The 72,089-nt window shown below is 37.3% G+C and overlaps 2 protein-coding genes across 2 annotated transcripts; both read right to left on the reverse strand.

Moving 5' to 3' along the window:
* Positions 1-5,845: 5,845 nt before the first annotated feature.
* Positions 5,846-10,944, reverse strand: LOC143597154 (aspartic proteinase 36-like; the record flags this gene model as incomplete). The annotated part of the gene is made up of 9 exons (XM_077075741.1): positions 10,724-10,944; positions 10,070-10,199; positions 9,446-9,693; positions 8,541-8,765; positions 7,838-7,979; positions 6,928-7,001; positions 6,755-6,845; positions 6,601-6,676; positions 5,846-5,917 (listed from the first exon to the last, which is right to left on the reverse strand). Coding segments are annotated over exons 1-9 (1,279 nt in total), but the record flags the coding sequence as incomplete, so codon positions are not given.
* A 976-nt stretch (positions 10,945-11,920) lies between these two features.
* On the reverse strand, positions 11,921-13,245 carry LOC143597155 (zinc finger CCCH domain-containing protein 3-like). The gene is made up of 4 exons (XM_077075742.1): positions 13,040-13,245; positions 12,589-12,670; positions 12,443-12,505; positions 11,921-12,117 (listed from the first exon to the last, which is right to left on the reverse strand). Exons 1-4 carry the CDS (start codon positions 13,220-13,222, stop codon positions 12,032-12,034), a joined length of 414 nt encoding a protein of 137 aa, XP_076931857.1. The 5' UTR covers positions 13,223-13,245; the 3' UTR covers positions 11,921-12,031.
* Between the last annotated feature and the right edge of the window lie 58,844 nt (positions 13,246-72,089).

The raw sequence follows: 72,089 nt of genomic DNA on the forward strand, positions 1-72,089 counted from the left end.
ATACTGGTGTGCGTTAAAACTTATTAGAAACCCATAGGTGTCTATTGAGAAGGCTCAGGGGGTCCTGTTATGGTTTTCTCTTAGGTGTCTATTTTACGATCCCAGTCCATAACTTAATATTTTTCCAGTTAATTCATAACTGAAATTTAGGAGATTCTAGCCTAAGTAGTTATCTCATCATCTTATTTACCCAAAGTTGTGTTTTCGTTTATTTTACTTGTTTTCCTTAATTAGTTTTAATTTAGTATTTTAAATAAAACCCCCTTTTTAATAAACAAATAGTCGTGTTAGTATTAGTTCGAGTCTAATTAGCTAGTTTTACGTAATTTAAAGAGTCTCGTGGGTTCGATATCCGGACTTACTTAGCTGTACTAGCGTCGACCGGTTCACTTGTCGGTTAGTAGTTTTAGTTAAGTTAAGAGTCTAGAATTATTACTTAGTGTCTAAATTAGTGTTTATTTAGTTAATAAATTAATAACTACTTTTAGCACATCAGACCTGTTCCAATCGAGCACGAAAACAATACTGCTGATGCCAAAAGGGTTCTTGACAAGCATATGGATGACTCGGCTGAAGTCGCCTGTATCATGCTAGCTACCATATCTTACGAGCTTGCTAAAGGCTTGGAAGATTTTTGTGCCTATGAGATGCTTGAGCAACTCAAGGGCTTGTTCCAGAAACAAGCCCGTTAGGAACACTATGACACCATGAAACAGCTCATCAGCTGCAGAATGGAACAGGGATCACCTGTTGGTGCGCATGTCATCAAGATGAAAGGGTACATCGAACAACTAAGGAAACTTGATTATCCCCTGTCAGATGAAATGCAGCGGATTTCATCCTGAACTCTCTTCCCAGCTCTTACGACCAGTTCGTAATGAATTTCAATATGAATGGCTGGGTGAAGACAGTGCCGGAGCTTCATGGAATGCTCAAGACGGCTGAGATGAATATTCTCGCTAAAAACAATCAGTTCTTATGGTTCGATCTGCTGGTGTCATCAAACCTAAACCCAAGAACCGGGGTCATAACGGTAAAGGCAAGAAGAAGGTTACTATTGCTGCAAGGTCTGCTACCAACACTAACAAATGTGTTGCAAAAGTACCATCGCCGCCTCCTGAGGATCGCTAGTGCAACAAAATGGGACATTGGAAACGTAACTGTCCCGACTACCTTGCTGAGCTGAAAAGGCAGAGAACCAATGGTGAAACCTCCTCTATAGGTATTTCTATTTACGTTATTGAACTTTTCACTGTCTCTAGCAACGCATGGGTATTTGATACCTGATGTGGTTACCACATTGTTAATGTCTTGCAGGAGCCTGAAAACTGGAAGAAGCTGAAACAAGGCAGCATAGAACTCATCGTTGGTGATGGGAAGAGAGTCCCAGTTCTTGCAACTGGCACCTACCATTTTGCTTGTCCATCTGACGTTTTAGTTACTTTGGATAACTGTTTGTTTGCACCTGGTTTGACCAGAAACATTATTTTAGTTTCTTTACTATTTGAACAAGGATTTAAGTACGTTTTTAATAGTATTACTATTCTGCCTACTTGAATGATATCTTTTATTTTGAGGGTAAACCTCGAAATGGTATATATGAGGTTGATGTTCAAATAAACAATAATGTATATAATCTATCTAAACGTATCAGATCTGGCATAAATGATACATTCCTATGGCATTGCCGACTTGGCCACATAAGCAAGGCACAAGTTAAGAGACTCCAATCCGAAGGGATTTTTGAATCCACAGGACCGGACTCTTTTGATGACCGCGAATCTTGTTTAGCTGGCAAACTCGCCAAAGGCTCCTTCACTCATAAGAATGAACGAACAAAGGATCTGTTAGGAATCATACATACTGATGTATGCGGTCCTTTCAGAACCATGTCTAGGAATCATGAAAGATACTTCGTTTCGTTTATTAACGATTACAGTCGATATGCTTATATATATCTTATGAAACACAAGCATGAAACTTTTGAAAAGTATGAAGAGTTTCAAAACGAAGTGGAAAACCAACTCGGGGAAAACTATTAAAATGCTTCGATCAGATCGAGGCGGAGAGTATCTCAGCTCAGAATTCATACATCATCTGAAAGAGCGCGGAATTGTTTCACAACTCACTCCACCCGGCACACCCCAACACAATGGCGTGAGTGAGAGGAGAAATCAAACCCTGCTAAACATGGTCCGATCAATGATGTGTAGAACTAACTTGCCTCACTCCTTTTGAAGCTTTGCCCTTTTGACCGCCGCCCGCATTGTCCTAAAAAGGTAAGCAAAACCCCATATGAGATATGGCATGGGCGTAAACCCAATTTGTCTTTCCTTAGAGTATGGGGATGTGATGCTTATGTCACTAGTGATTCTGATGATAAGCTCGATCCTCGCGGCGTAAAGGTTGTTTTCGTCGGATACTATAACCAAAGCGGATATTATTTCTTCCATCCTGATACAAATGTGATTTCTATCAAAAGGAAGGGCCACTTTCTCGAGAAGGAAATTCTCGATCGAGGCACTGGAGATAATATTGTCGATCTTGAAGAAATTCAAGAACCACAAACTACCGCTGAGGAAGTTGGAACGTCTGATCAACAACTTGTTGTTGCTGATACATCGGACATGAACATAAGCGTTCGTAGAAGTAATAAGACTCACGTACCAAACTCTAAATACCTATGGCATGTAGATAGTCCCGAGGTCCTCTTAGTAGCCGAGTCAAGTGAAGAACCTACTAATTACAAATATGCTATCTTAGATCTGAAATCTGATAAATGACAAGATGCTATGAACGCCAAGATGCAATCTATGCGTGACAATCAAGTCTGGAACTTGGTTGAGCTACCCCCCGAGAGTCTGGCAGTAGGGAGCAAGTGGATTTTTAAGAAGAAAACCGACATGCATGAAATGTACAGACTTATAAAGCATGGCTAGTCGCGAAAGGTTTTACTCAAACTCAAGGTATTGACTATGATGAAACCTTCTCGCCCGTTGCTATGACTAAGTCGATAAGGATATTACTTGCCATAGCCGCGCGTATTATGACTACGAGATATGGCAAATGAATGTCAAAACTGCTTTTCTTAATGGACACCTTTCTAAAGATGTTTATATGGTTCAGCCTGAAGGTTATGTCAATCCTAAATATCCTAACAGGGTGTGCAAACTGAACAAGTCCATTTATGGGCTTAACAGGCATCTCGTAGCTGGAATCTTCATTTTGATGCGAAAATCAAAGAATTTGGTTTTATCAAAAATGAAGATGAGCCTTGTGTTCACAGAAAGGCTAGCGGGAGCACTATCTCATCCTGTATGTGGATGATATACTGATCATTGGAAACAACAATCCTATGCTTAAAGAAGTTAAGAATTGGTTAGGATCTTGTTTCGCAATGAAAGATCTTGGTGAATCTTCTTATATTCTAGAAATCAAGATCTACCGAGATAGGTCTAAACAGATTCTAGGGCTGAGTCAAAGTACATACATAGATGAAGTAATGGCACACTTCTCTTTGGATAACTCCAAGAAAGGAGCTCTCCCCATGGCTAAAGAAACCGTGTTGAACAAATCGCAATCTCCGGCAACGGACATTGAAACTAAGCACATGCAAGCAATTCCATATGATTCAGCGATTGGTTCTATCATGTATGCTATGTTATGTACTAGACCTGACGTCTCATATGCGCTGAGCATGACTAGTCGTTTTCAGTAGAACCCTGGCATTGCCCACTGGGCTGTTGTGAAGAACATTCTAAGATACTTGAAAAGGACAAAGGACATGTTCTTAGTGTTTGGAGGAGTGGAAGAAGATCTCACTGTAAGGTGTTACACTGATGCTAGCTTCCAGATGACCGAGATGATTCTCGCTCACAATCTGCTTGGATGAAGAAGTTCATAGCCCACCTCGATCTGGTTCCAAGTTTTCGGATACCGATCGACGTAATTTGTGATAACACAGGAGCCATTGCTCAAGCCAAAGAATTCAGATCTCATCATAGGGCCAAGCACATTCTAAGTAAGTTCCACTATATACGGGATATACTGGAACGAGGAGACATCATAATAAGCAAAGTAAACACAGATAAAAACCTAGCTAACCTGTTCACTAAACCGATGACTCAGGACAAGCATGATCATCACAGAGATGCTATCGGTCTTAGATTAGCTAGTAGTTTGTTTTGATTTATTATTTGGATGTATGAACATTTCAAACAGTTATACTTTAAATTCTTTTTGATTTAATGAATGCAAATGTTGAATAATACTGTGTTCGGTTTTAATACGTTTAATCCACGAATATTGTATTCTAAATTATCCGTAGTCGGTCAGAATCGTGGGAACGACTCTGAATTAAGACTATTCTGACTATGGACTCAAGGGGTTGACTTCTAAACTCACAGACCTCATTAAGAATGACGTTGGATGTAACTCGCATCAAATCATCTTCATGGATCTTAGTCATAAGATGTTTTGATACTGGTATACTCATTTAGTATCCTTAGACCTGAGATACATATTAGAAATTTCGTTTACTAAAGGCTTTTCTTTGATCAGTGTCAACCGCAATCGCGTAACTGCCAGCTATAAAGGCATTAGTCGGGAATAATCTGAAATTCAGTGGGAGTTAAATGTATTCAAGATGGGATTATGTGCTCTTACATGATATGTAACAGTTAGACATCTTGGCGCCCTTGTTGACTCAAACTGGTGAAGTGTGAGGCCTCACCAAACTGACTGTGTGTTTGATTGGACCACTTTGATTCTAGATCAAGAACTATAATGATTGAACGCCATATGAAATTGAACCTGATCCATATCTCATTGTTTAATTGATGTCTTATACAGAAAGGATAGATGACAATGATTACCATAAATTCGTTATCTTGTAATAGTGTATTCCAAGATGGTTTTGATTAATGAATTTAAAATGTTATAACTTGTTGGGGACAGCTATGTGTAGCTAGAGCACCGCTGGCTGTCAGTATTGAGTAACTTAACCGGGAACGCGCCCAAATGGGAGACTGTTGGAATTATGGACCGGTTCAGGTAAGTCAATACGGCTAACCGGGTTATGACCCGTGAGAGTTACACCGTGATGTAACGAACAATAAACCCGCTTAAGTTAGTTAACCGTGTTAGACACTTTAACGAGATTAAATTACATGGAACGGGCTTTGGAGCAAGATATGGACTTATTGGCCCATTGGGTTTATAACTAATGAGATTAGTTAAACCTAATTAATAGGTTATATAAATACGTGATATTTTATAACCTAAACTTTAATCCTAACATGTCCATCTTTTTCCTCCTATACCCTAACCGCCGGTCTACCGCCACCGCCGGACATCCGCTGCTGTCCACCGCCACACCGCTGCTGCCCGCTCACTACCACCGCTGCCGTTGCCGTCATGCACCGCCACTGTTGGTCGTTGATCTCGTTATGTCACCTAGCTCGGTTCGTTAGCCTTCGGTGTCTCAACCGGTTATTTATTAACCGAGGTAATCTTAAGTATATTGTTAGTTTATAATTATATATTTAGTGTTTGACTCATACTCGTATTGTCTGTAACCGGATCCTGTCGGGTTAGTTTCGGTGCTGATTAATTGTATAATTTCCGCTGCGTATAATTGTTAATTAATGAGATTAATTATTATTAACCATGTTTATTGAACCGTTTTAATAAACAAAATTTTAATTGATCACCACTGAAACCCAACAGTATATCGACTTCAAATCACAATAATCAATTTAACCGCATATCCAAACAGCTAGTGTTAAGATATTATCTGATTGTTAGTTTTAAAAGAATTACTGGCCAAATTAACCATTGTACTTACAGTTGTAATCCGTCCATCCTATGGCTTGTTTTTCCATATCGTATGTAACCAGCTTGTCGGACAGAACAAGATCTGCATGTATGAAATGAAACGATGAAATACAATTTAAACCCAATAATAATCCACTTAATTGCATAATGCGGCTCAAATATGTATATAGGCGTTCACGTTTGACTTTCGGGAGTCAAAGGTGTCTATTCTTGACTACAAAATTGATATGATTGTGTTTGTTTGTAGAGCAAAGTGCTAGTTTTGAGATTTGATTTAGGAAAATGTTTGTATAGAATATGATTAACGCTTTTTAGGAAATAAAATTTTCATGCTCGAATTTGTGCTTGAACAACCGTTGGTTTGACAATCAAAAGTTAACTGGTTTGTGGTAATTCAGAAGCCATTTGGCAGAAATTATGTAAGAGTGATTTGAGGGAATGAAAAATATTACAACCAAATCATAATATATCGAAGTGTAATAATGCAAAGTATGTTGGACATTTTTTCAAATTTAGAAGATAGGGCTAAAAACAAGAAAAAATATTAACAGTTTATCATATTTAAGTAAATATCTACAAACTTTTAAATATAAACGAGCCAACTAGACTAGCAACGAGCTGGCTCGACTTCGAGCTTTTAATGAGCTGAATTCGAATTCAATATTTCAGCTCGTTAATATAAACTTGCAGATCCAGCTCGACTCGTTTACAGCCCTATTTCCACCTATAATAGCTACTTCAAGGATGAAAAGAAATAGAACCTACCTCCCAACAAAATTAGTGCTCCTCCGTTCTTCGATTGAAAATTACTATTCTGAAAACCGATGCAATATGCATCTTTCTGAAGAGAAGATATAATTCAAGTTGTTATTAAAAAATTCAAGTGACAGATCATATATTTTTGTATAAAAATATGTACCTCAACTTGGAAGAAATATTGATGAGGCATAACTTTCAATGAAAGTGAATTCTCAAAGTTAAAGTTAACAACTGGAAAACCATCATCGACACTGCCAAATATTTTCGGTGAATGCATACCCATTCAAAAGTTAAACTGGGCTTGTAAACAAACAAGTAAGAGAACACACTTACTTCCCAGTGAACATATAGCATTTGAACACCTTCTCAACAGTCTGCGGTGGGTTGTCAGGTTGTGCAGCAATGATCTAGTTTAAAAGGACAACATCAAAAGTGTTAAAATATGAAAGATTCATATATATTTATATATACAACTAAAATCGCGAACCTAGTAAAAGCTCATTAATAGCAAAAGTTACTAGTAAGTCTGGGGAGGGTGGGATGAGGGCAAACCTTTCATCTATATCTATAGTTGTTGGGTTAGTTTGGCTCGATTTAGGGCTCAAACCAAACCAAAAGCTAGGTTTTTGGGTTACTAAAAATTATTCGGTTTTCAATATTTCACAAGGCCGGCCTTGAGGGAGGGGGGCCGGCGACTGTCCCCGGTCCCTGGCCCGATCACCCCATATATTTGAAAAAAAAATATGTATTCTTAATGTTTAAACTCAATTACTCAATTCATTTAAGTCCATCCTTATATAAGAAAAAATTGTGCTACCCAAATCATAGCCAATAAGCCCATTTAAAATTTAATTGTCAAGCCAAAAAAAAAACTCTATTTACTAAAGGCCCAAAACTTTTTAACGATTCTCAAGGATAGCCCTGGCATTTCAAGATGGTTCAATACGGTTTTGGTCTCGCCATTTGAGCTTGTAATTTTTTAACCGATAAAAAGCCCCAAATAATGAAAGTTTGGGCATAAAATTTTTGTTAACTAACTATTAATTGATCATAAGTTCAACAACAAGAGTACGTTTTTATCTGTCTAACAGTTCCGTTCGATTTTTTTGGTACATGCATAACCGGGAATGAATTAGAGATTGTGCCATCAATTTTGGGCACGGTCCGGTTATGTTTGTTATTTCGGTAACGGATTAAGTTTTTTACGTGAAGCCTAAATATTTGAGCATAACTTTTCCATAACTGGGGTGTAAAGTTCTTCCGGCAAATAAGTCAAGGTCGTACCACTATCAACTATAGCGGGTTGCTTCTCCGAAAACTCACTCGCGAGTTTTATAACATCACCGTTCACATCAATTGACTCCAATGCGACAATAAAATGCGTACTGCAATATGTACATAAATTAGAATCCAAACTTGTTAACTTTAAGCAAACAAACGGCCCATGAACAATTAAACAAGCAGCGTTTTCTTGTTTGTGTTCGCTCGTTAAGAAACAGAACATCTTCCTGTTTGGTTGCTAATGAAGTAAACAAACAGTTCCCCAACGTAAATAAGCTGAACATAGATGAAGGAATATAACTGAACTAACACCAATTGAAAATAAATGTGAGCAAGAATGTCTTGGGACTAAAAAGTTAATAAAGCTAGACTAAAGTGTAATGGGTAATATTTTAATTTCTAAAACTAGACTAAAAACTTTAAATGAATATATATTAAATAACGTAAACAAACAAACTTAAACAGGTGTAAACTAAAAAAACAAAACTGAACATAAACGAATGAATATAAACAAAAGCAAGCAAACAAAAACTTCCACGAATATAAATGAGCAAACGAGACTTGTTCATGTTCTTTCATTTAACTAAATGAACAAAAACTTTTGTTTATGTTTAAACAATTCACAAATATAAACATAATCGAGTGGTAAACAATGATCAGCTTACTGATCTTCCAAAATTGATGTTGTTTTAACTGGTGGGTCGACGACTTCACCAATAGCGAAAATGCCACCTCCTTTGTTACCATCCAAACAATGTGAGCACACTTTTTTTACCGATTTAGCAGAAGCGAGTTGCGAAAGAAGTGAAGTGTTTGACTGCCCGAATCCAATAATACCGTCTAGTGCTTGTTCTGAATTAACGAGACCTCCGGATTCTTTAGCTGCACACCTGACTTGGAACAGTGAAATTACATTTATGCCCTTCATGAGTTGGTTTTTTCATTAAAACATGAAAACAGAAGTCTTGTTTATTTTTTTTAGAGTTAGTTACACAAATAGTCTATCTGGTTTGCAAAACTAACACCCTTTTTTTAAACTCAATAGGTTTCGGTTTAACAATAACTTTTATTGAGTTTGTGTAAAATGACTATGTTACCCTTTTGATAAACAACATGGACTATTTATACAATTTACTCAAAGAAGGGAGGGTGTATTTGTTGAATAGTTACTTTACACGCACTTTAGTTAAATTTGTGTAAAATGACTATTTTACCGTTTAAACAAACCACAAGAACTACTTAATTTACTCAAAGGGGGGACACTGGGGGGCGTTAAATAATTGTTTTTTATTATTATTTGAGTAATTTGCATAAATAGTCCATGTGATTTGTCAAAAATAATAAAACAATCATTTTACACGCATAACGAATTCTCCAACAGAAATAAGTGTTATAATCCAAACATGTTACAAACTGAAAACCACATATCTAAAATACGCTTAAAGGTATTCGTTTTGTCAAACCACATAGACTACTATGTAGTTAACTTATTTCTTCCAAAATATTTCTCTTTCGGTACGTTTTTTAAACATGAAAACAGAAGGAAAAAAAAGACAGCATCAAGACTCACCCAAAAATAGCATTCCCACTCATAGATGTGGTCTGACGGTCCCCGGTTACTTGTGCAAGTGTTACATTATCATTTACAAAAAATCCAGCTGTTGCACTCCCGTCACCATATTTCATAGAATACGCACACAACATTCCCGGCTTGCACTCGTCACTCGGTCCATCAAACGTTGTTTTGCAAAACTCATCATCACAACCAACCACTTTGGCACTTGATGACGCCTTTGGGTCAAAGAAACTCAAGGGTACCTGTAGAAAGTCACATGTTTTCAAAACGATCAAGAATCATAAAACGCATAGGGTTGTGCATGAAACCAAAACAAAAACCAACAGTTTGGTTTTATTTTTTCGCAAAAACTACAAATATTACCGCCCCGTCCTCACTTGAGTAAATTACTTACATGGACCATGTGGATTCTAAAAAGGATAAAATAGTCATTACACAAATTAATTAGAATTTTGTGTTAGAACTGAATAGCACGATACCAAAAGGTTTTTAAAAAACTGAGAAAACCAAAATTGTCAGTTTTTGGTTTGGTTTGAGCCCAAAACCAACGCATGCGTTTTCAATCAAACAACGAGAATAAGCTAATCCGAATATTAAAAAGTAGTAACTGATACATACTCCAAGGCCACTTTTGGTAGGGCAATTTTCGCATTCAACCGAGTTGACCCATAAAATGTCACTCCCTGTATCAACTTGTACATAGAAATCTTTTGGAGGTGACCCGAGTTGAATTTTAGTGTAATACAGACTGCACAAACACAACATATTAAAGGTAAGAAACCAATGATATCAAATTAATTATCTTATAACCAATGAAATGTTGAGCTCGAGCTCAGCTGGTAAATGGCTCGAGCCAGCTCATTATTTCTAAAAGAAATTAATATTGTATTTTTTACACATAATTGATATACCACACGAAAACATGCAAAAGTAAGAGGAAAAAGGGTGGCGTCATTTTCGTAAATAGCGTAATTGTACGCTACAACACAAAAACCAATTTGTATAGCTTTATTACGCTACATTTTTACAACTAGTGTAATAATATTACACTAAGCTTAATAGAATTACGCTGGTTGCAAATACAAAATCTTAATTTTTTATGCTAGTTGTATCGTATTTTGTGTTGTAGCATAATTACGTCATTCAGATAATTACGAAGTTATTGAAAATTACGAAAATACCACCACGCTTTTTCACCTTCACTTTGCACGTGTTGCATGCACGTTAATTTAATTTGTATTTAATTATGTATGCATTGAAACAGAAACTAACGCTACGGTGGTGGGGCTGCCATCGCCACCGAGGGGAAGTTCAACGGCGGATAGAAATCTCCGGTGGCAGTTGGTGTCGTGAGTTTTGAATGCATTCAGAGACGTTTTGTTGTTGGCATATTTATGCTGGACCTGGAAAACCACATTGGCAGATGCCATAACACACAATTGAACGACGACAAACACGATCACGGGAACACCACTTGTTGCATTGAGATCCATGTCTCAAATTTAAAGCCAAATTATACGTAATTTTATTTTTTATTAATTGGATTTGTATATTTTGTATTATTGAAATTTGTTACAATTATTAGAAGGAAGGAAGGAAGGAAGAAAAGAATGAGAGAAAGGAAACTTGCCTTGGATTAAAGGATTGCAGAAATGGAGAGAGAAAGAAGGCGCGAATTTAACGGAAGCAAACGATTATTGTTTGTTTGGTTTACTTGTTTTTCTTAAAACGTTTATTTAAGGTTTTGCTTTTGCTGGTAGTTGGGGAGATGACTAATTGTCTCATAAGACCCCTATACTTTGCGTTATGTTGTTTCTCTGCATTATGGTCTTAACATGGAGGAGAAAATTAAACTACGGTGACTGACTAACATGCCAAATGGACTAAAAGCTTTCACCTTTAAAAAATAAGCATCATTTCTCAAAATTGTTCTCAAGACGTTTTGAATTATAATTAAAACGTGGGATAATTCACAATACTGTAAAACAAAAACGAATATACGTGTTTTGGATATTTTAGTTTTTCTTATATGTTAATTTAACAAATTTATTTTTTTTGCTTAATTCTGGTATTGCGGCGAACGCAACCGATTCCAACCAAATTCGCGTCGAATCGCCACCAAAAAAGAGGGACTTCGCCGCAACGCGAAGGGGAAATCACTAGTTAACAAATTGAACTTTGACTCCTCAATGCTCGACCACAACACTCAAGTTCGTATTCAGCAAATGTTCTCATTGTATAAAGAAGATTATATTATCTATAATCCTAAAATTATGGTTATTGGACATTTAAGAAACAAACAAACGTATCCCGCAAATCGTATCAAAAGCCACTAGAAATCTGAACAGTAATAGACTTAATAAACGAGCCGAGTCAAGCATCAACTAGTAAAATTATTCAATCTCAAACTCTAGACATAGGACTCGAAGCGAGATAAGCTCACGCACTCCTGAGTTAAACGAGTGCCGTTCTACACCCTAATCACAATCAGACTCAACTGAACTTGATATCTATTCGAATAGTGTGAATCATTTTAGACTCTTAAAGCAATTAAAATCTCTATTGTTATATGAGATTAATCTATCCCCAATCCACAAATGGTAGAGGTGGATATCCGCCTTCGGGTGGAGGCCTCAACGACGGTGGTAGATTTCCCAAGATACCCCCTGCAAACCCAATATCATATCAAGCAATCTTATAGATCATTTACAATGTTAAAGATACATAGTCAGCCTTAATTAATATAATAGATATCTGTTAAAAAACTTGAGTATACCCAAATTGACCCGTTGTTTGATTAAGTAAACCCAAATGAACCCATATGCAAAAATTTTAACCCAAAAGGCCAAAATCGTATCAAACAATCTTATAGACCGTGTACATGGTTAAAAAGATAGTGAGACTCATGCACCGTTATTATAATTATGAAAATAAGGTAGATCTTGCAATGTAGTTTGTAAATAATCCAAACTAAGAATCAGAAAAACTTGCCTGGCATCGCGGATCTCTCATTGGGCTGGAAACTCGGTAGTTGAGCTTCCATGTTGCTTGCAACTAAACAAAACATCAGATTTATAATTACTTTAAAGACATAAGTTGTTGACTTAAAAAGACATGTTAAAGAGCATGAACTATACCTGTAAAACCCTGCATATTCCTGTTTTGCGGGTTTTGATTGGGATGAAAATACTTACAGGAATCACCGTATGGGCATGAACCCTGCAAAACAGCAAGTTAAAACTGTTTGGTTCACAGAATTCATTAAAACAGTCGAAAGGATTCATCTTTAAAGACTCAAAAGAAAGGTAATCAAATGCCCTAAGTGACTCGGGTTCAAATAATCTTGGATAACACTTGTTCAAGATTAAAGGGATGCTCGCCCTCGAACCGACCTTATGCAAGTTTTGAAATCAAAATCAATAACAGATAATCATTAATACTAAGGACAGTTATCTCCGAATCTGATTATATTATTAGATTCAAATTGTATAGCTTACAGTAATAACGTCGAACAGCTGGTGGGCAGGGCACATGTTAGCTTAAATCAATTCACAAAGGAAAATAACTGGTAATGATGAAAAGGGTTACCGTCCGGATGAATCGATTGCAGACACCGGTGGAGGGCTGTAGGGAAATCTGATTGGGTATGGAGGCGTACCAGAGGGCTTTTGATTTCTGGTGATGAAGGCCCTGAAGATGACGTTTCCGGTGAAATGGGGTGTCCTGAAACTGCTTATCGCAGTAGTCACAGTAGTATTTTCCCAAAGGCATTCCAAGCCTTTCTACTCACCAAAAAAAAAGTTACATTTATATCACCCGCAATCAATGATAACCTCCATGAAAACCCCTTATTAGTTGGGTTTTAAAATTTGAGATCTCGAGGAACCTAAAGCTTAACCGTCACTCCTATATCATTGAACAATAAGACCAATTGCTTTTATTTCTTTATATGTAATACCGTCAAGCATGTTGAAGGGGTGTCGGTTGTTTTATGGATTAAAGTTTTTATGTATGCGGTAGCAACTCGAGGCAAACTTGGAATACTAACATAATACTCAAAATTTATTTCTAAATACGCACGCATAAGTTATACATACATTTATACGAGCATACATCAAACATCATACTTTTTCAAAGTTTTGTCACCAAGTTTATCATCATCATCATTGTCATTTTAACGGTCATAGTTGAAGGTGTCTTCATCATTGTCATTGTGTTCATCACCACTATCTAGTTCCACTATCGTGGAGCAGACCCTTGTTGAAAACTTCACTTAGCTGACCCTCATGGGCATGATGAATAGCTGGTTGACCAACCCTTGTTCCGATTTCGAGTCCCACGACAGACCGCTGCGCATCTCACGACGGACCGCTATCCTTACACCAACATGATTTGATTTATTATGGAAGGGCTGATGTCTATCGCTTGCATCGTCATAGCAAACCGCTTGGGATTTCCTGTGGCGCCCCGTATTTTCAAGTTAACCCTGTTAATACATACTTCGTTATCTTACACATTCATGCATAGCATTTACATGAGTCGGTAACGAGTGATACATACGAGCCTGTCAGTACGCATTGGTGATTATTGTCGAATCGGACATGTAAAATAATTCGGATATAATTGCTATGTGCTATGTGATTATATGTGTTGCATGCCTTGATACATTATGCTTGCTTAGCATGTTATTAGTTATATATATATATATATATATATATATATATAGGGTTAGGTTAAAATAAAAACTAACTTGAGTTGTGAAAACTCTAGAAACTCATTCTCAACCACATGTTTTTAATTAAAGTTTGAATCATGTGGTCCACAATTAAAGTTAATAAAAAATATAAACATAAATATAACATTTTCTCTCTCCTGAAAACATATAAAAAAATTAATAAAAAATATTAAAAAATAGCAAAACAAATTTTTTTAATGTTTCGATGTTTTATAATAAATGTTACAACATATATTACGTGTGTAACAGAAAAATTAAAAAAAACGATGTTACATAGGGTTTTCGCAGGTTTTCACAACTCAAGTGGGTTTTCATTTTATACTTCCCCTATATATATATATATATATATATATTATAAGAACTCAATATATATATATATATATATATATATATATATATATTATAAGAACTCAATATATATATATATATATATATATATATATATATATTATAAGAACTCAATATATATATATATATATATATATATATATATATATATATATATTATAAGAACTCAATATGAACCATACAATCATTTAAATGGGTATAAAATATGTGACTGAGATTAAATCTGATTAAAACATAAATTAGGGGAAGAATATTTTGAGAACTTGATGAGTTATAAAACCTTTAAAAATTCAATATAGACCACACAATCATTTAACTAGATACAAAATATGTGGCTGATATTAAATCTGATTTAAAAATAAATTATGAGTGACAATAAAGATGTGTGATGATTACACTAGTATAAACATTAGTTACACCTGTGTAACAAGTTGATCCTGTGTGTAAAAAACTACTATATTTTTTTACGTACATGTAACCTACATATTACATATATGTAAAACAAATTCAAATTTTTTTTTGTTTTGTTGAGTTTTTTCGAGTTCTTAAAACTCAAAGTGGTTTCAAAAGAAATAAATTATATATATATATATAAAGACTTGTCGCACATCACGACGGGGAGTGTGGTGGCGGTTCAACGATACGCGATCAACACAGTTTGGGAAAATTTGTTTAAAACGATTTTATAACCCTGGTCACCCCAAAAACGTTTTCAGCCGTTTTGGAAGAAACCCTTGGGTTCTTTCGGTGATTTGGTGTTCTTGAGGTGCTTAGGAGTGCCTTAGATTGTTACTTGCTTCTAGGATTCACACTACGTAAGTATTAACATTCAATCTTTGTTTCTAGTTTGTTTCTTGAAGTTATTGATGAAAAACTTTTATGATATGAACATGTTTTTGTTATATGAGTTTCATATTATCAATGCGACGTTGTATAATCGTTTGATGATGGATTAGAATACTAGGGTCACCATAAACATGAATCAGGCATGAGTTTTGTATAGTTCATAAGTGTAATTGATTCATACTCGCTTATTGATTTGAATGTACTTTATGATAAACGATTTTTTTTAACGATTCTTGATTCTAGGTTATAGTTCTTCGAGTCTAGTTTTCATAAAGCTATGGTTTGTAATTTTTGGACAAGTGCTTGATAGTTTTTCTGATTTTACAAAATTGCATGTCAAAACTGATTCGGGAAATTGTTTACTAGTCTGATTTCCCAACATCATAACTTGTTAATGACAAGTCCAAATGGGTTGGTTCGACTTTTGGAAGTTCATACTTTGAGTTAGGAGTCTAACCCAGTTGGCCTTGCTTGATTTGATTAAGTATTGTGGATTAACCAAGTCAAAACTTATGTTGTGCATTGTGATTAGTTGCATGTACCTTTCTGTAATAATTGAATTTTTGTAAATTTTGTGTGCATGGGAGAAATGTAACAAAAATTGTTTGAGAACCCTAACATATGTATGCTATTGTTTGAACATTTACATAATTTAATTCTACGGTATGCTTAGTCAATAATATCCATTTGTGCATGCTAAAATCTGCCCAGTAAATGCTTAATCTAAACTTGAGATATATAATGAAATACTTGGTTGTTTGATCATTGCATGAGGTGTGATTTATGTTAGAACACGTTATCAAAATTGACATTAATGCTATCACCAACGTGTGGTCAAGCCAAAATCGTGTACATGTGTGAGTCTTTACGTGAACTTTAGGATCATGTGTTGTCGAACACTTATGTTGTCTAGTTGCATGAACGCACTCTCATACTTTAACACTTGTATTAGGTAACAGTTAGTCTGGCACATTCTTTCTTGTTAAGATATTCGTGGAAAGTCTTACACGCATCTTAAGGTGAGTTCATTACTTTTCATATACTTTTTTCGTGGAGAAAACAACTCTTTTCATATACTTGTTTTCGGGGAGAAAACAAAAACATTTTCTATACTTATTTTCGGAAAGAAAACACAAATGCCTTGTTTTAGGTTGTAGTAGTTCTTATATATCACATGTTTACTAGATGCTTTTTATCAGAAGTCCTCACATTCTTTGAATTGTTAAAAATAGGATTGCGAGGAGATTTTAGTAGTACTACTAGGTTCGACAAACCCCAGCCGTGTTAGTTGCTCGATCATTGTAGAGGGAGTCACCGAGTGTGAATTGTCCTAATACATTGTCATTGATTTTGTAAGACATGGCAGAGACATACAATCAGCTTCGGTTCTACCGTCTAGTAGCTTGTAGCCAGGCTAGCTACCTAGAAATGTCCATGCGATGCGATTGGCTTGGCAATGCGATGTGATCCATTTATGTCCATGCGATGCGATTAGCATCCATGCAATGTGATGTTCGGTTTATTTGTATAGATTTATGTATGTTAACTAAGTCGTTTTAATCATTAGTTTAGGAACTTTGGTACTTCATACATGTTTATTATATTTCAGGTCACAGGTACTTAACGCGCTTAATTTGGACCTGTACGAGCATGGAATGAAGACCCGGGATGTCCAGCACAAGAATCGAGACATCAATATGGAATTGCTGAGAAAAGAGACCCATCGCGTAGCGCGATGGGTGTTGAAGGTGGGGCATCGCGTAAATGACTGCGTTGACTTTGGTCCATCGCGTAGCGCGATGGACCAGGAGAGGAGACCATCGCGCTACGCTATGGTCCTCAGAATCGTGAAAGTTAGGGTTTTTTCATATATTACATCTTGACGACCCTAGACGCGATCTTACACCTTCCAGACGATTTTCAGAGCAGCAAAGGGGAGAACCATCACTTCCAATCATCTCAAGACCTCATATATGTTCCATAAGATCATAACCGAAGCCCGAGAGATGCCGATGCGCGGCTAGTTCTTTCGAGTCATGCCCGGGATGTAGAGTATTGTATCTTTCAGTTTTTCTCATGTATTAAGAACGAATTTATTGTAACCATCTTTGATTAATCTATGAGTATTGATGTCTAGTATTATTGTGCACTCAGTCAGTTTAGGTTTATTTCTATCAGAACGATTATTGTGCCAGTTGCTATGATAATTGCTTATAGGATTGCTTTGATTACTTGAATATGATGAAGCATACGCTTTCCCTTAGTTGAGTCACACTGGCAGGGACCGTTTGATAACCACTGTCGTGTGTTAGTAAGCGTGGATGCCTAAGGTTTATCTAGTTAGTCAGTCTGTATTGATCATTGATTGTTAATCTGTTAAGTTGCATGAGATAGTTGTTTGCTTACTTGCTTGAATCCCCGGGTGTGACTTGTCTTTGTTAATTGCTTGAAAGTTAAGTACTTGTTTAATCAATATTAAAATCAACTTGTTTGTTAGTGTGATCAGCACTTCGTTAAATGAATTACTTCATAATGTTAGGAATTAGTTTCACTGCACACTGACCACATACTCCTGGTGGATACGATACCTGACTTACTCTAGCTACTTAGGTTAATTAGGTTTTTGCATGACTCAAACGACGGTCATCAAAATGGCGTCGTTGCCGGGGAGTTAGTGCGCTTAGTGTTTTAGTGTTAATTGATTTCTTTTTTTAACTTAGTTTTTAATTTAGTTTTTATTTTTATTTTTAGTGTAGTATTATTTTCCCATTTTACGCGGGGTGTGTTATTTGTGCAGGTAACAGGTTTATGCACACCCGCTATTCAGGAAGAAAGTCTCCATTGATTTATGAGCCAGAGATTGAACGTTTAGCTCGGCAGAACCGAGCTCAGATCAAACAGTCAGATTTGGAAGGCAGAACCAGAACCAAAACCAAGACCCACCACCTGAAATTAATGTTTTCCAACCCGAACCAACCCCCATCGAATAATCAAAATCCACCAAATAATGACCTACCACCACCAATACACACCAATCAACAACCCCAAAATTCAGCCCGACACTCCAGAAATCGAAACCGAAATCATGACAGACCCGGGCCATCTGCCCCGAACAATACCCCTCGTCACCGATAGTCGATTATTCAAGATTTTGATCATGTCAGTATTCACACTGAAGATGAAGAAGAGGGAGATGAGGAGGAATTTGGGCCGAGAAATGAAAATGCGGGTTTGCGTGTTGAAGAGGTTGAGGAACCGGTTAGGGTGAGAGGTAACAGGTGGAGGAACAGGAATCTTGATCGGGTTGGTATAGGAAGATATCGGGAGGAACAAAGACAACCGATTCAGGTTAATCGGGGAGGTTTTGAGGAACCGAGGGCCAGACAAAGGAATTACAGGCCTCCGGTTCAGGGTGTTAACAGTCGGTTCAGACCGGCTATTTCAGATGGTGCATCACCGATTGTCCGTCAGGTGCGTGTTCAGGGACAACCGACATTTAAATCCCGTCTGTCCTACATCAACATAGTTCTCCTTTTTCACGGACTAAATCTGAAGACCCGTATTCACACTTATCAGATTTTTCAGCTATTTGCGGATCTATTGGTGATGGTACTTATGATCAGGATGAGGTTCGGTTGCGGTTGTTCCAGTTTTCATTAAAAGACAAAGTAAAACACTGGTTCAACTCGCTACCGATACACAGTATTGAGAGCTGGGCCGAGATGCAGCAGGTTCTCCTTAACGAGTATTAGTCGCAGTCGAAGACTAACGAAGCCCGGATGGAGATTCGACATTTTGCACAGTCACCGGGTGAGTTATTTCATGAGGCATTTATTCGTTATAAGGAGATGATCAGGAAATGCCCGCACCACCAGATTGAGTTGTGGGAGTTAGTGAAGTGTTTTGTTGATAGGTTGACTTACGAGGACAGAATGTATTTGAAATCGTCGTGTAATGGTATGTTATTGAATCAACCTGAAGAGGACGGTTGGGATTTTCTTGAGTTTATGTGTGAGGATTCCAAGTCAGAGGCAGCTGCTGAACGAAGACAAAAAGTCAGGGTCACCCGAACAGTTAAATCAGCCTCGAGCGAGTCAGACAGAATTGCTGAGTTAGAACGGGAACTCGCGGGTTATCGGAAATGGAAAAAGAAGGAGGTTGGTAAAGTCGGGGTGAAATTCCCGGTTTGTTCAGATTGTGGTGAGTTGGGGCATAAGGTTGAAGATTGCCCCGGGGTTGATGATGACGACTATACCGATGAGGAGGAAGTCAGTTACGCGTACAGGGAGTCCAAGGGCCAAGGATTCAATTCGAACACTTATCACCCGGGCCTAAGGAATCACCCGAACTTCAAATACGGGAACGCGTCGAACCAATTGAACCCGAACTTTCAGGGGTCCAGTAAGAACTGACAGCAGAACAGCTACCGACAGGGTGGTTCGAACAGTCAGTATAACAGTCAGGGATATAACAGAGATGGTTACTGGGGTAACAGTTCGTCAGGTAATCAGAATCAGGATCAGCGGAAGGGTAGTTCGGGAAATTCAGAAGAGTCAATTCATTCAAAGTTAGATGCGTTGTTGAATTTAAGGCCCCGTTCCCGGTAACCCTACTTTGGTGTTAGATTTACTCATAAACACAGTTCTAAAATCAGAGTAAATTAAAAACTTCGCGGAATGATTAAAAACTTCAAACATCACATTACAAAACATTCATTCTTGTCTTAACATACAAATTGTCTTTTCATAAATAATTAATTAAAACAGTCATAACACTTCATCATGGATGCCAGTCTCTTCAGTCCATGCCCTGTGTCCCTCCTTAAGCCAGGTGCCTCAACCTATTTGTCTGCGTGCATACTAAAAGTCAGCTACGCTGAGTGAGTTCTAGTTAATCAATTAACATACAATACATTCATACCCTTACTCGTACGCGTCCGAAGATACGTATTCATACCTTGGTTTTCTATTACTCCTTTCATATATACCTTATATACATGCATACGTACTTACATACTTTCTTTCATAAAACCCTATGGTATACCATAAGCTATTCAACATTAAACATCACAGATATTGTAAGGGTCTGGTCCCTATCATCACAGATATTATAAGGGTTTGGTCCTATCATCACAGATATTATAAGGGTTTGGTCCCTAACATCACAGATATTATAAGGGTCTGTTCCCTAACATCATAGATATTATAAGGGTCTGGTCCCTAAAATCATAGATATTATAAGGGTCTGGTCCCTACTGCCTCGAATAACCATACATTTATCATACGTGCATATTTTACCTGTCTCATGTATATAATATATATATACACATGCTCATTCATACTATCATTATATAGTAATAACATCCAATGCATAGTCATACACTTATCAATTAAGTAAATGTATTAACTATCACATATGAGTATGCACACAGCCCCGAAAACATTTCAAAGAGAAATGGGGCTAGAACTCACCTGGAGTCGATTTCTCTCGCCGTTAATGGTAATTCCCTTCTTTAGTTGTGCACGGCTAACTTTACAATACATTATGCGTGTCAATTATCCATTATTACTACTTCCTACATCTAAGTTAATGAAACTATCATCTAACGGGGGTCCAGGGGCAGCGCCCCTGGTAGTGGGGTCTAAGGGCGGCAGCCCCTAGCAGGGTCCAAGGGGCAGCGCCCCTGGCTGGAAAATGAATTTTATAAAATTTCGCATGGAAGAATTTCACTTCGCATGCATGGAATTTCGCTTCGCATGACTTTTTCGCTTCGCATGGAACTGTTTCGCTTCGCATGGAAACTGTTTCGCTTCGCATGACTGTGCGATGCGAAATTACCTTTTTCGCTTCGCATGGCTTATGCGATGCGAAATTCTTCTTTTTCTTCGTTTTTACCATTTAATGGCCATTTTACTTCGTGACTCTTCCTTAGGACCCGATTTTACCCTTTTTAAGAGTTTTGGGTTGTACCAACTTTGTATACTTGCGTTTTATAAGGCCCGAACATCACATTTTTACCATATAACATTCTCGTGGGGTTATAACTTATCAAGTTCATGTTTTTCTTCCATTATATACCCCGATCTATCCTTCTATCGGTTTGCATGTCGAATCCGACCTAAAACTTAACCTTTAAAACCAAAACTCACCTTTTATTGGTCTCGGGTTCGGATCTGGACAGATTCGTGGAGCTTGGTGGTGTTTCTTGTTGTTTTATGGTGTTTACACCCAAGATTCTTCCTTCCTTTTGCTTGGATCCGAATCCGAATTGCTAGAGAGAAAGTGTGTGTTTTCTAGTGTGTGTGTTGTGTAAAGAAATGGTGAAAGGATGGGGAATGGCCTTATATGGGGAGCCATGGGCCCCACCATCCACCTCCATTCCAATCTTATCCAGCAACAAACACGCACACAACCAAACTAACGACACACCGATAATAATAAAACTTTCCGTTATTTATTAATTCTCAAAATACGGATGTTACATTGAAGGTCGTGACTGATAATCAGAAGGAGACACAAAGACAGTTCGAGTTGAGAGACAAGTCAGCAGAAGCAATGTCAAAACATATTGGTCTGCTCGCAGCAGACATGGCAAAGTTGCAGAAAAACGCAGGTCAGTTACCGAGTGATACCACAGTGAACCCGCAGCACTTCAGTTCGAGTTCGAGTTCAAAGAAGCACTTCAATCAGGTAAGTATTTTAAGAAATGGGAAAAAGTAAGATAATAAGGTTGGAGGTCCACCACCTCGGGTCGATGGGGTGGTGGAAGATATTGATGAAACAGTCGTCAGTGACGAAGAACCAGAACCGGTTTTAATTGAAAATAATAAAAGTGAAATTAAAATAAACGAACCGATTCTGAAGGATGGTAACAACAATGCTAAGGACACGGGGAAGGCTAAAACCGTCCCCTATCCCGATGCCTTGTTGTCACCATCAAAGGCGAAGATGGCATCTAAACGGGGCCCACAGCAGGAGGAAATGTGGGAAACGTTTAAACAGGTTAAAATTAACGTTCCTCTTTTAGATGCCATAAAACAAGTTCCCGCCTATACAAAGTACTTGAAAGATTTGTGCACACAAAAACGGAACCGAAAGATCCCTAAACAGATTGATTTAACAGATAATGTGAGTGCAATTCTTTCGGGTGCTCTTCCACCAAAGCTACAAGATCCGGGAACGCCCATTATATCCATTCAGGTGGGTGATTATAAAATGACACGGACACTCCTAGATCTTGGAGCTAGCATTAGCATCCTCCCAGGAAGTTTGTACGATCAGTATGACTTCGGTCCGCTTCGGGCAGCCGCGACTACGGTTGTTCTCGTGGACCAAACACCGAAACTTCCACGGGGAATGTTACATGACGTGATCGTTAAAGTGGAAGATTTTTACTATCCAGTTGACTTTTTGGTTCTCGGTTATGTTTCGGGTGAGAGAACCAAACAGCCCACGGTTATCCTCGGTAAGCCATTTTTGGCCACCGCAAATGCCAAAATCGATTGTCGAACCGGTACTGTAGACGTGGCATTTGGTAACCATAAGCTTAGACTTAATGTTTTCACACATGTAAATAATTCTCCGGTCGATGATGAATGCTTTATGGCGGACATTATTGACGAGTGCATTCCGTTATATGACTCGGTTGTGGACACGGATGGCACAACGGAGACGTGCTTTATGTTTGACAGGTTACAGGTGGAGACTGATAAGCAGATGGAAGAGGAGGAGAAGAAGCTGGAGGTTGCAGCTTTACGGGGAGATCGACCCCCGTGTTCGGTTTAGGTGGAACCACTTCCCGAGAAGATTGATACCGGGTTGAAACCATCTTTACAGGAAGCGCTGAAAGTCGAGCTGAAGGAGCTACCGAGGCATTTGAAATACGCGTTTTTGGGTAAGAATGACACATTGCCTGTTATTATAGCTTCTAACTTGTCTTTGGAACAGGAATCTCCTTTGCTGAAGGTGCTGGTGGCGAATAAGGAGGCGATCGGGTGGACCATCACGGATCTGAAAGGGATTAGTCCCTCGCTAGTGATACACAAAATTTTGACAGATCTGGATGTTAAACCCGCGCATGATGCACAGACACGGTTGAACCCGAACATGCGGGAAGTTGTGAAGAAGGAGGTGCTGAAGTGGCTCGATGCTGAAATTAATTTTGCCATTTCAGACAGCACATGGGTAAGCCCAACTCAGACAGTCCCAAAGAAGGCGGGTATCCAAGTCGTCAAGGACGACTCAGGTAACGAGGTTGCCACCCGGTCGGTAACTGGGTGGCGTATTTGTATTGATTATCGAAAACTGAACGCGGCAACATCGAAAGATCACTTTCCGCTTCCGTTTATCGATCAGATTGTGGAAAAGCTATCGGGTCAAAAATTCTATTGTTTTTTAGATGGTTATTCAGGTTATAACCAGATTGCTATTCATCCTGAAGATCAGGAGAAGACTACGTTCACATGCCCGTATGGCACCTTCGCATTCAGTCGAATGCCATTCGGACTATGTAACGCCCCCGCCACCTTTCAAAGGTGCATGATGAGTATTTTTTCCGATATGGTGGGGGAGTCTAGAGAAATTTTCATGGATGATTTCTCAATCTTTGGCACATCTTTCAAATCTTATTTACATCAGCTTGAAAGAGTTCTAGAAAGATGTGTCGAAACAAATTTGGTTCTTAGCTGGGAAAAGAGCCATTTTATGGTCCAGGAAGGGATTGTATTGGGCCATGTTATGTCGAGTCGTGGGATCGAGGTGGACCGAGCTAAGGTTCAAGTTATTTCCACCCTACCTCATCCCAAAAATGTCAAAGGCATTAGATCTTTCCTCGGGCACGCTGGGTTTTATAGAAGGTTTATTAAGGGTTTTAGTGACATCACCAAACCCTTATGTAACCTATTGTTAAAGGATGCCCCATTTGATTTTAATGAGGAATGTGTTAAGGCCTTCGACATTCTGAAACAGAAGTTAGTGGAAGCCCCGATTTTGCAATCACCCGACTGGAAATTGCCTTTTGAAATTATGTGTGACGCGAGTGATTATGCATTTGGGGTTGTTTTGCGTCAACGGCTTGAGAAGAAACCCGTTGCCATATACTATGCAAGCAAAACCCTCTCGGACGCTCAGTTGAATTATACTACAACCGAGAAGGAGTTGCTTGCGGTAGTGTATGCTTTGGATAAATTCCGTTCTTATATATGGGGTAGCAAGGTAATTGTTTATTCGGATCATTCTACAGTTAGGTACCTCATGGACAAGAAAGACGCGAAACCCCGGTTAATCAGATGGGTTTTGTTGTTGCAGGAATTTGATTTGGAAATCCGGGACAAAAAGGGAACAGAGAATGTCGTTGCAGATCATTTGTCCCGGATTGTGATGGAAGATGGAGACCGAGACGGACCCATAAACGAGTCTTTCCCTGACGAACAGATTTTGGCGGTTTCCCAAAACCCTTGGTTTGCTCATATTGTGAATTTTAAAGTTGCAGGTGATTTGCCCGAACACTGACAAAGGAGGAAGAAGAAACATTTGGTGTCACAGGCGAAGCAGTATATTTGGGACGACCCCGATCTGTTCATGATTGGAGCTGATCAGATGATTAGGAGATGCATACCTGAGGAGGATGTTTGTAAGGCCCCGAACCCGGTAGCCCTACTTTAGCGTCGGATTTACTCATAAACACAGTTCTAAATATCAGAGTTAATTAAAAACTTTACGCGGAATATAAAACTTTCATAAAACATTACATATCAATTCATAACCATGTCATAAAACATCCCTCTTGTCTTTCAAAATCAAAACATAACTTATAAAACATATCAGATCTTCAGATGCCAGGCTTTAGTCTTCTGCCATGTGTCCTCCACTCAAGCCAGCTGTCTCATCCTACTCACCTGCGTGCATACTAAAAGTCAGCTACGCTGAGTGAGTTCTAGTTAATAGAACGCCATACAATACATACACATACATACATGTCCGTAGATACATATCCATACTTCACTAGTTACCCTTCTGTTCTACTTACATACTTGCTACCATACATACATACATATCTACAATCACTAACCTCAGTCTACCGAGAGTACGTTCATAGTTCACCGTCTATACCTGTACTCAAGGTCGTGAACACGTACAAAGGTCCGCAGTCCTTACCTATGTTCACCCTTTGTGGTACGTGCAAGGTCCGCAGTCCTTCCCTATACCATCCTACATCCACAACACGTACAAGGTCCACAGTCCTTCCCTATGTTGCAACCTAAACCATAGCACGTACGAGGTCCGCAGTCCTCCCCTATGCTACCACAATACAACTACAGCACGTATAAGGTCCACAGTCCTTACCTATGCTGATGCCTATCTATAATACGTATAAGGTCCGCAGTCCTTAACTACGTTGTCGTCTATTATCTGTAACACGTATAAGGCCCACCGTCCCTATCTACGTTTACATCTATCATCTACTTTACGTATAAGGCCCGCAGTCCTTAACTACGTTTACATCTATCATCTACTTTACGTATAAGGCCCGCAGTCCTTAACTACGCCATCACCAGCCGAGTCTATGTCCGACAAAAGCTAGAGGGATTTGCCATCCTAACTTACTATGTCGAACGTAGAACTCACATACCATTCGTGTACCTGTATACACCTACTTCACATATACAATAATTACATCATAGCATAAGAACACCCTAGGCGTTCTTTACATCATTCATTTAACAACCATACCTCTTGTCGATACGTGCAATATCCGAAGATCGTTCACGCCCCGACAAGTATTCATTTGTAATGTTCATACATCTTCGATGTATAATATTCGTACCTTTATTTTTGACCTGACAGTACGCGCAATATCCGAAGATCGTTCGCGTACCGACAAGCAACCATTCATATCCATCACATATATCACATATGGCATACACTTATCACTTAGGATAAATGTATTAACAACACATCGAGTATGCACACAGCCCCGAAAACATAACACATAAATGGGGCTAGAAACTCACCTGAATACTGTTACGCTCTCCGTTAATAGTTATTCCCCTCTTGAGCTGTGCACGGCTAACTGTATAATATTTACACGTATCAATTAGCTACTACTACTTATGTTGCGTTTCTATCTTTATATGACCCACAACGAACGGGGGTCCGGGGGCAGCGCCCCTGGTAGCGGGGTTCTAGGGGCGGCAGCCCCTAGCGGGGTCCAAGGGGCAGAGCCCCTGGCTGGGGTTAAGCTGCCAGGTCAGCTTGGAAAAATTTTATTTTCGATAACTGCCTTAACACATTTTCCATTAGGTTTTTAATTTATTTTCTAAACGAACCTCACTTCAGGCGAAGTTAAACCTTAGGCGAACTTGGCTTCAGGCGAAGTTAAACCTCGGGCGAACTTGGCTTCAGGCGAAGTTAAACCTTAGGCGAACTTGGCTTCAGGCGAAGTTAAACCTTAGGCGAACTTGGCTTCAGGCGAAGTTAAACCTTAGGCGAACTTGGCTTCAGGCGAAGTTAAACCTTAGGCGAACTTGGCTTCAGGCGAAGTTAAACCTTAGGCGAACTTGGCTTCAGGCGAAGTTAAACCTTAGGCGAACTTGGCTTCAGGCGAAGTTATCCTTAGGCGAACTTGGCTTCAGGCGAAGTTATCCTTAGGCGAACTTGGCCGTAGGCGAAGTTATCCTTAGGCGAACTTACGCTTGAAGGCGAACTTACGCTTGAAGGCGAAGTTCATCAGGCGAACTTAATCTTGCAGGCGAAGTTGTCGCGCTGCAGATCTGTTTGCCCATAACTCCTTCGTTTCTTAGCCAAATAACTCGATTTTGGTACCCACGGAACCGTATGATCGGCGCCTACAAACCCCAACCATCAAATCGGCCTAAAATCGACGTTTTAGGGGTCCGATTTGGGCAGTTGGGTTTCGGGTCCGGTTAACCCATCCAATCCTAACCATTTTCAGTAATAATAGCTTTGTTAGATTAGTTCTTACCTTACCAACTCAGATCTATCAACAAATCTCGGGTCTCGGCTTCGAATCTAGATCGGTTAGAATGTGTGTGTTTTGAGGGTGTAAGGAGTGTGTGTTAGGGAGTTTGGTGAGAAATGAGATATTTTGGGATTTTGGGGGTATTTATATCCCTGAAATCCCATTCTCATTTAACCTATCTCAATTAACCCAAGTCCATAACCCACTTCCATTACCCGACACTAGCCCGACCCATACCAACTCCTATTCTTTTATTTATTTCCTGATAACCCGAGTAAACTTCCCATCTATTAATAAGTAATATAATTAATATTACCTTTGAAATTTCGGGATGTTACAATGTTAGATTAGTGTTGGAGCACGCACATTCATCCGCGTGTGGTGGTCATTTTAGCGGACCGAAAACCGCTAGAAAAGTGTTGACTGGTGGCTTTTATTGGCCAACATTGTTTCGGGATGCTCACGAGTTCGCGACACATTGTTTGAAGTGTCAACAACTCGGGAGTATTTCCAAGAGAGATGAGATGCCCTTGAAACCGATCCTAGTTATTGATATTTTTGATGTTTGGGGGATCGATTTCATGGGCCCGTTCCCGAACTCGTATGGAAATTTGTACATCCTAGTAGTCGTTGACTATGTGTCGAAATGGGTTGAGGCGATAGCCACTAGGACAAATGATCACTCTTTAGTTCGTAATTTTGTGCGAAGCAACATATTTTCAAGGTTTGGAATCCCCCAAACTATTATTAGTGACGGGGGTTCTCATTTTAAAAATTTTAAGTTTGGAAAGTTGCTTAAAAGATATGGGTGGAACATAGAATTGCAACGCCTTACCATCCACAAACGAGTGGACAAGTTGAGGTGTCAAATCGGCAGATTAAACAGATTTTACGGAAAACTGTTCGGACGGACCGGAAGGATTGGTCAACTAAGTTGACCGACGCCTTATGGGCCTACCGAACTGCTTTTAAAACGCTGATTGGAACCACACCATATAGGCTTGCGTATGGTAAGGATTTCCATTTACCGGTGGAACTTGCACAACGTGCTTATTGGGCTACTAAGGAAGTTAATGCCAGTTACGATGATGCAGGTAAAGCAAGGAAGTTGGCACTGTGCGAGATTGAAGAATTGCGGGACGAAGTGTATGAGTGTGCGACGGACTACAAGCGAAAACGAAAAAGGTCCATGATGAAAAGATTCGGTTGAAAAGCTTTGAGATTGGTCAAAAGGTGTGGTTATACAACACAAGAATGAAGCTTTTCCCGGGAAAACTGAAAAGTAAATGGACAGGCCCGTTCTTGATTGTTGGAGTTGGTAATCATGGGCAATTTGAGATCGAGGACTTCGACGACCACATTCGGCAAGGGGTAAATGGCTATAGGTTGAAGCCATACTTAGAGATGGATGATATTCACAAGATGGACAAAGAATCGGAGAGCTTCATTGTCACCTCACCGGTTAATGAGGATAATTGAAGCATGTGAGGCATTGTCGAGATGTAGACACGCAATTCAGCGTTGACCGGGAGGCAACCCGGGGTTTGTAAGTGTGTTCCATTTTATTTTATGTTTGTCGAGTCGTTGTTTTACTTATGTCTCGAGTTATGTGCAGCAAATCCCAAGTGTGGGGTGGCTTTTGGTGAAGTGTGCATCATGGAGGTTCGGTAAGCATTTGGTCAATTTCACGTCAATCCAGGTATGCATTGCAAATTTCGACTTCGGAAACGTGTTCAGGGTGTTGTCGGGATGTCAAAAAGTGATCGGGTCTGAAAATGCCCGATGCAAAAATGGCAAAAACTTTCTGTTATCTGGGGACCATCGCGCTACGCGATGGCCCTGGAGGGTTAACAATCGCGCTACGCGATGGTTGACCTGGCATCTCAGACGTCTGACGTCATCGCGTAGCGCGATGACGCCAGACCAGCCACGATCGAGCTACGTGATGGTGGTCAAACCCTAATCTGACCAGGTTTGGGTCGCGTAGCGCGACCCTTATCTCCATGACCCATCGCGCTACGCGATGGGCCATGGATAATCCGAAAATATATATATATATATATATAACACCACCGCCACTCCGTCCTCCCACCTTCTTCTCTCTTCACTCTCTCTCTCTCTCACCGTCCCTCAATCGCCGGCCACTGTCTCACCACAACCATCGCCTCGCCGCCACTATTCACATCACCTTCACCACCGTCATCTGTCCATTATCTTCCACCACAGTCATCATCATCGCAAACCACCACCTACTGCCTTCATAATCATCCATCCGCCGTTACACCACCACCATCTGCCATCTCGCTACCCCCAAGCATCACCGGCGACCACCGCCGTTTCCTTTCCACCGTCAGTGTTCAGCCACAGTCACACACCACTGCCACCACTGATCACCGCCGTTAACTGTCGCGTGTTTATTTCATTGTTTCCGACATCGAGGTTAGTTGGATTTTCAAAATTGATTGTTTAGGTTGTCAGGTTTTAGTTGGTGTCGGGTTAGTTAAGTCGGGGTGAGTCGATTCTTGAACCGGGTTTATGTTTAACTTATTAGCAATTATGGTTGAGTTTGATTTTGTTTGTTGTTAGGGGGGTTTGATCGAGACATTGGTTGTGATGTCTTGGATTGTTGGTTGTCGGTTTTGGCAGGTTGGTTTTTGGCAGGATTGGAGTTTGGCTCGAGTTATGTTTAAATGTTCGGGTACCGGGTCGGGTATCGTAATTCGAAATTAAAAATAATAATAATAATAATAAAAGTAAAATAAATAAAGAGAAATAAAAATTTCAAAAATTTAATATTATGTTAATATACTTTAATATTATAATATTATTTTAATTTAAAAATTGTTAAAAATTAATTTTAATATTTTAATATATATAATATCACATAAGAATATTTTAATATTTTAAATAATAATAAAAATATTTTAATTAAAATCATAAAAATTAAATTCTAATATTTTAATATATAATATTAACACTAATAATAATATTAATAATATTTTCTAATATAGTAATATAATTTAATATTATAATGAAACATAATCTAATATAACAAAATTTTAATAAATTGTAATTACTAATAATAATATTATTAAAAATATCTTTTCTAAAAAAAATAATAATTTAAAATATATACATAATATTAATTAATCTACAAAGTTAATAATATTTTAATATAACATAAAAAGATAAGTTAATAATATTATAATAATTTAATTGGATCTCGATACCCGATCCGCCCGATTTTGTGAATCCCGAGTGTATTAGTTGTGTTGCACGTTGTTCGAGTGTCTGTGTTTGTCGTTCGAGTCAGTTTTGTTCGAGTCGAGTCGTGTATTGTGTCGTGTTCGGATTTTGAGCGTTGACTGTATTTGGGTTATCCGCCCGTACTCGATCAACATTCGGGCGGAGATGCCTGGTTTATTTTATTTGTATATAGGATATCCCGAATTTTTCTCGTTTTTCGTATCTTTTGTTTATTGTCTATCTTTATCGTGCAGTATGTCGGACGTTCCTGGATCTTCATCGGGCGCCGCAGGTCGCAAGAGGCCGAGGGAGCGGCCAGCAGAAACGGGACGACGTGGTCCCGTCACACGACCGAGAGGTGCTCTTGAGCCCCCGCAACCCGTGGTGCGTCCACAACGGGTCATCAGGTACGATGGGGACGAGATCCCGATCACTCCCGATACAGATCGGGAGGCGATCGTGGGGGGACGGCCTCCTGATCCCTCACATCATTCTACGATTCGCTCCTTTTTCGGAGGAGCAGACTTCGTATCGCCGCTTTATGGCGATGCAGCTGCTCCGACATCGGACGATCGATTGGGGACTACTTCGTTCAGTAGACCAGGAGGCGGCCGTCCGGGCTATGTTGAGTGATCGATGGGTCCAGGTCCTCACTTGTGACTTGGCACAGTACGTCGAGCTCACACGTGAGTTCTTTTCCACTTTCTGCCACATACCCACCGATTTCTCTGAGCCCTTTGCGGTGTCTTTTGCCCTCGGCCGGCAGACATTCGAGATGTCTGTACCACAGTTCGCCGTGGCCACCAGGTATTACACCGCGGAGGAGGTGCTGACCCCGGCGTTCCTTACGAGCGTCCGATTTTATACTCTACGATCGCAGACCGATCGGGAGTTTTGGCTGACCGAGGCCCAGTTGTGCCAGTTCTGGGCCACGATAGCGGACGGGGCCCACTCGAGCATAGTTGTCGAGTCGTCCATTCGGGAACCCGTCCACTGATACCTTCACCGCATTGTTGCTTGCTCTATCGTGGGCCGTCATTCGGGCCATGATAAGTGCAGCAACATTCCGGAGCCGTAGTTGGTTGGGCCGGTCAGCCTAGTTGGCTTTGGGGCCGTATATTAAACGTATTGCAAAGCGCCTCGGGGTATTTGACTGTTACCCTATTGATTATTTTACCTGAGGGCCTGCTACGACCCCATATGATTTGGAGGACGCCCGGAGGGCCGGGTATTGTGAGCTTCATGATCCACCCACGCTCGTCCCGGTCCTACAGGGTCCTCAGGCACCACCACCTCCGGGGACAGACGCGGCTGTCGCGCTTTAGGTGGGTATCCCAACACATCGACAGCCCGTCTATGTCCCCCATATTATGAGACCCCAGCAGCAGCACCCTCTAGGCCAGCCACATCAGCCACCGCAGCCGCCAGTTACACTCGAGAGTTTACATCAGCAGCAGGTGGAGATGCGGGCCCACATGGCCCGCCAGGACGAGTATTTTCGCATATTATTTACTCATCTGCAGGTACCGGTCCCAGCATCCATACATATACATCAGCAGGCTGGAGATCAGGCAGAGGCGTCAGGGTTGGGTCAGGCAGCTGATCAGCCTGACCCAGCAGGAGGTGCTTAGATCGTTGTTCAGGAGACGCCGGTTACCGTTTTTGGGTTGTTTTTCCTTTTATTTTGTTTTTATTCATATGGTCTGTATAATATTATATTTTATTTGGGAAAACATGTATGGGTAACCGGTTGGGTAAGATTTGTATATATCATGTGATGCTTTTCTGCTGTATTTGATATGTATATTTGTATATATTTGTATATTAGTTTGTGTTGCTTTGGAACTTTGTGGGTGTGTTCACTATAAACACTCACGAGACCTCACTCATCCACCCGGGCTACCGGGGGATTTAAAGGGCTTGTTGCATACGCTAAATGCAAACGTGATTCCTACAAAAGTGAGTTAGGCCTTTTATTATTTTTAATTAATTAACAAAAATTTTTATGAAATTGACTAACTCGGCTCGGTAATGGTTTTTATAATATAATAATAATATTAACTTTTGAAAGACCTAAGTCTTATACTTGTGAGTGGTTGCTTATACATGTCTCGAGATTTGTGCAGATTTGGTTTGAAAGAATTGGTCAGTGGTGGAGACGTGTGTCACGAGTGTGTTGAGAGTTGTGGGCCGAGTTTAGCATTGCATTGTCTTTATTATCAGGTGATTTCAATTTCATAAACTATTTTGTTATTTTTATTTTTATTTTAGTTGTTAGAAATGTAATTGTATAATTTGCTTTAGTTCATCACATTTGTTCCCCGAGTTTTTAAGAGTCAAACTGTCAGTTCAACCCTGTCCCCCAAATAATTATTAATTGTTTTATTATTTTAACATTGAGGATAATGTCAACCTTAAGTGTGGGGTGGGGGGAAAATTGAAAATTTTTAGCCCGATAATACCTCGAACAGTATTCAGAAACTTAAGTTGTTAACTGTCACTTATTGCTATTAATGCCAAGTTAGAGGTTTTTGGTCATGATTGGTTTTTCAGCTTCTCGATAGTTTTCCCGACAAATGTTTTTAAAATGAGAAGTTGGAAAATGGAATCGTTTAGGCCGGGATAACGAGTCAAGGGGACGAGTATACATATTTCATATCGGCAGCTATATTTCCAGACATATTGTGAGATTAGCCCCTATACTTAATACACATAGTATATAATACATATAAAACATGTCTTGTCATTTACTGAGGGAAACCGGTATGTTTTACAGAATTAGAACATGCTTGTCACATGCTTTTCGAGATCTTAATACCACCACCTGTATGGAGATTAGGACTTTAGAAAACCCATTCCATACATATTTTCCTCACTAAATAAATTCCTTACCCAACATTATCCCCTAGGAGCCCGTTTGGACCATATTCCTTTTTCATTTGTTAAACTGAACATTACACACCATTTCAGCCTTGGCCTTTATTTTATTTTTACCCGTGTGATGAAATCCAGTTCGTTATCGAGTTGTATATATATCGAGTTGTACCTAGTCAGAACGAGTTGTAAAGTGTTAAGTTCTGAGTTGTAATTACCAGTCATTTCGGTTTCAGTAGTTAAAAAAACTGAAAAATCAGCAAAAAGACAAAAAGAAGTTATCAGTTCAGTATTTCAGTTGTTATTAGCAGTTTGGTATATAAATAGCAGTTGATTTTGTATTTAGTTCGTTTGTATTCGTGAGTCTGTATATTAGTTTGTTAACTGGGTTTCATCCACCTGAGTCACTAAATAAGCCCAATCTGCACCCGAACCTAAGCCTCAGCAAAACCCTTAGTCCGAGTCTTTATGCAACCGGTGGTTAATGGGTGGAGATAAGACTGACCTGCAATCATATTAAGTTGTAACTCATATTAGGTATTTGAGGGCAGAGACATATACTAGCACATCTTTTGCTAGTCCAGATATTAAACTGAGAGGAGTGTTGATAGTGTGAGGGGTGTGAACATGTATGCCCTAACCGAAAACAAAGTACACTTGTCTGGACGATTCTAGGGTTTTATTGTAGCATTAACTAGATTTGTGGGTTGTCAATCTAGAAAGTGTCAGCCTGGGAAACTGGGTATAACCTTAAACCTTACTAGTATTAATGGTGATAATTGGTTGACCTATGATGGCGGTTAATGTTTACTTTAGAGTTTTGCTTGAGGGCAAGAAAAAGATAAGTGTGGGGATGTGATGTTCGGTTTATTTGTATAGATTTTTGTATGTTAACTAAGTCGTTTTAATCGTTTAGTTTAGGAACTTTGGTACTTCATACATGTTTATTATGTTTCAGGTCACAGGTACTTAACGCGCTTAATTTGGACCTGTACGAGCATGGAATGAAGACCCGGGAAGTCCAGCACGAGAATCGAGACATCAATATGGAATTGCTGAGAAAAGAGACCCATCGCGTAGCGCGATGGGTGTTGAAGGTGGGGCATCGCGTTACGCGATGCCCTGTAAATGACTGCGTTGACTTTGGTCCATCGCGTAGCGCGATGGACCAGGAGAGGAGACCGTCGCGCTACGCTATGGTCCCCAGAATCGTGAAAGTTAGGGTTTTTTCATATATTACATCTTAACGACCCTAGACGTGATCTTACACCTTACAGGCGATTTTCAGAGCAGCAAAGAGGAGAACTATCACTTCCAATCATCTCAAGACCTCATATATGTTCCATAAGATCATAACCGAAGCCCGAGAGATGCCGATGCGCGGCTAGTTCCTTCGAGTCATGTCCGGGATGTAGAGTATTGTATCTTTCAGTTTTTCTCATGTATTAAGAACGAATTTATTGTAACCATCTTTGATTAATCTATGAGTATTGATGTCTAGTATTATTGTGCACTCAGTCAGTTTAGGTTTATTTCGATCAGAACGATTATTGTGTCAGTTGCTATGATAATTGCTTATAGGATTGCTTTGATTAGTTGAATATGATGAAGCATACGCTTTCCCTTAGTTGAGTCACACTGGCAGGGACCATTTGATAATCACTGTCGTGTGTTAGTAAGCGTGGATGCCTAAGGTTTATCTAGTTAGTCAGTCTGTATTGATCATTGATTGTTAATCTGTTAAGTTGCATGAGATAGATGTTTGCTTACTTGCTTGAATCCCCAGGTGTGACTTGTCTTTGTTAATTGCTTGAAAGTTAAGTACTTGTTTAATCAATATTAAAATCAACTTGTTTGCTAGTGTGATCAGCACTTCGTTAAATGAATTACTTCATAATGTTTGGAATCATTTTCACTTCATACTAACCAAATACTCCTGGTGGATACGATACCTGACTTACCCTAGCTACTTAGGTAAATTAGGTTTTTGCATGACTCAAACGACGGTCATCACAATGCGATTGCTTTGGCCATGCGAATGCGATTCTGATTTCCATGCGATTGCGATTCAAGAATTTGCAATTTCATGTCCTTAACAGTTAGTCTGATTAGTCAGCTAAGTAGTAATTAATACATATATTTGTTAACAGTTCATTCCCAGCTAAAAAGAGGCATTACATTTAACTTAGAAAAAAAAACAGGACCCATGTGAGTTTCTAGCCTCATTTCTCTGTTATGTTTTTCGGGGCTGTGTGCATTCTCTATGTGATAGGTAATACACTCACTATATTTAGTAAGTGTATGATATATGATGTATATGTATATAGGGATGATAAACATATATGATTATATATATATATATTTGAATATAACAAAATGTATGTATGGTTGTATGGACAGACCCTAATAATATCTGAGAAAGAATGGACCAGACCCTAATAATATCCGAGGAAGGAGGGACCATACCCTAATAATATTTGAGGAAGGAGGGACCAGACCCTAATAATATCTGCGAGGCTATAGGGCGAAAGAGTTTTCAAAACGTAGAAATAGTTATGTATGTAATAAGTAAGTTAAAGGAAAGAAAGAATGAAAGTATGAAAGTATAAATGTATGGATGTATGTATGCATGAAAGGAAGATAAACAGATTAAGTATGTAATAATTATCTTCGGATAGGTATATGTAAGTATATGAATGTAATGTATGTTGCCTGATTAACTAGGACTCACTCAGCGTAGCTAACTTTTAGTATGCATGCGGGCAAATAGAATGAGACAGTTGGCTTGAGAGGGACATGTGGCATATGAAGAAGGTCTCGCATTTGATGGAAGGTAGAGTTTATGTTATTTTATGTTTGTTTTAAGACCAGCTTGAGTACTGTTTAAGACAATATTTGAATGTTATGTAATATATGGTTGACTTTTAATTATTCCGCGAAAGTTTTAATTCACTCTGATATTTAGAACTATATTTACGAGTAAATCCAACGTCAAAGTAGGAAACTCGGGCTCGGGGCTTTACATGCTTGTTGCTTTCTTACAAGATTAAAGTTTACTTTATTGAAATAAAAAAAGAAAATCCTACCAGTCCAAACAAGTTAACTTAGAAAGAAAACGCATAATCTATCTTGAATAGACCTTTAATATTGTGTAAATCTTAGGAAAACTTTCACATCGACTAATAAGAAAATAAACTCATATGCAATAAACTATAGCGAAACATTTAATGCAATAAAAAAAAGAAATTAAAATGTGGTAAACTTTTATTAGGAAAAGAGGTACTTGAAATACGAGCCGAAAATCCTTATAACAAGTCAACAACCTCACGTACATAGCATCAAATAAGGACGCTAATTGAGCATAGATGAATTAACAACAACCACAAGTGGTGACCTCATGCAATAGATTAAACATGAAGTTGAATTGAAGCTTCGTAATTGTAAAGTTTAGCATTATCATGTGAATTCAAGTTTCACCATATACTTGTTAAACTGTTATAAATAATCAACATGTTATTTTATAAAAAAGATGGATGGCTGATTCCTTATGAATATTGTAGTCAACAAGGATTTTTCCATTCTCTAGAAATTGTTTGCTAAAGCTCAGTTTCTGTTTGCATGAGGAATGATCTTTCCTTATAAAAGATCTTGCCTTTCACATCATGGATGGTGTCTAGAGGTTTGACTTGCAAAGTAATTCCGGTACTTAGGATCTTGATGAATATTTGCACGACTCTCCTTAATATAGGTGCGAGTGTAACTTTGGATTCCCTCTTGATGTTATAGTTAACAAGGTTATTAGTGTCATGGAGAACCATTACGTTGAAGATTAATTCTGTCACACCCCAACCTACCGTGGAAATATCATGAAGCAACTGATTGCACAGTAACTCACAATACACTAACATTAATATAGTGACAATAACTAATTATTTAATTTTAAATAATCCAAGTACATCATATAATTCGAAACAAAATATTATCCAAAATAAAATAAATTCAAATAAATGTTTATTTTCTTGATAGCCTAAAGGTATCCAACTACCTGCTTATCTTCAACTATCCAAAATGATAACCTGCAGCATGTATGAAAATAATTTTATCAACACAAGGTTGGTGAGTAAAAACACAATTTAATAAATATAATAATAAAAATCAATTCTTTATGCAGAAACGTAACTTCAACAATTAAATTGCAACAATACAAATAATACTCTGTTCATCATGACACTAGGTCAAGCTACTAGGATGGCATAAGATCTTACTAATGAGGATGAGGCCACCAACAATAAAACATAAACAAATAAGACATTTCATGTTAACAATTAATTGAGTAATACACGAAACGCATATGTTAGAATTGTATTTGAGGATGTGAATTAATAACATTGAGATTTATATAATACATGTTGTCCCCAAAATAATAAAAACAAAAAAAGGATGTGATTTACTCATCTTAAAAATTTGCAAGTGAAAGAAGATAGAAATATGAAAGAAACCGACTTAAGCGAGCTGACCAAATCGAACTTGATGATTTCCTAAAAATTAGGTAAATATTCCAAAGTGAAAATAAAACCAATACGAACCAAAATTAATAATAAAATCTGAGTTTAAACTTACAATTAAAGAAAACGAACTTTAAACGAGTGTTCAGTGCGTAGTCGGTCCGAATGTCATTATGAGGTCGAATTCTGATCCAACACGTCCAAAACTTAATTATAAACACAAGTTATTGAAAAATCAGAAGCTAATTCGGGTCAATTCTAAATGAAATTGAAAAGCTCTAAATTAGTTTCCAACTTAAACCCTAGATTGATTTTAATTAAATTGAATATGAAATCCCTCAATTCCTTTGAAATCCCCCAAGTTAGTTTCCAAATTAGTTTCATTCTTGCTTATCTTCAACCGTAGATTGTCCCCGAGTCTGGCAGCTCCGGGTTATGCGTTAATGTTAAACAATGTTTACGGAAAGTTGCGGAGGGGCATTTCACTGTTGCGGGTAAAGTTTTATGCTCTTCAGGGGTTGCACATTTCGTGTGATCGGTTACATTAAATCTTTCCCTAAAGGGACTTTGTGTGGGCGGGACGGATTGAGAGCCCAACACATTTTAGGTGTGCTGTGTGGAGAGTGGTCTCCTATTGCGGATAGTTTGCTCAAGGCTATTTCTGTGGTTGTTAATTTATTTTTGGGGGGGAAGGTGCCCTAGGGTGTTGGCAGAGTTTGTTTCGTCTGCCCCCCTTACGCCATTGCTTAAACCAGACAATGGGATTAGACCTATTGTCGTAGGGGCCATTTGGAGGAGATTGGTCTCTAGGGTGGCTTTGAGGGGTGTCAGGAAGGAGATTGCTAAATACCTCTGTGACTTTCAATTTGAGGTGGGAGTCCCTAGTGGGGTAGAGGTTGTGCTTCATAGCGTGAACATGTTTTTAAATCAGTTTCGCTCGGATGGGTCATTGGCTATGCTTACTGTTGATTTCTCTAATGCCTTCAACTTAGTCGATATGACAGCCCTTCTACATGAGGTACGCAGTCGATGTCCTTCTATTTCCTTATGGGTGGATTTTTTATATGAGCAATCGGATAGGTTATACGTGGGGGATGCTTACATTAGGTCCACCACTGGGGTTCAGCAGGGGGACCCTCATGGGCCTCTTCTCTTTGCCTTAGTTTTGCATCCACTTGTTCAGCGAATCAGAGAGCGTTGCAAGCTTCTTCTCCATGCTTGGTACTTGGATGATGGTACAATTATCGGGGACACTAAAGAGGTGGCTAATGCGTTAGATATTATCATGGCTGAGGACCCTCGTTTGGGTCTTGAAACGTTAAGAAAACAGAATTATTTTAGCTAACGTGCAATGGGGAAACAGACTTTGTGGCAAACAAATTGTTGCCGAGGGCCCCTATGTTCCCAACTGATGAGCCTTGCCCAGTTTTTCGCAAAGTCTGTTTGGATCCCTTTGGAGACCATACGGTGTATTGCAAAGAATTACCTGGTTTTAAATACAGACATGATTTGGTTAGGGATGTTTTGTGTTTGGATCCCATTGGAGACCATGCGGTGCATTGCAAAGAATTACCTGGTTTTAAATACCGACATGATTTGGTTAGGGATGTTCTTTGCGATGTTCTTAAACAGGCAGGGATTTCTGCTAAAAAGGAGGCCTTGTTAACTTTCTTACAGATGCGCTCGAAGGGAGGTCCACGTTACGACCAACTGATATTCTTGTGTTTGGGTGGACAGGGGGAAACACGCTTGTGTGTACCTTACAGGAGTGTCTCCTGTCGGGCTCAGGGACCGCGGATTTGTTGTCGGTCAGGCTGCGTTGAAGGCCGAATCAGGCAAAGTTGTCAAACACGAGAAAGCCTGTTTAGAAAATCAACATGTGTTTCTCCCTTTTACTTTTGATACATTTGGGTTTCTGGCCCCGGAGGCTGTGAATTTTCTAAACAGGGTTTAGCGTGTCATACATGGTACTTTTTCGTCTCCTACGACCCAACACTTTGTTTTTAATAGGATTGGTTTTGCTATTCAAAAGGGGGTTGCGGCGCAGCTTGTTGCCCGTTTGTCTGCCACTTTATTGTAATCGTTTTGATTTTAGTGAGAAATAGCAGATCGATTATAACAAATCATAAAAACACAAACTTACTTGTTTGAAAAAGGAACTAATTGATTATGGTTAAAGAGACCCATTTGACTTTGTGACTTACCTGTCAATTGAAAAAGGAACTAATTGATTATGGTTAAAGAGACCCGTTTGACTTTTTGTGGTCAACTCTTGTAGAATACTTGAAAAATAACTTGAATTCGTGAGAGAGGAGGAGATTTGTGAGTTGAGATGCAAGTTATGAACGACCTACTACCTCTCTTTATATAAGAATCGGATTCAATGTTGTGTTTATCACGAATTTAGAGATAACCCACCTTTAAGCTTTGAACAAATGATAAGATAACACCAATTAAAGTAAAACTTGATGGATTTCGGGATAAAAGATGGTTGATTTGAGTTAGGATTTCATCTACGAACATTCTAGTAACTTGAATTTGAATTATAACACACTTAGGATAAAGATTAAGCCATAAACGAGCAGAAAATCGGGTTAAACGAGCCGAAACGAACTGCTGCAGCCACTGACTGAATTAAACGAGCTGAACATGAACCAACTAAAGTTGCTGCAGTTCATACACTTGCTTATAATTACTATAACTTGATTTTTAACGCACATAAACGAATTGTAAAGAAACTAACACATAATAAAAATGAACTTTTATTAACAACATCAAGACCAGAGTTGTAGTATGGGTCAGGTATAACGAAAATGAAACAAAAAAAAGGAATGATACAAATTCATGCTCGTCACAAGGAATACTTAGTCTATAAATACCCCACCTTATCCTTGATCTTGGCTTTTATGTTGTATCCAGTACTGTCTAAGGGTTTGACATCTATAGTAAAGGTCTGTCCGGAGATGGACATGATGGATATCTGCATGAGTTCCTTCAATAAACGCGTAAGTGTGAGTGTGGATTCCTTGTTGATGCTATAGCCAGCAAGGGTACAGTTGTTACGGAGAACCATGTCGTTGTAGATTAACTCCCGCTTGCCACAAGGAATATTTACCTTCTTCGGGATTGTGGCTTTTATGTTGATGATTGTGAATGAGGGGTTGACATCGTGGATAATGGTCTCTCAAGTTGGGGTTTTGATAAATATCTTCATGAATCCACTTGATCTGCTTACAAGTGTGCGGGTCGAATTCATGTTGACGTGGAAGTCAAAAAGGGCGTCGTCATCCCAGAGAACCATTTTGTTAAAGATCACCACCTTCTCATGAACTGAAGATCCTTCCTTAATCTTGATCTTGCGTTAGATGTTGCCAATGGTATATGATCCTTTGACTTTCAATTGCAGGTGGTTCAATGAGATTAAGATAGCCACACTCCTCCTTAAATAAGTAATTACAAAAAGGTAAGTTCAAAATAGTTTATGCTTAACAAAATGGTTTAATCAAAGATAATTTTACATCATTACTAAACATAACATGAGATTCCAACCGTAGACTTTCTGCTCCTAATAAATATTATTTTATTAAATATGTAGCGTATAGTATTTATTAAACTCAATAAAAATAACACGTTCCCAATCATTTCACTCCACACTCGAATGTAATGATTTCTAATAAATTGAACTAATTTCACTTGCAACATTTGGATGTATGACTTCTAATAAATTGAACAAACTTCACTTGCAACATGTAATTTTGGGATATAAAGGCATTGTCATTTGTAGATGATGTTTTATTTCAAAAAAATTAATAATTAGGGAACTACGTTTATATCTTAAACATAATATATGTACCTTACACATAGACCCTACTTTTTAAAACAGCAATCCTCTATGATACGAGTTTTAAAACCCAATCGTGCAAAAATGCATACAAATTTCCAGCAAGTTAAACAAGCTAAATTGGAAAGAAAATACATAATCTATCTTGATATATAGATCTTTAATATTGTGTAAATCTTATAAAAACTATCACATCGACCCACAAGAAAATAAATTCGTATGCAATAAATTATAGGGAAACATTTGATGAAAAAAGAAAAGAAAAGAAATATAATGTGGTAAACTTTTACTAGTAAAGGGACTTAAATTACAAGTCGAAAATCCTTATAACAAGTAAACAAAACCACATAGCATTAAACACGAACTCTAGTTGAGCATAGACGAACTAACAACCCTATGTGGTGACATAGTGCAATAGATCTAACAGATTGTTGAATTGAAGTTTCATAATTGTAAAGTTTAACATTACCATATGAATTCAAGTTTCCCCATATGCTTGTTATACTGCTAAGAACAATCAACATGTTATATGATCTTCGAATCCTTGCATGATGAAAAACCAATTAGAAGTAAGCATGCCATTCATAACAAAATCGAAGGCTTATGATAAAATGAATACGGAATTCACATTACAAAAATAACTCAAAACATGGTAGAATGAAATATTAATAATAAAATAATAATTCTTAACCGTTGATGATTCTACCTTCTATAAACACGAGCAACCAAACTTTACTAATTAGGGTTTTTGACGGCGCCGCGCCAGATCTGATGAGATAACAAAAAAAGAGAATTAGCTAGGTTTTACGATTATGTGTGGAGTAAGGTGTGATATTTATAGATTTATATTATTGGCCCATTAAAGAAAATTGGATTTTTTGGGCCTCTAGAGGAAAAGTTGGGCCGACCTTAATTTCCAATAATGCATTAAAGTTTAGAAAAATGCATTCATTATGAAATGATTCATTTCAATCATATTATGTTAACAAACATGTTTTTCATTTATTCAAAAAAAATCCAGTTGAATATTTCTTTCATTTCTTCATGCTAGACAATTCATTAATATTCATTAATTGTTTGACCATAGTTACTAAGACTTTGGCTTGCTATTGTGGGTATTAGTTGATCGGTTTAGGTACACTTTATTTCATATTTTTTTATTGAAAGATGTTTGAGTTTTATTAAAATACTTTATTTGATATTGTTTTTTTTTTTAATGTTTTGTAGTTTGAAATGATAAAGGGACGAGTTAGCATATTGTATATAAATTTGAGACAAATTAACCCTTTTGATTGGTGAACTAAATGATTGAAGTAATTTCTAAAAGTTGAACGACCAGAAAAACGTATAAGGCTAATAAACTGGGGATTTTGAATTACTAATAAATCATATCAATTATCAAGTGAAAGTGATATGCCTTGTGGGCTAAGCACGTGGGCTCAAAACGAGAAAGTGGAATTAATTCATTAAAGTGAATCCTGGATCATGGCCCACGAGACCTTGGATTTAAAAGAAAGGGCAGATCGCGTGAGAGAGTTCGACCGCTGCTGGCAAATGGGCTGGTATGTAGAGATGACAATGAAACCCAAACCCAATGGGAACATCCGAGACCTGACATAATCGTGATGGGTAATACTCGTCCTAATAGGGTATGGGACGGGTTTGGGATTAGTTTGAAATTTTTCACAGGTTTGGGATTTCTAATATACCTGATTACCCGCACCTATTACCCGCACCGATTACCCGATAATATTGTCCCATTTAACCGATTATATACCCGACTAACCCAATATATATACATATATATACATATATATATATATATATATAAACGAAAACCCTAAAATCCTACGTGTCACGATGTGGTCGCTCCCCCTTTTTATGGAAGCCACCAGATTACTTGATTTTTAAATGGAGGCATCTCATTAAACTAGATAGCTCTTACCAAAACTAGATAGCTCTTAAACGGGTTATAACATCTCATTAAACTAAAAATTAATCTTACCAATTATTTGATATGAAAATCCTATAAAATAGGGATATACTAAAATTTAATATTCAAATTAAAAAGAAAAAGATATTATTTATAATTAATAAACAATTTTATAGTAAAAAACATAAGCGGGTCATGGGTCATCAAATCCATATAGCTTTTAAACGAGTTATAACAGATCATTTATTTATGAAACCATTTCATCATCAAACCCTAAGTATATTATTAACTTTCTTACAATAAAGAAAATTAAAATCCAAAAAATAAATATTAAAAAACAAAAAATGTAAAACAACCATTCTCTCAAGCCATCAGATTACTTTATTTGTAATTGAAGGTTTGTCACGCATTTGACCCGAATTCACGAGTAAAGGTCCCACCAAACTCATATAGCTCTTAAACAGGTTATAACATCTCATTATATTAAAAATTAATCTAATAAAATATTTGATATGAAAATCTTACAAAATAGGGATATACTAAAAATTAATATCCTATTTTATTTATAAAAAAAAGATATTATTATTTATTATTAAGAAACAATTTTATAATAAAGAAAATAAACCGGTAATGGGTATCACCAAACCCAGATAGCTTTTAAATCGGATTATAACATATCATTTATTTGTGAAACCATTTTATCATCAAACTCAAGTATATTAATTATTAACTTTCTTAAAATAAATAAAATTAAAATCAAAATATACATATATAAATATTAAAAACGAATAATGTAAAACAACCCCCGTAATACGGGGGATAAAATCTAATATATATATATATATATAGAGAGAGAGAGGTTGGATCAAATACAAATAAAAATATTGTACAAAACTTGCGAGTTGAAGGATTTACAATTTTTTTACGGTGGCATTTTTGTAGTTTAAAGGTTTCCTCTATTTCATCTTCCTGTTTCAAACATATCGATTAATTAAAGCTTTCAAAGCAATAGATCAAATATAAATTACCTAATCGATCAGTTGGAAATACCAAATCAATTGATCAACTGTAAATGCATAATCAATCGTTCAATTAAACAATCAATTTCATAAACAAAAGTTCACTACGGAGACAAATTGATGCTTGCAAATTGTACTAATCCATCAACTGAAACTTGTGAATTGAACTAATGAGAAACTAATATTTTTTGCAAATGAAATTGATTAATGATTTGAAGCTTGCTACAAAGGTTTTTTAAAACAACGAGTTCAAAAAACATAGTATAATAGTTGCTGATTATTATGCTTCAAAGGTTTTTAAATGATATTTAGAGCAATTATTTTCTTAAGTAGAGTAATTATAAAATTGAATATTATGACCTAAACATATAACTAGAGTAATTTTTGTCATAAGTAGAGTAATTATGTTACTGATATTGTGAGTAAACATAAATTAGAGTAATTTTCAATTTTAAGTAGCGTAATTTTATGTTTTTCAATTTCAAGTAGTGTAATTTTATTACAAATAGAGTAATTTTTAATTTCAAGTAGTGTAACTTTATATTATAAGTAGAGTAATTTTCAATTTTAAGTACAGTAATTTTATATTACAACTAGAGTAATAAACATTTATAAGCAAAGTAATTTGTGAAACAGGGGGTTCTTTTGGTGCCTAGGTGGTTCGTTCGCCAATTTTAGATTAGTTTGTGGTAATTTGTTTGATTTCATTATTACTCTAGTTATATAAAAAGATTACTCTAGTAAAGTAATTATCCTATCTTCTTCTACACCTAAACATCCTTTAAAAACCCTAAAAACTTCTGAATCTATAATCGTCTGGTTAGTGCATTACGTGGATTCAATTGAACGATCGCAAAATTTAAATTGAAGTGTGCGACTCATGATTCTGGTTCTAAAATCAAAGTAATTTGATGAAGATGCGGGGCGATTTTGATGGAATTTGATAAACAATTTGATGGAAGTGATTAAAATTGATGAAGATGTCGAGCAATTGTATTTGTGAAGAATCAATTTTTTGTTATTTACGATTATGCCATCGCCCAAAATTCAATTTTTGTTCAGTTCTCACGTTTAGTACGATTTTCCACTTTGTATGATAACTTTCCTCCCTCTTCATCTCTCTCTATCTCTCTCCTTATATATATATATATACACACATGGAGATGATCAAGAGAAAACTCATCATTAAAGAGAAAACGTAAAAACTTCTAAACAATTATTTTTAATTAAAAATAAAAAATATATTTTTAAATTTTCATATTTGCCATTATTCTTATATTTCATCACCCTTCACTCGAAAAAATTAAAAAATTAAAAAAATAAAATAGCATTGTAATGCACAAACGATTACTATACGATACTGTTGTATTACACATGTGTTTACTATGTGGTTTTATGTTCAATAGTGTTTAATTGCATATATTCAATATTTGTGTATTGTATATGTGCAGTAGTGTTGTATTATATGCAAAAAAAAGTCGATGTAGTGTACATGCGCATTAATGTTGTATTACACATACGTAGTAATCTGTATTGGATGTGCGTGTTAGTCTTATATTACATATATACATTAGTGTGCATCAAATATGTGCAATACTGTTGTATTCTATGTAATACAACACTTTTGCATATATGCACTGCACATTATTACACATGTGCACTACACTGACGAGGTTACCTTACCGACAATTTTTTTTTTGGAACAATAACAACATATAGGAATAATGGAAAAAAAGAAACTACAAAAAAGTTAAAAATAATATTTTAAGAGTTTTTAAGTTTTCTTTTTAAGAGTAGTTTTCATGTGATCTCATCCATATATATATATATATATATATATATATAGGGTGATGATCAAGAGAAAACTTATTTTTTAGAAAGAAAACTTAAAAACTCCTAAAGAATTATTTTTAATTAAAAATAAAAAATATTTTCAAATTTCTGTTTTTGTCATTATTCTTATATTTTCTTACCCTTTGCTCGAAAAAAATAAAAAATAATAAAAAAGTTAAATAAATAAAAAAAACCCGCTGTAATGCACATACGTATTACTTTGCGGTACAGTTGTATTACACATGTGTATTACTATGTATTTTTGAGTTTAATAGTGTTTAATTGCATATATTCAATATTTGTGTATTGTATATGTGTAGTAGTGTTGTATCATATGAAAAAAAATAATAAAAAAATAAAAGTCGATGTGGTGCATATGTGCGTTAATGTTGTATTACACAAACGTACTAATGTGTATTCGATGTGTGTATTAGTCTTATATTGCATATATACAATAGTGTGCATTAAATATGTGCAATAGTGTTGTATTATGTGCAATACAAACACTTTTACATATATGCATGCACATTATTACACATCCGCATTATATCGACAAGGTTTTCTTTTCTTTTTTTTTGAACCAATAACAACATATAAGAATAATAGAAAAAAAAAAGAAAATTCAAAAAAAAAAAAATTTTAAGTTAAAAATAGTTTCTAGGAATTTTTAAGTTTTCTCTTTAAAATAAGTTTTCACTATATATATATATATATATATATATATAAGAGAAGTGATCATAGTGTGAAAAATGTAAGAAATCATTCCAACCAATCACATATTTTCTTTATTATTTTCAGTTTATTTAATCGGTGTATTAGTAATCTAATTTTGTTATTTTGGTAACTAATAAATGTTAATAGAAACTTACTAATCATTATTATTTTAATTTATTATGTTTTATGCCATTCTTAATTCTTAATTTTGTTTGCAAACTAATTATTGATTCTGCCAACGACATCAAAATAAGATGAATTAGCATTAGCATATTCAATATTTTGGAATTATCTTGAATCGAGCTTTTATCAGTTCGTCATAATTTTTTTTATATTGTATTTCAATTTTGATATTTTCATTCGTTCAAATCAATAAAAAACAAATCATTCAAATCAATTTTGTCGGATTCGTGTATGCCAAATTCCATATTGTGATAACATCAATTTCATAAGTCAATTAAGTTATAGCTACACAAATAATTTGTCATAAGCTATTTTATTATTTAAAAGATGGTCATAAACAATTTTATTATTTAAAGTGCTTTTATTATTTAAAACACATTTAATTGGTTACTATACAACATAGTTGCTCCTGCATAAATAAAATTTATCAAGAGTTGTGTTCTTTGAAACATGGAGAAATAATTTATACATAAATACATACTACATCACAAAAAAGTTTCATAATTACTATCTGCACAGTCAAATAGTCAATAATAATCCCTACACGACCGCATAGTTACTACCTACACAGTCATCATTACCCTAAACTAAGCTCCACAACCTATAAAAAAGTCGCATAACATTACCCTACACAAAACACAACAAAAACCATGCCTTCCTAAATATACTACATGATTTAGTTATAACTGCTATTAGTAATTCTTACGTTTAAAAAAAAGCATAACATTACCCTACATTAATCTCCACAACCTACAAAAAAAAGTTAGCATTACCTTACACTAACCTCCACAACCTAAAAAAAGCCGCATAACATTATCCTACACAATCCTCCAAAACATACGATTATACACAAACCGGGAAAATTCCCAAAATAAGCATTTATGAAACAAATTTCTAGTTTTAGGTATCATTTGTAAAAAATTTCAGAAATAGGTATTATAAACTAGTTGTGACGAGTAGTTTGTAGAACCAATTAAAAATTGCCATGTGTCGTTAAACTAACCGTAACGAGCACGTTCGCTAATCATTTACTCGTCACGACTAAATAAGTTTCATGCCTCGTAATCAACGCCCACGAGTTATTTAAAAGTCATTTAGTTGTGACGACTAGTTTACTTGGTTTACATTCCCTACACGAGTAGTTTATTAGTAGTCAACTCGTCATGACTAGTTTAACCTTATAAGCGACTAGTTTAACCTTATAATCTACTCGTCGTGACTAAAGGACTTATGAATTACTCGTGGGTGTTGATTACGAGACATGAAACTTATTTAGTCGTGACGAGTAATTGATTAGTGAATGTGCTCGTTACGGTTAGTTTAAGGACACGTGGCAAGTTCGGATTGGTTTCTATAAACTATTCGTCACGACTAGTTTATAATACCTATTTTTGCTATTTTTTGTAAATGATACCTAAAACTAGAACTTTGTTTTTACAAATACTTATTTTAAGAATTTTCCCTACATAAACCACAACAAAAACCATGCCCTCCTAAATATACTACACTGCAATTAAATGCTAAGCAATTTTATGTTCAAAAAAATGCAAAGAAAATAAATCAAAAATGTAAAAAAGTCAACACAAATTAATTGAGATGACTGGAGGAGTGACGGATTTGTTTTGACATCCTTAGGTTTCCATATTTTTTATATTAAAGAATTTACAAGTCTACCCTTTTTACATTAAAATTCAATAAAAACATATTCCAATAATTACAAAACTGCCATAATGAATGTAGGCCATAGATCAATCTTAATCAATGGTTGGAAACCATTTCTCACACTTCTCACAATAAAAATGATTTGTTTCCTGAACCATCCCCTATATACATATATATATAGGGTTAAGTTAAAATAAAAACTCACTTGAGTTATGAAAACTCTATAAACCCATTTTCAGCCACATGTGTTTAATTAAAGTTTGAATCATGTGGTCCACAATTAAAGTTAATAAAAAATATAAATATAACTGATTCTCACCTAAAAACATATATAAAAGTTAGTAAAAAATATTAAAAAATAGCAAAACAATTTTTTTTATTTTGTAACATCCACATTTTGAGAATATTATAATAATAAAAGAATTTTTTTATTATTTATTGTGTGTCGTTATTTAATTCTGTTAAATATTAATGGGGTGGAGTGCTAGGCTTAGGATTTAAGTATAGACTTGAGAATGGTTACAAGCCAAAGGTCCATGAGCTTAGAGTATGTAAGTTCATAAATCTTCCTACAGCCCTAAACATCCTCATTTATCCATCTTCAACCTCTAGACACACATACACACTCTCTGTACACACAAGCCCTCTCTTCCTTCCATATTTCATCCAAGATTCAAGTTTTAGCAAGTTGATCCTTATTCAAGCAACAAAGAATCCCGTCTAGATTCACAAGCGGCTCAAGATCTAAAACCAAACCAAATCTATAAAGGTATGTTTTAGATTAAATGTTAGGTTTTTGTTTTAGTTTGTGTTAAGATTCAAAGATTTAGATGAATCGGGTCTTGTTAAACAAGAAAAGTATAAACTTTGTAGTAAGAAATTCATTTGGGATAGATGGTATGAGCAAGTGGTGTTTGGGTCTTACCGAGCAAGGAAATGAAAGTTTTATAACCCGAAACTTGTCCTAATGTTAATACGGGTGTAGCAAGACGTGTAAAGTGGCGAGTGAAAGGGCCGGAAACAAGCCGAGCCATCCGAACTAGTCGACTCGAATGGAGCTTCAATTCGAGCCGAGCTAGGTCGACTCGAATGGAATTTCCATTCGAGCCAAACCTAGTCGACTCGAATGGAATATTCCATTCGAGCCGATCCTAGTCGACTCGAATGGGATCTTCCATTCGAGCCGAACCTAGTCGACTCGAATGGAATCCTATTCGAGCCGAAAATTCGATTTTTAAGCCACCTCGGTTCGTTAAGGGGCTCGCTAACTTTGAAGTTCGGCCTGCTAACTTAGAAGTTCGGTTCGTTAATATAGAAGTTCGATTCGTTAACATAGAAATGCGGTCCGTTAACTTAGATGTTCGGTTCGTTAGCTTATAAGTTCCGGATAGTTAGAACGAGTTGATTGATACTTGTAATTTGTTAATCAGTTAGCCGTGCTCAGTTGAAAAGAGGGGTGACCATAAACTCTGAGAGAAACCGACTCCAGGTGAGTTCTAGCTCCTTTCTCTGTTATATTTTCGAGGTTGTGTGCGTACTCCTATGTGTATTCTATGTGACTATTTATGAATGATATTTAATTACTACAAGTTTGTTATGAGAAAGTACGTGGATGTATATGAATATATAAAAATGTATAAAGGTAAGTAAAGTCTGTATTGTTGTAAGAAACGAGAAGTAGGGTACCGGACCCTAATAATATCCGAGGTACGTAGGGTAACGGACCCATCCGAGGAACGTAGTGTGCCGGACCCTTATAATATCCAAGGTAAGTAGGGCGAAATGCTCTTTAAAACGTAGAGATAAGTATGAAAGTAATGTAGGTATGTATGAAAGTATAAAGAAAGAAAGTATAAAATATGAAAGAATGAAAGTTGTGTAAGTATGAAAGTGTAAGGAAAAGAAGTACGACATATATATAAAAGAATGAATGGATGTATGTATGCAAATATATATAAAAGAAAGATGAATAGGTAAAGTATTTGATACGTAACTTCGGATGATATTAGTAAGTAAGTGAATGAGTTGCATATTGCCTGATTAACTAGAACTCACTCAGCGTAGCTAAATTTTAGTATGCACGCAGGTGAGTAGAATGAGGCAGGTTGTTTGAGACGGGACACATGGCATTCAAGAAAAGACTGGCATTGGAAGATAGAAGAATCATGTTTCGTTTATGTTTAATATTAAGACTATTGTTATGTTATTTTGAGACAAGTACCTTATGTTTTGTAAGAAGTGGTTGACTTTTATAATTCCGCAAAAATTTTAGTTAATTTTGATTTTAGAACTGTGTTTATGAGTAAATCCTACAACATATATTACATATGTAAAAAAACGATGTTACATAGGGTTTTCACAACTCAAATGAGTTTTCATTCTATACTTCTCCTATATATATATATATATGATAAAGATACTAAAAGAACTTTTTGAAATTGAGCACTTTGAGAATCATTTTGGACAAAAAAAAATATTAAAAAAATTAATGAAAAAAAATTTAAAAAGGTAAAAAAAAAACAAAACATTTATCTAGCATCCCAGTTTTATAAAAATTTTACCTCCTCGTAACTTTGAGTTGCCATAAAAACTGTTTCTTCCAGATAACTAAGTGGTGAAGACCCAATATGTGATACGCGTGCGTCTCCAATGTCTTCGTCCTTTGACCTGCTAATATGATTATTCTTGCACTCTTCTTCGACGCCTATATAATTTTTACATTTACTGAAACACGCGGATCAGTTGTATCTTCATAGGTAACAGAGTCCACTATAACTACGTTCTTTTTGGCATCCGCCTTGTCAAGACCGTGATCTTCTAATACCTTCTTCTTCAAACCTGGTTTGTTTTTTATTTCCGCAATCTTTGACATATCTTTCTTTATGGTCGCCTTCACAACAATACTTACTAAAACCATGGATTTAATTGAGTTTTCTTCACATCATGATTTTTCTTACCCATGTGTTTACCAAATTTTATGTGATGGTTCCAAAGTTTGTCTTCTTTATCTTCCAATTTATCGAGGTCTTGGTTAGTGAATCTTTCGATTGCGAGGGTTAATTTACCACCTTAACCTCAATGCCACAATGGACATTCGCATACGCAAGCTACATACACAACAATACAAACATACTCTTATTTATTGTTACAATTCAAATAACACACAGTAGATAACATAACAATTTCAAATGCGACATATCGCGAGAAACGTCATTGATCCATTGTAGTCTGACCATGTATTCCACTTTTATCTTGTTCTTTTCAGTACCATATATCATCATGTGTTTAGACGAATTTAATTCTTTGATGGCATCTACATCTCTAACGGATGGTAGGAACCTTTGGTTAAAAAGTGTGTTATTCTTGGAGATATGACCCATATATGTACAAAAAACAACACGTGAGTTAAGCTTGAATCGATTGCCACCGTCTTTTTTAACCTCTAGGTATTGCATAAACCATTTTGGAGGAAATACCTTGTTTAAGTATCAACATATACACATCCTTCTGTCCTTTTACGCGTGCATTCAAACATTTGGGTTTAACTAGGCAATTCCTTGTTTAGGTGGTTGTAATTTTTTTTATTCATCATGATAACATAAACATCTAACAGAAAAAAAAAAATAATACATATAAGAGCATTCACATTGGACTCCAAAACCCGATCATGTGACAAGTAGTGGACGAATGATGTGGCAAACCACTGTAGAGACAATTGTGAAAAAGAAAGTCTGCTACTGCGGACATGCAACCAACCAAAATATTGGGCCCCTCCACCACCAACAAATTAAAGAAAATAATATAAAAAACTGATTAAAGCTTCCACAGATTATAACACATACACGGTTACTTATTTTATTAAAAAATAATGATAAAAAACCACAAATCAAAATTATCTTCATTTATCACATCTAATTTAATCTAATCTAACTATTATTTTAAAGCAAATAATGTTTTCACATAGCCTTTAACTATGCCATCCACATGAGATGTCAACCAATCAATTTCTATTTATACATATTCTATCTAATTAACCAATTTTTTAATTACTATTCCTTCAATTTAATAAATTTTTATGTTAAATGATATAAGAATTAATGCATTTATTACTATTTAATATTAATTACCTCAATATTAAAGCAAAAGTGCAAAACATGTTTTCACATGGCCTTTAACTATGTCATTCACATGGGATGCCAACTAATCAATTTTTATTTATGCATAATAAACTAATTTTTTAATTATCATTCCTTCAATTTAATAAATTTTTATGTTAAATGATATAGCAATTAATACATTTATTACTATTTAATATTAATTACCTCAATAAAGCAATTATGACTTTCTTAAAAGAGAAAATTATAGAAATTATCCTTTATATATGTTTATATCCAATTTCATTGATTGTCATTTGTCTTTAAAATTGATTTGTTTTATCCTTTACGTTTTCAAATATGACACCGTTTGTCCTTTTGGCCTAACCCAGTTAGATTTTCTCGTTAAGTCCTGTCATGTGCAGTGCACGTGAGGACAAATTGGTAATTTTACTCATTTATTTAAAACATCATTTTAATGATTAAAACTACATTTAATTACAAGATTATAAACAAAATACCTTTTATATTTACAAAACCATTTATTTAAAAAACATTTTAATATACATATAGATTGAAAATAACACAAGCCAACCTCCCCTTAACCTTTGTTCAGACCATCACCGCCACAACTGATTCTTTTCCGGCGAGCCACCACCACCATCTTCGACGACGACTATCATAGACCACCACTATCATAGTAAGAGACAACCTTTGCCCACCCCCGTCTCCCACTTCCACCCACCCCATCTGCAAATCTCGTCAACACCACTAGCGCATCATGAATAGAAGAACCTACCTGATTTCCCAAATCAAAACACTAAAACCATATATCTAAAATTTAACCACCAAATCCATACAAAATGCGTCCATGTCGTTTTAAAGTATAAACATCCATCGCTGTAACAATCTTTCAATTTCCGGATAAACTCAGGGAAATCTCAATTCGGTTGAGGAGACGGTGAATTAATCGATATTGAGTCTGACGATTTGTTTGTGCATATAGGGTTTTAAGAGCGGGGAAATAGGATATGAATCGAAAGGAGATGAGAGTACATCGGAGGTATGTGAGGTTTGGGCAGCTGTCGGAGATGGAGGTGGTTACAGCGGTGGCGGAGGAGGAAGATAGGGAGAGGTTGGTGTGGCCAGAAAGGAAGGAGGAAAATGATTGGTGTTTTGGTTTAATTATTAAAATGTTTTGTTTAAAAAAACAGGTAAAATGACTAACTTGTCCTCATGTGACTTAACGAGAAAATCTAACTTGGTTAGGGAAAAGGACAAACGGTGCCGTATTTAGAAACATAAAGGATAAAACAGATCAATTTTAAAGATAAAGGACAATTAATGAAATTCAATATAAACATAAAGATTAATTTTTGTAATTTTGTCTTCTTAAATCTAACTACCTATACTATTAAAACAAAACCATGTATCCACATATCCTTTTTCTAAGCCATCCACCTATGCTGCCACTTAATACAATTTCCATTTATATAATATGTTTTCTAGAATCATAATCATTGACCACAACTAACTGTTTCCTTCCAAATGATTTAAAACCCGATTTTGACCACAATTAATTATTTATAACCGATTTTAGTATGACCATTATTTTATCAATTTAATGATTTATATATTTATAAAATTCTTCATTCACACCATTTATACATATTTTTTCTACATCTTCTGGTTTTGCAGAGTACAAGGTAAATAATTCTTATATGTTAAATATATTAAATGGTTTGTGTATCATTTAACGATTTTGTTAATTGATGAATGACTAAACATGATGTTTTATAAATACTTTGTTTATAACATATTTTATTTCAAATCATGTTCTATAATGAAGATAAAGTACATGTATTTAAAAATAACATAGATCAAAACTTAATGCTGCGTTGTTCATTGATTGTAAAATCAATGTTTTTTCGTTCATAGCATTTATATTTTAACCATGTTAAGTTTATTTAAAAGTCAATATATTTGATTTTACGCTAATTGATACTATGTCAAATAGCCTATTGTGATGCCTATATTTATTTTAAATCCCTATATATTTCTAATATTAGAATAATTATAGTTAATGTTTCATACTTAAAAATATAATCATTATTCCAAATAAATAAATCATCATGTTTTTTTGAGTTTTCAATTTAGTTAATGTTTGTTAAAGATGTCTACACCGTCAAAGAAGCGGAAGCCGGTAGGATCTACGTCTTCTCAAACAACTACAATCCAAATGGTCAAATGGTATGCATTTCAATTTGAAATTGTATAATCCCTATTCCATAATATATCTTTATTTTAATATTATTATGTAGATATTTAATAACATAATATGTTTTCATATATAGTTCAAACTCAAAGGGTTCCATCGTCTTATATTTCAAATAATACAAACTCCATAACTTATCAAGCTACACTAAATATGTGTTATGATGGGCATTCATATAACTACATGTCATATCGTTTTGTTGACAACACCGTCCCATGTATGTATTTTGGTTATTCCTTACATTGTGAATATAATTTAAGTTTGTTACTTTCACATTCACATTTATACTTATACAATCGGTGGTACATATGAATATAATAAGCCTAGTATACGCAATCAACATGTTCTTCATTCACCCCTTGTGTCATTGGTATGTTCATTTCACATTGTTAAATTTGTTGTTATAGTTGAATTTCTAATAACCCAAACATAATAGTAAATTGGATCTTCAACACGTTGCAATATATTCTTGCATCAAACAATGTTACATGGTCACAATCTGGTAAATATAATGTATCTCCATATGTACTACCGAGTACAAATCTACCACCATAATTAGCATCGATAAATTTTTGAAAACTTTTGTGTGCACACTTTTATAGTACCAAGTATTCCTTACAGATTGCAAGTTTTTCTTTTAAGTATTTTCTTTTTATGTTACCGCAAAAGTTTAATTTGTTTTTTGTAATATTTCTCTGTCTTGAATGTTGATTTTAGTAAGTATGAGACAAGATAACTTGTATGTTGATTTCACTATATCATTATGTACGTGTTATATTTATTTTTTATTTTTTTTATAAATATGACATTTGCATTTCATTAATCTTATGATATCTACACATATATGAGATTTAAAATATTTCTCACTCGTATATAACATGGGTCACTATCCTTGTTGTTATAATAATAATATCAAAAATACCCCAAACAAAAATTAATACATAATTAAAAAACCTTATAAATACATTTTCACATTTTAACTATTTAGTGTTTAAATAATATTTATTCAAAGTAGATTATATTTAAACATATATGAAATATAAAAAATAAATATGTTATGCAAAGTAGTTAAATGTAAATTAACTGTAGAAGGAGGCAATGATGTAATAGTTTGTGAAGGTTTGTTGTTGTGAGAGAAAGTTAAGTATTTTAAGAAACAGTTTGGAATCTGATATGATGCTGGTGTGACGATTTATAGAATTTTGTTGCTTTGAATGCTCTAACCATGAGGAACAATAAAAGGCATAGATCACATGCAAAACAAAGACATATTACCATTTCTTCGTGAATCCTAGTAAAACTTCTGGAGATGTGCATTTTTTTTTGAGACATGAAATTTTCTTGGACAACAAACAACCCTCCTTCATGCCCCATATCATATACAACTCAGTTGACCAAGTACATCAAGAGACAAATGACAACTACTAGCAATAGAGACACTGTCTAGAATATTACCACCACGATTTTATTTTTTTAAAGCTCAACAATTGTGACAGATCATCTTCTGGAACGCTTTTAGGTCGGTTCTTCCATCTCATTTTGTTTCTTTTACAGAACTGTTTTTTCTTCTTAAACCTATGTTTGTGTACCTTATGAATATGTCCAATACCGCTTAGAACCAATGTTCTAGCAGCATAAGTCACATTGGATTTTTCCTTAATAAAACAGAATTTAGTAAATAAATAAATAAAAGAAATACTCCCATATCTTAACTTTATGTGGTACCTTCTTCTACAAAGTATGAATTAATGGTGCACAAGTGCGGCTACAAGCAATTGCACCCAAATATCGAGAGAATTGTCCTACTACGTCCTTCTGCTCTGTCACTGCTCCAACAATATTGCATATAGTGAGCTAGCGCTCATCAGCTTTCCGCGTATGCACAACATGCAGCATTGTTGGTCCTCTTTTCTTGTTCTCACCTTAGCTCTTGTGTTGGTTGAGATGATAAACCGAATATGTTGAACCTCTGACGTATTTCTCCACGGTTAGTAACTGCAATCTTGATTCCTTTTAGTGCTTTCTTTATCTAGTTAGTGTAACAATGCCTGTTGAATAAAATTTATGTTACGGTTTTGAATTCTTAAAATAGATTACTTCATTACGGTAGGTAAAATGATATATAATTAAGAAAAAATAACTTAATTGCTTAATTTTTGTAGATCAGGTTTAAATATAATAAAACGGAAAAATATGAAAAGTATAAGAAACATCAAGTTGGCGCCGATCAAAGGTTCAATTTAGTGGGAAAATTTATGAATTGGAATAAAATGTATACAATTCTAAAAATGACACCAACGTAGGGAAGTAGAGGTGGGCAAACAAACCGGTTAACCGAACCGACCCGAAAACTGAACCGAAACCGAACCGGTTTGAAACCGATTATGTATAAACCGGTTTGGAACCAATTGAAACCGTTGGTTTGGAACCGGTTTGTAATTTTCTCCACCAAAACCAGTTTCAAACCGGTTAACCGAACCAAAACCGGGAAAAAAAACCAATCAAAACCCGAACCGAAACTGATCAAAACCCAAACCGAAACCGATTGTACCATGGTAAGAAACCGGTTTCAACCCGATCCGAAACCGATCATAAACCGGTTTTGACTTTTGTTGACCAAATAGAACCGGTTTTAACCCAAACCGGTATTTGCAATTTGTATCTTAAATAAAATACCATAATTATATTAAAAAAACAAATATACTTATAAAACCTTCAAAAACCGAAACAGTATAACGTATCCAATTCTGGTTATTTAAAATAGGGGATAATGCTAGCTATGTTTAACAATAAATCAAGTCAAATGACATAATGTATCAATAACTCAAAAAAATTCACCGCATTTGCTTTTTTTTTTTGAGTAATCATTTACCATTTTCATTATAAATTCGATCAGCTACTATCAAGCTGCACAAAGGATGACATAAAACAACTTGTACAAGCAATGGACTGATAGAATTAAGTAGATAGTGTTCAAGCTGATCAATGACAACAATATTTGCAAATTTAAGCAAGGAATGATCATATGCATATGGTGTACAGAAGAGTCCTAAAGATGCGGTAAATTTTACCCAAAAGGTGCGGGTCAAGGACTGCACCTTATACCATCGCATCTTTATATATTAATTTTTAATATATGAACCTTCCAAAAGATGCTGTTTTGATGACCGTGCCATTTGATTCTTTTTTTTTAATTTCCAGAAAACAATAATAATAATAATAATATTATATATAATATAAAGTTCCAGAAAACCCAAAGATAGCAATATACAAAAAGAAGTTTCATTGTCACAAAGATAGATAGGTGTAAACATAGTAATACACATTAAGGGGGTGTTTGGAATTGCTTATTTTCACCAACTTATAACTTATTAAATTTTTGAAAAGTAATAAGGTGTTTGGGATTGCTTATATTGTGAGAGGAAAGTTTCATAAGTTACACTTTTGTAGCTTATTAACTTAATGAAAAGTCACAAGGAGGTAAAATAAGAAATCCCAAGCACCCCCTTAACTTTCAAAAACGACATCTTCATTCTAACAACTAGAACTCGAACAGATGTCTTCATTCTTGCAACTTGCGACTTGAACCAACGTCTTCATTATCACAACTCAAACCGTAGAAATCACCTAACAAAACATATTACATTAGTAAAATGAAAATGAAGCTTAAAAAATATATGTAAGTGTTTTCCATAAGAGAATGAAAGCGTTCGTTTATGTTCGTTCGCTAACAAAACAAATGGTTCACTAGCATTAATGAAATCATACTCCACACAAGATCCACCTGACCCAACCCATGTATCTTCTTCGGCTACTCTGTTTTTGTACAGCCCAATTCTCCTCTAATATTGGGCCGTTAGATATAAACAAACATTAAAATAGTAGATTTGTCTAACCTTGAGATGCCTCAACAGTCCAGCAGCCCTAAAGCATTTGTACCAGTTTGTTGTTGGTCCATAGATATCAACTAAATAAGATTTTCAAAACATTAGTACTTGTGTAAAAAATATGTGTGTACATACAAATAGTTATATAAACAAGTTTTTGAAAACTAACCGCATTTAAATAACCATCTTCAAAAAAATTTGATCTTAACACTTCAGTCTCCTAATTGTCTTCATCAACCTATATTAACAAACAAACTGTTACAACACTAACAAATCAAACTAAATGAACAAAAACTATGAGAGTAAACGGGCCGGCTACCGACTGATAAAATGAACTGCTCGCGAAGTTCTCATAGTGAGATTGTGGCGAGACACGACTCACTTGATCAGCCTAAAATAGCAAAACAAATTGTTATAATATATTAATGTAACAAATCAAACTAAAGTAAAAAATATAAATTTGAGTAAATTGGTTGACCTTTTGTGAAGATAAAGTTAAAGTGTCCGAAGTGTCATTGTCATTTATTTGTGATGGGTCGCTTGTATGACTTGGTGAAGAGGAACTCAAATTCACGCTCAAGGCACTAGGTGACTTGCTCGGTGCCGTTTGGTTCATAAGCTACAATTTAACAAAAAAAAATATTCTAGTAAATATTGATACACTAAAATATATTTTAAAATATAAACAAATATATACCCTTATCACTTTTCTTGGCCACTGAACGATTTAACGAACCAACGACTCAACCTTACCAACTTCCGTTGTTTTTGTTACATTGTGGACATCAAGATCTTTATATGAATCAACAACGCCATCCACGGAAACCTTGACATAATCTACCATTATTGGCTTACAATGTAAAACTGCACCCATGGTCGGCCATGCCTTACCTTCAGCCACCTTCACTAGTGAGTCACCCACATTTATTAGCAACTCACATCGGGTTTCGCTCTATAAAACCATTCAACATTTTTAATACAGATACACACACAAACATCGCAAACTATAAATATATTTCTATGATAGGTGGATAGTTGACCGGTCCATCAGAACACGTGTCCACTTGTTGTACTGAGTTTCTACCATATATCACATTTTTAAACAGCCCTCCATAGACTTTAGTGTAACCTATAAACTCAATATAACAATATTAATTTCAACAACTCAATATATATATATATAGTCATTACCTATGATCTGGGACACCGTCCGTGATCGGCCCCCGCGCTCGGGTGCAACAACTAGAACCAGCGGGTCTTCCTTATTTTCATAATAACTTCCATCCGCTATCATAACTTGCTCCACCCGATACTATAGAAAAACATTTGTTAAAGCATCCAACCATATGGTTGTATAATTAAATTTATAAGATTTTTTTTTTAAAAATAGTGTATATTTAAGATTTCTAATCACTTGGGGGGCTGACTTTGTTTTTTAATCACAAATGGGGTATTTGCTTTTAATAGTGGCGAATAAAGTTTTTGGTATAGGTGTGTAAGAGAATGTAAGAGGGTTGTCAAGTGAGAGAATCTTATTTGCATCTAATAGTGGCGAATAAGGTTAATTGCGTTTGATAGTGGCAAATAAGGTTAATTGCGTTTGATAGTGGCGAGTAAGAATGAGGTCACGTGACCAGCTACTACTAGCCCTTAGTAATGGCGAATAACGTTAATTTCACTTGATATTGGCGATTAAGGGCCTATGATATGCCAAGATCACCTTCTTACGTAATTTGTTATTAAAAAAAGTTGTTGGTTATATTAAATAGATGGGCATTTGCATATTCGATGTATCTACCGGCAATATCTTTAATAGGAACTTCATTTGCGGTTTGATACACCTGACTCAATCCGTCCACCTGCATGTAATAAGGTGCTAATAATTTTAGCTAATATTATTAATACTATATTAATAATATATGATTTTTCTTTCACGTACCAGCATGTAAAGTTAATAAAATTAATACTCTATTAATAATATATATGATTTTTTTTTCATGTACCAGCATCTGAAACCTCCCACCATCATTTGGATACTGACTTGGATTTACGTCTCTACGTGTTGGGTCTGCTACGTATAGCAAACTACGTAAGAAGCTTCTATTTAATATAACCAACAACTTCTTTTAATAACAAACTACGTAAGAAGCTGATCTTGGCAGATCATAGGCCCTTAATCACCAATATCAAGTGAAATTAACGTTATTCGCCATTACTAAGGGCTAGTAGTAGCTGGTCACATGACCTCATTCTTACTCGCCACTATCAAACGCAATTAATCTTATTTGCCACTATCAAACGCAATTAACCTTATTCGCCACTATCAGATACAAATAAGATTCTCTCACCTGACAACCCTCTTACATTCTCTTACACACCTATACCAAAAATGTTATTTGCCACTATTAAAAGCAAATATCCCATTTGTGATTAAAAAACAAAGTCAGACCCCCAAGTGATTAGAAATCTTAAATATACACTATTTTAAAAAAAAATTCAATTTATAAGGAATCTTGCTTTGGTTTTATAAACCACAAATACTTTAGAAAACTTTGATCAGTTTGGTGATGACATCAAATATTGCCTAACAAGATCCCTGGTTAAATTTGAGCAAAATAAACCAAAAACACAATCCATGTAGAATATGAAGCAACTATACATAACATAATAAAGGATTAGCATTTTACCAAATGTATATAAATTCCGAGAGTGCCTATTCCAGCAACGATGGATTGAACAAAATCACCATGGGATCTTAAAAGGGACCCAACCCGCACACACTTTCATGGCGTAGATTCGTAGGTGGTTGTAAGGGCGATCAAAACAGTAAAACCGGAAGTGGTTAGAAAGATTGGAAATAGATGAATATTATTTGCAAGGTTATGGAGTTTGGTGATGAGGAGATGCAAGGAATTTGTGAGGGATGCCGATGGTGATAGCAGGCAGGTTTGCTGGTGATGTGGGTGTGACGGCTTAATCACATTAGGTTAAGGGTGTGTTTGGATTCCTTATTTAAGTTGAAAAGTCTTTTTGTGATAATTCAAAAATGACTTATGACTTTCTAAGAAAAGGTTTTCAAAAAAGTGTTTGGGTTAACTTATAAGCCAATAAGTTAATAAGTTGTTTTTGAAAAAGTGTTCGGCTTAGCTTATTGATATAAGGGTGGAATGGTTGAAGAGAGTTGGGTGGAATGGAAGGGTGCAATGGATATTCCAAACCTATAAGTTGATAAGATATCAAATCCCAACTTACTAAAAACCCCTTTTTTAGCCTTGTTGATAAGGAGAAAAGTAAAAGTCCTTATATGTTTCTAAACATTTTATAAACGTAAAAAAGACTTATCAAACCTTCATAAGTATAAGAAGGGGAAAATAAGGAATCCCAAACACACCGTAAACTACAATTATAATGACTTTTCTCTTTTCCATATCATAGATTATATTAATTAAATTAAAACAAAAATTAAAGAAAAAATTACACATTGATAAAGAATGAGTTTTGGTGAAACGTAAAGGGGAGAATTTAGTAAAAATCCATTTTTTTTCTTATATAGGTAGATCATAACTGATATACAATCGGAACGGTTTAATTTATTATTAAGGAACATGTTGCTTAGACAATATTTTTTGCTAGTGGCGAAGCCACATACAAGTCACCGGGTTTGACCGAATCATGTCAATTTTAGGTTTTATATATCACTTATAGGTACGATTTAACGAGCGAACCCATTGTTTTTTAGCGAGGGAACCCAGTATCACGAAATCTCTAGAAACATTTCACCATTTGCCGATGAAAAAACAAAAACTTGAATTTTAGAAAGAGACAACAATGTCGTTTTCTTCGACTAGTATGTCATCGTTTTTGTGATATTTTAAGAATTCACCATTTAATTTAGAGTACACGGGGAGATGAGTCCTGTCTCTTTCTGTGTAATTATAAATATAAAATATATGTCCAGAAAAATATTGTTTTCATTAAATAATATATGTAGCACCATATTTTGTTTGATGGCCGTCATCATTCATCCATATTTATTTTTATTTTTTTAACAGCTAAATACCATCAAGACCTCCAATACATAGCAAGATGCTTAAAATGAAGGAACATACAACACCAAACTTCAAATTTTTTAAAACGTAAAATTACACCAACTCGACCAATCGAGTTCTTTCGTTGCTCCCAATTTTTGACCCATAAGAATATATATATATATATATATATATATATATATATATATATATATATATATATATATAAACTAATCGGATCGGTAGCGATTATATGAAGGATGTTTGCATTTGTTATATTGGAAATGAGTTCTTTTTTAAAGTCGCGATCGAATGAAGATGTTATGAATCGTTTTTTTAATACGACTTTGTATTTTATTTAATGTTGAAAATGTACTTTTGTTATGATAGCGATATTGCACATTATTTGGCCGAATAACCGACCTAGCCAAATAAAGGAGAGAATTTAGTAAAAATACACTCTTTTATCATATAGTTAGATCATAACTTATGTGCAATATGAATGGTTTAATCTATTATCAAGTAACATGTTGCTTAGACAATATTTTTCGCTTAATAGTTTTTCATGTTTCTCAATCAATCATAAATCAACTAATTCTTAGTCATTCCTATCACTTGTCTTTAACCCAATCATCTGATAACTCCCATTGAGAAATTAAACATACAATCGTCAACATTTGAGTATAATTGAACATGTTTAAAATCATTCATTAGTTTAAAAAACCGTGTAAGTATTCCACCCGATTCAAGAACTTGTAGACAACAAGTTTACAACAGATAGCATTGCTATTGGTGGGATATACTGAGTACGATGATGATGATTGAAGAAACACTAACCGGACCCCGGGCAGATTACGGGTAACCTGGGGGTTAGATAGATGTTTCCCACGAGGGGTTAGACCCGGCAAAGATGGTTCTTCTGATAACCTGCAAAACAGACACCGTGAGCTTGTCACTGAGAAGGGGGGGTTCCTCCTTGTGACCACCCTCCGGCATGAGAATCAGACTAGATTGCTCTTTAAATATAAATGTATATTAAGAGATTGCTAGAGCAGATATCAGGTATAATATGATGATAATGTGATAAGATATGATAAGATGAGATGGTCATACCATTTGTGGTATTTATAGCCGAAGGTAGGTTTCCAAGGAGGTATGGCCGGCTGAATAGTATTCCTGTTCAACCAACTATGGCCTACGCACGTGCCCTGCTGGTAGTTGGTGGGTATGCAACGGCTGATAGTGACCGGGCCTGCTGTGTACTATTCCTTTTCCACCAACTACATGCTATGCACGTGGTATGGCAGGAGTTGGTGAGTAGGTAGCGGCTAATAGTGACATACAGTACAAGAGCATGCTGCTCGCCATACTGTTGTCAATGAGCTGTCGTATCTTTGGTCAGATCTTTTGCCCATACCTCGTCAGGTACAGTACAAAAGATCTTTCAGTATCGTACGGACTGGCTCATTTGGGCGGGAGTATTCCCCCTCACGCCTTTGTGCGGGACTGTTCCCGGCTTGCTCATTCCTTCTTCAGGTGACTACTGAATTATTAATGAGTTAAGCCTTGTGCGTGTAGCCATGCTGCGCGGGTAGCCTTCCCTGATGGCTGGTATCCGTAACTGCGGGAACAGGCGGAGTACTTGGAAACCATTGGGAGGCGTTTCCTGCGGGAACAGCTTGCGTACTGCGCGTAAGGACGTCACGTCTCTGAGCGTGGTGGGTCCTGCTGATCCAGTTGGTTTCTGCGCAGACGTTCCTTTAGTTAAGTCTTGCGGGTTCAACCGCGCAGACGTCCATTAAGGAGTCTTGCGGGTTCAACTGCGCAGACGTCCCTTTTCAAGGTGAGTCTTGCGGGTCCAACTGGGCTCTGCTAGGACCTACCTCTTCAAGTCCCCCCAGTCCAATGTTCTTCTCATGAATGTTAAATAAAGTGAGGTGAACTTTTGGACTTAAGCAAAGGGTTTTTGAAAAGGGTTTAGTTTTAAGGTTTTCCATGGGGATTCTTCCCGCGGAAGTCCTAATGTCACGCAGAATTTCCCACTGTTCTGCTTGATCTTTGGGTATGATGCGGGTAGGTCTGTAACCTCCTCGCAAGTTAGGAGCGTTGAGTACCTCTTGTGTAGATTCTCCATGAGGTTTTGGTAGTTTTGAACATAGTGATCAATTATGTTAAAACCACCAATTCCATCTTGAAGCTTCAAACAATCTAGTTCTCGACGTTCCCGCTATGCGGGGATGTTATTCCCGTTTGCGCAAGCATGGCCCAGAAGATCCTTCTTGGTTTCATTTCCCTGCGAAGTGCTAGGTATGTGAAGGGTTTTGCCTTGACACTGTACCCGCACTCGTCTTATAGTTACTTTACTTCCAAGGTATTCCTGGCGTCAATTCCCTGCAGATGCTAGGTATGTGAAGGGTTTTGCCTTAACACTGTACCCGCACCCGTCTTATAGTTACTTGGTTGCCGAGGTATTCTTGGCTTCAATTCCCTGCGGGTGCTAAGTATGTGAAGGGTTTTGCCTTAACACTGTACCCGCACCCGTCTTATAGTTACTTGGTTGCCAAGGTAAGGGGTATATTCCCGCTTACTTTTGAATCTTTGGGACTTGCGTTATAAACGTTACATGAATTGCGCATGCATATTTTAGTTTATTTTAGCAATTTTCCCAGTGCTTTGGATAAGTTAACCGTTCGACGCGCGGTTGTCAATAGGTTCGGTTTCTTATGATTTGTGCGGTTAGGACCGGCACTTTCATTTAGTGGAATGACCAAAGTTTACCTATGACTGACCTGCGTGAAGGTTTGCCGTTTTTTGGGTTTATGCGGGTTTTGCCGCATTCCCCACGCAACGACTTTCCTCGTAATTATGCGGTGAAGACCGGCATATCCGTGTGGAAAGTTTATAAGTATAAATGTAAAATCATCAGCGTCAATGTTCTAAGGAGAATCATTTCCATTAAAAGTGGCTCTGGGCCTTTACAAATTTGGAATTGATCTACATGTAACATTTGCGTAATTGAGCTCCGTTCCATGTTCTTGGGACGTGAGTGCCATCGAGCCTTTCGAGCCGGTATGCGCCCTTTCCCAGCACTTGTTTGATAACGTACGGACCTTCCCAGACAGGGGTCAGCTTTCCTTGGCGATCTTGGTTCGAAGCCTCGTTGTTACGCAATATGTAGTCTCCTACATTGAAGTTGCAGAGTTTTACCCGCGTGTTGTAGTACTTTTGCATTTGTCGTTTGTAGTTCTCTTCACGCATTGCGGCTAAGTCTCTGCGTTCCTCGGTTAGCATAAGGTCTAACCGTCTTTCCGCATTATTGTCCTCTGGTTGAATCATGACCCTTGGTGAGGGTAAACCAATTTCGACCGGGACCATGGCTTCAGTGCCATAAGTGAGGCTGAACGGGGTTTCTCCCGTACTTGCCTTTTTCATCGTTCTGTGTGCCTAAAGTACGTGTGGAACTTCGTCCTCCCAGCCGGATCTGTGTTCCAATAGTCTTCTCTTTATGCCGTCGACGATGCTCCTATTTGCTCTTTCCACCTCACCATTACCCTGCGGGTGCGCCACCGAGGTAAAGGTGTGGGTGATTTGAAGTTCTTTAAGCCACTGTTGTAGCTTCTTGTCAGCAAAGTTGGTGCCGTTATCGCTAACCAAATTCTGTGGGAGCCCGAAACGACAAATGATAAATTCCCAAATGAATTTTTTGATATTTTTTGCGGTCGTTTGGGCTAAGGGTTTTGCCTCTATCCACTTGGTGAAGTAGTCGATGGCGACCACTAGAAACTGGACGTTCCCTGCTGCTGTGGGAAATGGGTCTGTTACGTCGATGGCCCATTTCTGAAATGGCCATGCAGAGGTGACTGGAACAAGTTCATTCTTCGGGCGATGCGTGTTAGGTGCGTAGAGCTGACAAGACCTGCACTTTCTGATGTACGCCAGCGCATCCGTATGCATCCCCGGCCAAAAGTATCCCGCGTTGTTTAGCTTAGCTACAACTGCGCGCGGACCTGCATGTATCCCACAGATGCCTTCGTGTACTTCCCTTAGGAGGTAGTTGGCATCTTGGTCGTCAACGCATCTGAGGAGGGGGCCAAGAAAGTTACGTCTGTAAAGGATGTCATCGATGAGTTGATAGTTCAGTGCTTTACAGCGTAGTTTTCTTGCCTTTGTTTTTGACTCTGTTAGTATGCCCGCCGCAAGGTAATTTATTATTGGTGTCATCCATGTTTCTGTGCCGGTTTGGATGACACAGACTTCCTTGTGTGGGACTGATGGTGCTCCAAGCAGTTCAATGCGGATGTCCTTTCCCAAGTGAGTGAAAGCTAATGACGCAAGCTTGCTTAACGCATCCGCAGATTTGTTTTCGCTACGCTTGACGTGTATGACTTTACAATCATTAAAATCGCGCATGAGGGTTTTTGCTTGAGCGAGGTACAGGGCCATTGTGTCGTTTACGGCCGTGTACGTCCCGTTTATCTGGTTGGCAACTAACATGGAATCCACATGGGCTTCCAAGTTCCTCCCAATTTGGGCATGAAACTCTTTGTCCATCAGGCGTTGGTATGTGGACCCGGCATTCTTAAGTCCGAATGGCATCATTTGATAACAGAATGTGCCATCGGGCGTCCGAAATGCGGTTTTGTCCTGATCGTCAACGGCCATGTGGATTTGATGGTACCCTTTATACGCATCAAGGAAGCATTTAAGGCGAAACGGTGCTAACGAATCTACCTTAAGATCAATTTCGGGTAACGGGTAACAATCTTTGGGGCATGCTTTGTTCAAGTCTTTGAAATCTATGCACATGCGCCATTGCTTGTTAGACTTCGGTACCATAACGGGATTTGCAACCCAAGTTTGATATCTGCTAACGCGTACGATGCCCGCGTCAAGGAGTTCCTTGACTTGGGTTCTACACGCGTTAGCTTGTTCCGCCCCCATTACTCTACGCTTTTGTATGACTGGCGTAAAAGCCTGGTCACACTTGAGCTTATGCTCTGCTTTACTTCGAGGTACACCAGTCATGTCTGCTGGTTTCCATGCGAAGATGTCAGCGTTTTTTTGTAGTAAGTGTTTGAGTAATGTGCGCGTAGGATCAATTATTGTTGGGCCAATGGTAACCGCCTGGTCGGGGTATTTGCCATTAAAAGCCCATTCTTCTGGTTCGGTGATGGTGGGTTTAGCCATCTTTGGTTTGGGTGTTGATGAGACAGATGCGATGCATACCTGGGGAATACCGGTGACCATCGCCACGCCCTCAGCTGTTGGCCATCCCATCATGCCGTGGACTGAAGATACTACGGCATTGAATCTTGCCATCCCGTCTCTCCCGAAGAGAATGTCGTACGTGTGGTGTGGCTTCCTCATTACGACAAAGTCCACATCCTCTGTGCGGGAGTGTTTTCCGTCTGTGAGAGTGACGGGGAAAGATAGGATACCCAGAGGGGTGTTTGTGCTACCGTCGAACCCTTCCATCGAGGCGTAGACCGTTTCCAAGCGTTCCTTGTCTTCATCATCTAGCTTGTCAAAGAACTGCCTGTACAGAACTGTTGACGAGGCACCGTTGTCAACAAGAGTGCGGGAAGTGATGTAGTGCCCCAGCTGGCTTTTGATGACGATAGGGCCTTCTTTGCTGGGTCCTCCTGGCACTCGCGGGAAGCGCACCTCAGCTTCTTTCCATGCGCATGGTTTTGTCGTCCGTCTTTTTCTTTCTCTGATGTTACCACGAACCATGTGAATGCTGATGTCAACGGGCTTTCGTCCGTTGCTTTTGTATCGGTTGTCATTCTTCCCTCTATTCCTGATTGATGCCACCAGGTGTGTAAGTTTACCCTCCTTGATGAATGTTTCGATAATATCCCTTAAAGATGAACACTTCTCAGTGGTATGACCCTTTGTGCCGTGGAAGTCACAGTATTTACTTTGATCCGCGCCAGGTCGTTGTCGGACCGTTGGAGCTTTTGGCCATGGGAGTTTCTCAGTGGAAAATATCTCCGTGACGCTTTTCGTGAGAGGCGTCCACCTGGGGTGTCGGCTTGATGGGTGTGTATTACCTCTTCCGCCTAATAAGGAGCGAGAGCTGGATGAGGTGTCAAAGTTTACCCTTGACTGCCACATGCTTGGCTTCCTCCTTTTGTTTTGCCAGGCGGTCTGGACGTTTTCTCTGGTCCTCTGCGTGTAGAAGTTTGTAGTCTGGGGCAGATTCCCACCCAGTTGCTTCTCCGTTTCGGCAAAGCACTTGGCTGCCGTCATGATGGCATCCCATGTGGATGGCATGCCATCTTTACCCGTCAACGTGCGGATAAGCTCTGGGTATTCGGCGCCCTGGATGAAAGCGGCGCGAACAAGGTCTTCGCTTATAACGCCCAGACTCAGCTTTTTCGAGTTAAAGCGAGTGATGAAGTCTAGTAAAGGTTCATCCTTATCTCTAACGCAGTTGAGGATCGTCCACTATTCTTCAATATACTTCCTCTGTTGACTGAAGTGTTGGCTGAACTTGTGTTGGAAGTCCGCCCAATCATAGATGTGGTGGACCGGTAAACGGTCAAACCACGCTCTAGCCGCTCCAACCAGTGTCATCTGGAACATATAACACCACGTGGGTTCCGTCCAGTTGCTGACGGTTGCCCCCGCTATGAATCTGTTCAGGTGATCATCTGGGTCGGATATACCATCATAAGTGCCGATGTTGGGCATCTGCTTGGAACTTTTTGGGGCGATTGCTTCCGCAATGTCCCTTGCAAACTTGGATGTTCCCGCGTTTGCAGCATTTGGTCTGAAGGTTTTGGAGAAGTCACGTGGGTTTCCCCCCGCGTTCCTTTGTTTGAAGGTTTCTCCAAAATTCCTTGTCGTTTGGAAGTCCGTTTCCTTACGCTTCCCTTTCGCCCTAAGGCGAGGGTTTACGTCGGTGTCGAATTCCTCCCGATCATTGTCCGAGGACTCGCACTCACTGCTCATGTTGAGCTGTTGTCGAGTGCTTCCAAATTCGTCAGCCTGTTGGACGGAACGCAAGCGTTCATCCAACTCAGCTTGGAATTCCTTCTGACGTGCCTCCGCCCACGCTTTAACTTGTTCAAGTGTTTGGCGGGGGAGTCTCGTCTGTTGTCCTTCCGCCTGGGTATTACTGAATCCCAGGGGATGGTTTACTGCACTTGCCCCAGCTTGGGTAACTGGGGTAGTGTTCGTAAAATTTACTGCACTTGCCCCGGCTTGGGTAACCGAGGTAGTGTTCGTAAATACTGTGTAGTCGCCGGTATTCCCCCCAGTAGCTAGGGTTGTGGTTACCGGGGCTTCCTGGTAACTCGTTGGCCTTGGGACCGGAGTAACGTTAACCATCTTTCCAGAAGTTTTGAAAAAACTGAAAAGAAATGAAGTTCTAGCTTTAAGCACGGATGGCGCCAATGAAGAAAAACTAACCGGATCCCGGGCAGATTACGGGTAACCTGGGGGTTAGATAGATGTTTCCCACGAGGGGTTAGACCCGGCAAAGATGGTTCTTCTGATAACCTGCAAAACAGACACCGTGAGCTTGTCACTGAGAAGGGGGGGTTCCTCCTTGTGACCACCCTCCGGCATGAGAATCAGACTAGATTGCTCTTTAAATATAAATGTATATTAAGAGATTGCTAGAGCAGATATCAGGTATAATATGATGATAATGTGATAAGATATGATAAGATGAGATGGTCATACCATTTGTGGTATTTATAGCCGAAGGTAGGTTTCCAAGGAGGTATGGCCGGCTGAATAGTATTCCTGTTCAACCAACTATGGCCTACGCACGTGCCCTGCTGGTAGTTGGTGGGTATGCAGCGGCTGATAGTGACCGGGCCTGCTGTGTACTATTCCTTTTCCACCAACTACAGGCTATGCACGTGGTATGGCAGGAGTTGGTGAGTAGGTAGCGGCTAATAGTGACATACAGTACAAGAGCATGCTGCTCGCCATACTGTTGTCAATGAGCTGTCGTATCTTTGGTCAGATCTTTTGCCCATACCTCGTCAGGTACAGTACAAAAGATCTTTCAGTATCGTACGGACTGGCTCATTTGGGCGGGAGTATTCCCCCTCCCGCCTTTGTGCGGGACTGTTCCCGGCTTGCTCATTCCTTCTTCAGGTGACTACTGAATTATTAATGAGTTAAGCCTTGTGCGTGTAGCCATGCTGCGCGGGTAGCCTTCCCTGATGGCTGGTATCCGTAACTGCGGGAACAGGCGGAGTACTTGGAAACCATTGGGAGGCGTTTCCTGCGGGAACAGCTTGCGTACTGCGCGTAAGGACGTCACGTCTCTGAGCGTGGTGGGTCCTGCTGATCCAGTTGGTTTCTGCGCAGACGTTACTTTAGTTAAGTCTTGCGGGTTCAACCGCGCAGACGTCCGTTAAGGAGTCTTGCGGGTTCAACTGCGCAGACGTCCCTTTTCAATGTGAGTCTTGCGGGTCCAACTGGGCTCTGCTGGGACCTACCTCTTCAAGAACTTGTAGACAACAAGTTTACAACAGATAGCATTGCTATTGGTGGGATATACTGAGTACGATGATGATGATGATGATGAAGTTTACAACAGATAGCAACATCAAAAGAAACAATGCAACGTGTTTAACAATATTAATGGAGCATAAGATATTCAGGTCTATTC

Source organism: Bidens hawaiensis, unplaced genomic scaffold, assembly GCF_021521415.1.
Source record: "Bidens hawaiensis isolate Kalapana, Puna unplaced genomic scaffold, B.hawaiensis_p1.1 tig00047664_1, whole genome shotgun sequence".
Classification (NCBI taxonomy): domain Eukaryota; kingdom Viridiplantae; phylum Streptophyta; class Magnoliopsida; order Asterales; family Asteraceae; genus Bidens; species Bidens hawaiensis.

What these genes read in the sequence shown, in the direction of transcription:
- LOC143597155 (XM_077075742.1), bottom strand. Translation starts at nt 13,222, where the DNA reads ATGCCTTTGGGAAAATACTACTGTGACTACTGCGATAAGCAGTTTCAG. An exon ending in GCAATCGATTCATCCGGACG is followed by an intron (nt 12,671 to 13,039) that starts GTAACCCTTTTC and finishes GCTGTTTTGCAG; the next exon opens with GGTTCATGCCCATACGGTGA. An exon ending in TGAGAGATCCGCGATGCCAG is followed by an intron (nt 12,118 to 12,442) that starts GCAAGTTTTTCT and finishes TTGGGTTTGCAG; the next exon opens with GGGGTATCTTGGGAAATCTA.